Source organism: Eubalaena glacialis, unplaced genomic scaffold (assembly GCF_028564815.1).
Source record: "Eubalaena glacialis isolate mEubGla1 unplaced genomic scaffold, mEubGla1.1.hap2.+ XY scaffold_56, whole genome shotgun sequence".
In the NCBI taxonomy this organism is placed as follows: Eukaryota; Metazoa; Chordata; class Mammalia; order Artiodactyla; family Balaenidae; genus Eubalaena; species Eubalaena glacialis.
This window is the reverse complement of record NW_026871455.1, coordinates 2722986-2795074: the sequence shown is the minus strand read 5'-3', so window position 1 is coordinate 2795074 and position 72089 is coordinate 2722986. Positions and strand designations below refer to the sequence as shown.

General features: G+C 42.8%; 1 long non-coding RNA gene across 1 annotated transcript; it reads right to left on the bottom strand.

Moving 5' to 3' along the window:
- Positions 1-35046: 35046 nt before the first annotated feature.
- On the bottom strand, positions 35047-51191 carry LOC133083676 (uncharacterized). Its single transcript, XR_009699227.1, has 5 exons — positions 51124-51191; positions 41025-41111; positions 40627-40761; positions 40165-40417; positions 35047-37903 (listed from the first exon to the last, which is right to left on the bottom strand). It is a non-coding gene; the product is annotated as an uncharacterized LOC133083676 (long non-coding RNA).
- Between the last annotated feature and the right edge of the window lie 20898 nt (positions 51192-72089).

The following is a 72089-nucleotide window of genomic DNA, read 5'->3' as shown; positions in this document are numbered from 1 at the left end:
TACACTACAGAACACACTGGGAAATTCTGGATTTTATGATAATAATGTGTTATTTTGGATTGTTTTGGATTATCAAAAAAAATTAGAAAGAAATTGAGTCCAATATAAAGATCAAGATAACAATCCTCTTGTCTGTTATCCTTTAAAATGGTAACCGGTTGAATTTTGAATAAAATCTATGATGAAAGGAATGTTAAGAGGACCGTACAGCAGAATTTTTATCCTTATAAAAATCGTTACTGATTTTCAAACATATAGTTTTGAATTCTAACAATTTTAAAAGTACTTATTTTGGAATAGAGAGAACAGCAAACCTGGATCTTAAGACAGGAAGTCTAGCTTTGCTCTCCCCAATTCATGCAGAGTAGGTTTTCCAAAATTGAGAATTTTGTAAACTTATTTTTACTAACCAGTCTTTCTAAAAATATATAACCTTTCAAACTTCCAGGATGGAGACTGTTTTAAATGTCAATTTTATTTTATGAAGTGCCAACTTTTTATTGTAGACTAGTAGTGATATTTTGTAACTATACAATGTATGAACATGTTTTTTTTTTAATGTCAGAAATTTTATTTTGCAATTTATTCTTATTACGTGCATTAGAATACAGAGTTCTATGAAGAAAAAGGCGTTGTGTTATTGACAGTTTAATCATCATAACAATCCAAGTTCTGAAATGTTGGAAGTTCTCATTAAATATTTAATAATTGAAAAGTTGATAAATGAAGGAACAAGGTGATTTAGCTTATTTCTCTCCTGCATGAATCCTTTATGCCAATAATTCCTGAGTCGCATTTTCCCTTTATGATCAAATAGTTGTTACAGTGTCCCTCCCTTGCATGGGTGTGTGTGTGTGCACTCAGATGCACGTACACACAGTAATGTTGCAGCTAACATCTTAGGCTTTTTAAAAAAAATTTTTTTAAAGATTTTTATTTGATGTGGACCATTTTTAAAGTCTTTTATTGAATTTGTTACAATATTGTTACTGTTTCATATTTTGGTTTTTTGGCTGCGAGCCATGTGAGATCTTATCTCCCCAAGCAGGGATCGAACCCACACTCCCTGCATTGGAAGGTGAAGTCTTAACCTCTGGAATGCTAGCAAAGTCCCCATGATGGGCTTTATAGGTCCTAGAATACCATTTCTCAACCCATTAGACTTCAACGGACCTCAGGGCTATAACTTATGTTTTGGCCAACAAAGAAAAGAAATTGAACTGAAAAAGGGCCAGAACTCATCATGCAGCCTGTACGCTCTCCCTAGCTAGCCTTCTTGAAGGTTTAATTGACAAAATAGACATTGTCTCTATGTTGATCTTTCTCCCGGAACTTTTTTTAGTACCATTTTTTCTAGATCAAAGAGTAAGGGTTTAAATGTAGACTTACCAATGGCTCTCTGAGGGATCTCCTTTGTGTTTACATGATTTAGTATGTGCACCCCTTATTGTTCTAATACATTGTTAAAGTACAACTCTTTTTATGTCTGCAAAGATCTTTCACCTTCTCAGTCCTGAAGATATCTATCTGTTCTTCTTAGACAAAACAAACAAAGAAACCCTTGGCTACAAAATACTAAGTAGGGATTAAACCACCGTCTGACTCTGAATTCTTGAGTTCTTCCTGTCCATGTACCCACAATTATTCACCTTTCTTTAAATCTAATTAATATATAATTCTTTTTTAAAGTCATGTGGGAAATAGTAAATGAAAGTTAAGTAATAGAATTAATTGAAGCAGCAGAAGTTAATCACGAAGTATGTGTGTATTTATCCTTGAAGCCATTCATCCTGAATGTGTATACAGATATTTGGACACTAATGTAAGAGTTAACACACATCATATTATGTTTTACATTTTCAGTTAACATTCAACGTTGTTTCCTGACTGATCCCAGTCTTTGTAATTATGATTATAATTTTATAAAGACAGAAAGTGTCTAACTGATCAACAGTGACAGAGTATTACCAGAAAACGGGCCCATTCTTACTCATCCCAATATTTCATGATTTTGAATGACACATACCCACTCAGTAGTGCTTACATATTTGCAAATACTGATCTACTGAAGCAGGTTTGCTTCATTTCTTCTTACTTGATACTGAATATTTCTTTCAGCACTTCTCAAAACCCTTCACCATCTACATCTTTATATTGTATATTTAATAAAAAGACAATTGCTGAAGGACTTAATTATTGTCTCAATTGCATGCTAACACATTCTTTATAGACTATTTCCCCAGTATGAGTTTTCTGATGTGAATAGCAAGTGAAAGATTTTCCACATTGTCTTTAGAATTGGCATCTCCTCAGTGTGAGCACTTTCTTGTTCACTCAGGAATAAGGAATCCCTGAAGAATGTCCTTTCATTACACTGAGATTATTTTTTCAGTGTGAACTCTCATGTCCAATGACTCTCCATGACTAATGGAATTCTAGCATTCATTTCATCGGATTTCTTCTACAGCAGTGATTAGATGGTGTACCCCAAGAGGGCTCTCCTCGTAGTAAACCGTGGGCTGTCTCCTCTACTGTGTCAGGGATGCAGCCCACTCTGAGTTCTCTGTGTATTCTGAGTCTGGAGCTCCAACTGAAGGCTCTTCCACCACGATTCCAGGGTCAGGGTTTCTCTCCACATGACTTTCCTGGTGTTTTAAAAGGGATAATTTCTGGCTGAAGGCTCCATATCATTGATTACAGACACAGGGTTTCTACTCTGTATGAATTCTCTGGTGTTTATAAAAGTGGGAGCTCTGGGTAAAGGCTGCACCACATGGATTCCAGACATAGGGTGTCTCTCCTGTCAGTTTTCTAGTGCATATAAGCGTGAGAGCTGCGTTTAAAGGCTCTTCCACATTCATCGCATTTGTAGGGTTTCTCATTAGTGTGAATTCTCCCAGATGACTAAGGTTATGGCTTTGACTAAATGCTTTCTCACATAAACGATATTCATTGTGGTTTCTCTCCTGTGTGAATGTGCTCATGACATCGAAGTGTTGGATGGTCACTGAAAGCTCTTTCACAGTCATTCCAAACATAGGGCTTCTCTCCTGTGTGAGTTTATTGGTGTGAATAAAAGTCAGCTCTCTGGCTGCATTACCTTTATAAGGTTCGTCTTCTCCAAAGAAGACATACAGATGGCCAAGAGGCACATGAAAAGATGTTCAACATCACTAATTATTAGAGAAATGCAAATCAAATCTACAATGAGGTTTCACCTCATGCCAATCAGAATGGCCATTATCAAAAAACCTAGAAACAATAAATTCTGGAAAGGGTGTGGTGAAAAGGGAACCCTCCCTCACTGTTGGCGGGACTATAAATTGATACAACCACTATGGAAAACAGTATGAAGGTTCCTTAAAAAAATATAAAGAGAACTACCATATGTCCCAGCAATCTCACTACTGGGCATATACCCTGAGAAAACCATAATTCAAAAAGAGACATGCACCACAATGTTCATTGCAGCGCTATTTACAATAGCCAGGACATGGAAGCAACCTAAATGTCCATTGACAGATGAATGGATAAGAAAGATGTGGCACATATATACAATGGAATATTACTCAGCCATAAAAAGAAATGAAATTGAGTTATTTGTAGTGAGGTGGAAGGACATAGAGTCTGTCATACCGAGTGAAGTAAGTCAGAAAGAGAAAAAAAATACCATATACTAACGCATATATACGGAATCTAAAAAAACAAAAAAGGTACTGATGAACCTAGTTGCAGGGCAGGAATAAAGACGTAGACATAGAGCATGGACTTGATGACACGGGGTGGGAGGGCGAAGCTGGGGCGACGTGAGCCTAGCAACGACGTATTTACACTACCGAATGTAAAACAGTTGGCCGGTGGGAAGCAACAGCATAGCACACAGAGATCAGCTCGATGCTTTGTGTGAGGGGTGGGATAGGGAGGATGGGAGGGAGACTCAACAGGGAGTGGTAATGGGGACATGTGTATGCATATGGCTGATTTGCTTTGTTGTGCAACAGAAACTAACACAGTAATATGAAGCAAATATACTCTAATAAAGATGTATTTTAAAAAAAGATATGACTTTATGAGTGATCACAGATATAATTTTCCAGGTATACTGAGAAAAACCAGAGTAGTGAAATTGCACTAAGGATGACGATAGCAACCAACTTTATTTTTATTTATCTGCACATTGCACAAGAACTCTTATCCCTGTGCATCACTGCTTTTTAAAAGAGAAGTCTCTTTCATTATAGGATCCTTTTTTTAAAATAAATAAATTTATTTATTTTATTTATTTTAAAAACAAGAAAAATTTATTGATAGAAAACTGTCAGGAGTTAATGAGTTCTAATTTACACTTGCGAGTAATGCAAACTCTAAAACTGGTCACATTGATGAAATAATGAATACATAATTTAATATGCTTCTGAAAACTTAACAACAATAACCAACGTCTAAAACTACATAATTTTTGGTTATTAAATACAAAAGCATTTTCATGCAACTTCCAGAGATTCTTGCATCTGATATAACATTTCTTTCTTAAAAGTGCATTCTTGCATAATAATAACACAAACAAAATATGTTTTGTTTTTTTCTTATGTATGTATAAATACATTTCATTTCAAATTTATCAATAATGTATATAGCTTATAGCACATTTCAGGAAATGTCTATATGCAATATTGTGTTATTTGGGGTGTTTTGGATTATCTAAAATTAAGTTAAGAGAAAATTAGGAGCTCAAAATAATGATTAAAATAGAGATCCTCTTGTACAGTATTCTTGAAAATGGTGCCCCATGGATGTTCAAATAAAATGGCAGATAAATGTAATTTTAAGGGGCATGTGCAGCAGATTTTCTATTCTAATAAACACCATTATTGATTTTCAGAAGTTTATTTTCGAATGCAAACAATGAATTTTAAAAATACTTATTTCATGATACAGTAAACAGGAAACCTGGCTCTTAGGAAAAGAAATCTACTTTTACTCTTCCTAAATCTTGCAGAGCAACTTTACAAAAGTATGTAATTTTAGACAGTATTTTTAATAACCCAGGCTTTTTGAAAATATACAGCCTAATCAAGGATCCAGAATTGACCATGTTTGAAATGTCAACTTTATTTTATAAAGTGCCAACTTTTCTTTGTAAACTAGTAGCAAAATTTTGGAATTATACAATGTGTAAACCCTTATTTACATTTAATTTTTAATATAAGAAGTTTTATTTTGCAGGGTAATTTAATTTACTTATTAAGAAGTAGAAGTCTATGAAGGTAAGGACATAGTATTATTTACCTTTCAATCCTCATAACAGTTCAAATTCTGAAATATTGTAGATTCTCAGAAAATAGTTGTTAAAAATGGAAATTTGATTAAGGACTGAATAAGGTGATTTAGATGATCTTTTTCCTGAATGCCACGTTTATGTGGTTGATTCCAGAGTCACATTTTCCCGTAAGATCAGATGGATGCTATAGTCTCTCCTGTGTGTTTGTGTGTGTATGTTTTAATTTTTATTTTTAGCACCAGTGGAAGTCCTACAACTTGCTATTTCCATTGAACAGTCCATCATCAACAGCTTTCCAAGTCAACATCTTTCCACCTATAGATTTACCTCATTTAAAAATATCAATAACTAAAACACAAATTGATAATATTGCATTGTGTAGACATACTAAACTTTCCTTACCTGGTCCCTCTTAACGGCTATGCTTTCTGAATGTTCTGTTTTCATATTAAGTAATTCAGATATCAGTAATCTTATTACACATGTATTTGCACAAATGTTCCTCACACACCGGTTTCTTATCATTGGACTTTGCTTGCGGAACATGTAAAGATGAATTTGTGGTCAAGTTTATCATTCATTTCTTTGATGGTTTCTGGATTTTTTAAAAAAATGCTTGACAAGGACTCCATTTTGAAAGCACAGAATAAAAATCATTCATACATGTTTTCTACGAGTACTTTCATGGTTTCACTTTTACAGTCCACGCAGCCCAAGTCCCCGCAAAATCCCAAAGTGCTCCCAGGAGCAGGGACCCGCCCGAGCGCTCTTGGCCGCTAGTGCGCCCGCCCCTCCGTGAATCGCGTGGGGAGCGCTTCTCCGCGGCAGCCTCCCGGCGACCTCTTCCCAGTCCACCGCCCTCTTCTTCTGTTGCCGGGGTCGCTTCCCGCGGTGCCGATCTAGGAGCTAGCACTGAGGTGGGCGTCCCGTGACGAGCCTGGGCGTTTGGGCGGCCCGCGCTGCAACCTCGCCGGCGGGCAATTGGGATCCGTCCCTCGGACTTTCCCGCCGCTTGTCGGGGGCCAAGTGGCGGCCGCTTTGAGACCGTCCCTTCCATACGGAGCTTCAGTGACATTCGCGAGGGCTGAGACTCAGCCGCCGAGCCCGAGGTAGAGTTCCGGGAAGCCGACGACGCTAGCAGCGACGGTCCCTGTGGAGCCGAGGCGTGGGCGCTTCATGCTGTCGCCGGAGATTGGCCGAGCAGGTCTATAGCTTCTGAGGCTAGAGCTGAGCACTGTAGGTGGTTGGGTATGCTGGCCGGGTCGACTAGCACGCCGTGGTGCCCCTCTGGCCGCGGGGCCCGCTCGGGGTGCTGTGTGTGACCAGGAGAGGGTGTCCGTGCCCGCCGTCGTCCTCCGTGTATCCCGTTGGTCATACTTTCTGAAATTTTCCAACTCGCCTGGAGGTTGGGAACAACACGGATGTATGCAGACATCGCCGTTTTCAACGGCCTCCACCGTGGATCCCGATCGCCCTAACACCCAAATGTTTACATTTCTCCCTGTAGTGGGGATCGACCCGGGTGGCCGAAACGAGGAGGGCCTTGGAGGACGACCCCGGGCCTCCCCGTCCCGTCCTCCTTTCACGGAGCCGCGACCCCACGGCCCAGAGGCCGCCCGGCGGTGCGTCCTCGCCGCCTTGAGGCCCGTGTCGGTCCCAGTGCCGTCGCGGCGGTGGGGCTGCTCCCCGGCGGCCACTTTCATTTCTTCAGGTTCCACGTGAAGCGGCCACGGGGCTCCGCACACCAGATCTCCCGCAGGTCTGGTTGTGCCTACTCGGGCAGCGCCCAGCGTCCCCTCTTCTATTTGCCCCGGGTCGAGAAATGGGACGGATGGTGAACTGGGTCGAGCCGGGGTGTCAAGGTGGCGGCGGATCGCTTTAGTTAGTGTGCGACACGGACCCGTCTGGGTGAGGTTCGCACTAGTGAATCTTCACCAGGTGGCTGATGAGGCGAGGTCGACCAGATGGCCCAATGGCGATATTGGGAATAAAAAAAAAAAAAAGTAATGCTTTTTTTTCTTTTACAAGTTAGATTCACTATAATGTGGGCATTAGTTAAATGAGAAATCCTGAGATTTATATTAATGAATATTACCATTGTTGATGTTACTCAAAATTACAGTAATTATTACCATTGTTTGCAGTTAATTTTGAAAACAGTGATTCAAGTTTCTGTATGCACAGAGTACGTGATTGAAGATGATGAAAGAGGGGTTTTGGAATGCAGAATTTTCTAAATCTTCCTGGAAGTCGGGGATCCTCTCCCTCAAACCATAAGGCCCTGCACCACACCCTGCAGCAACCAACTTGGAAAACCAGACCTCAACCTCGGCAGCAATAGGCCTCAAGTGTCAGTGTTTGGTCAGTGACTCACAGCTTCCTCATTTTTCATCCTTTCCATTTAGAACCAAATGGGGGAAAGTTGTACCGATATCAATATGTTCCCCTAAGCAATCACGTGGGATGCCCATCCTCCTGTCAGCCCCTCTCCAGCTTCCCCACTTCACAAGCTGTGAGCAGGACATGCCTCCCTTGTTTTCCACCAGAAGGCTTCCCCACCCCTATGCCTGCCCTGAGTCTCAGCAGAATGTGAATGGTGGTGGCTGACTCCTGTGCTCTATAGACAAGTTCTGAGTAAATAGAGCTTGCTCTCATTTTGCGGGTGGGGGGTCTTTGTTTATGTCTACAGTGCTTAGAGTGGGAACCAAATCAAGCAATGAGGATAATATGTTTCCAATTATTTTTCAAAAACCTTTTATCTATTAATCACCTGTTTTTAAGTTGAGATAGAAATCGTATATCATAAAATTCTCTTTGAACACTCTACAGTTTAGTGATTTATTGTCTATTTACAAAGTTGTGCAACCATCATCACTATCTGCTGCAGAATATTTTATCTCCCTACAAAGACACCTAGTTCCCCTTAACCAGTCACTTCCTGTTCCCCTTCCCCATAGCTGTAGGCACCTAAATGTGTGCTTTTCATCCCTGTGGATTTGCTTTTTCTGTATATTTCAAGAACATGGATTTGTACAACTTTGGCCTTTATGTCTGGTTTCTTATACAGTGTCATGTTTTTGAGGCTCATCCATGTTTTATTATGCGATTAATTCGTCTCTTTGGCCTCAGAACTTTCCTTTGTAAGTCCTTAAGATACACACAAAGGGATTTCCCTGGTGGTCCAGTGGTTAGGATTCCACCACCTCTCTCTGTCAAGGGCCCGGGTTCGATCCCTGGTGGGGGAACTAAAATCCTACAAACTGTGCAATACGGCAAAAAGAAAAAAAAATACACACACACACACACACACACGTGCTACCATTGTTTTCAATGTGGAAAATAGAGTACCAAAATTGCTATTATAACCATTTTATGCAGACATTTCCAGGGCCCCAAATTGCCCCACCAACCCAGAGCTGCCAGCAAGCACAGAGGACACCAGCCCAGCCATGCTGCCCTTTCTCAGAAGTCTCCACACCACCCACCCTTTCCAAGACTCCACCAATTTTTGCCACCACCCAGTGGCCAAAGAGGTGACCACCAGTGCAAAGGGAGGGTGGCAGCAGTGGCAAAGGGAGACAGGGATGAAAGGAGAGACAAGTGGCAAAGCCTACAGCACCGGGTATCCCAGTCGGTCTCACCACCAAGTACTAACCAGGCTCAACCCTTCTCAGTTTTTGAGCTCAGAAGCTGGCAGGTGACTTCATGGTGATGTGGACCAGGATGATGGCAGCCCAGACCAGGCACCCAATACCCCATGCTGTGTAGACCTGCCATGCCAGCTCCACTCCTCAGCTCATGTCAGAGCGCTGGGGCCCCAGCCTCCTGTGGGCAAACTGCTCCTGACACACCCTCAGCCATCTGGGGACCAGGCCACCAGGCTGTGACTCTGACTTCCCAGGAGATTGTTTTCAGACAGGGTATGTGGCCAGTGGCAGCAGGGCTGAGCAGCTGGAAGGGACTGGAGGAAAGCCGAGTCTTCTGTAATTCAATGCTGCCCGGACACAGAGTGACACTGTCTCTCTGGTGCCTTCATGGCTCCATCTGGATATTCCACACACACAGCCGTGTTCCAGGCTGGGACTCCAGGGGCAGCACTAACAGGGCAGCAGCATCTCCCAGTGACCAACGGCAGGCACCCGGCCTCCACCACCTCTGGACGCTCATGTACGCAGCCTTGCTATCACATTCCTTAAGATTACAAACAGGGGATCCAAGGCACCGAAGACTTGTCCTAGGTCAGGCAGAGGTCTTCGAACTGAAGTCTAGTGACGTCTAATGCTATCCCCTAAGGCCACGCCATCTGCCAGGAGACACGTCCACCTGCAGGTAATCACAATCAGGATAGCTCAGTACAAAGAGGGACAGGTGTGTCACGGTGGGTACGGGGTGGAAACTTCCTCCCTCTGCTTCTGTTTCCCTACTTGCTGCTTCCCGGGGGGCCCAAGCCAATTCCTCCTCAATATCCTTTGTTCTTATATCGTCCTGTTTTGGCTCGGACACCACTAGAGTATGTCTGCCCTTCAAGGTATAATTTTCTCAATTTTGATTAGTACAGCCATGGAATGTTTTCAAAGTGTGAAAGTACACAAAAGGTAAAAATCATCCTGGTCATTGAAGTTCTACATGAGGTGAGGGTGAAAGAAGAACCGTTGGGCTCCTAGTCCTGGAAGGAAGGAAGGAGGAGGAAGAAAGAATAAAACTTTGGTGAACTTACTCTACACATGTCCTGTGTTTAAACCTTTTATGTATTCAGTTATTTAGTCATCACAGTTTTTCAAGATCCTTTCTCTCTCTGGACCATTGTCTTCACAAAGCTCACAGGCAGGAGAGTTACTCAAAGCATGATCACACCACTGAGGGCGATGGTGTCCCAGATGAGGCCAGAGGCAGCCAGGAGAAGGGGTGTTGTTCAAGAAGGGCTTCGTGGAGAAGGTGATATATGAAGAGGCTCTTCAAGGATGAGTTATCATCTAGCCAAAGACTGTCACTGAGCAGGACCCAAGTACAAGATCAATGAATGAGTGGATAGATACACTAATGTATGCCATCCCCTTAACACAGACAAGGAGGCCTGGCCCACTGAGGGTTTGCAAACTTGGAAACAGGGCACAATGGGGGATCAGTGGGGAGGGGCTACAGCGTGATGCCTGCCTCACTCCCTTTATGGCTGTCTTGACACCACGATGCCCTGTGTTCTGCCTTCTCAGGGAGGCCTCGTCTGTCCTCTGCTCTGGGATACTGCCTGACATTCCCAGCAACACCTGCCTGTGTGGTCTCAGTGAGCCCATGTGTAATTGTGCTCATCTCAAGGGGACCTATTGATGAGGGAGAGGGTGGTGGGCAGCTCAAGATAGAAAGGTGGAAGGAGAGAATGACAGGGAGTGCTGCAACAATGGGATCATGGGTTGGGATGCAAGGGGGGAGGATGGGGCAGAGGTCGTGTCTTAGAGCTTGAGGGTGGGGCCATCAAGGGGTTCCCTCACTGATAGGGATTCAACAAGAGGAGACAAGGGGTGAACTCAGTTTGGGATCTAGGACTTTGAGAAACCTGGGAGAATTTCGGGCAGAGATGACAGATGAGCTACGCCTAGGAAATGAAGGTGTGACAGAGGGGCAGGATCAGAGCTTTGACCCAGATGAGATGGGTAGGAAGTGGAGCACAGGGGGCCTGAGGACACTGAGGCAGTTTATTAACTACAGTCATCATGGGGGTTCAGTGAACAGCCTGCTAGTTGCTAACAGAGTGCTGCGCCCAAATTCACGTTTCCACTTTGAATCTCTGGAGTAGAATTTGCTGAAATAAGTCACTGGAATTGAATTTACCAGATTCGTTTGATCCACCTCAAGCTAATGAGCTAGGAAAATGAAATCAAGGCTTCGAAATAAAAGCAAAACAGACTGAGCACAAGACAACGATTCCAGCTAAAAACTAAGACTCTCAAACATGCAGTCCATGGTGACTTCAGGACCTCTGCACTTGCTATTCTCTCAGCCTAGAACACTTTGTCTTCTACATGTTAGCTCCCTAAACTTCTTCAGGAATTTTCAAAAGTTTACTTTACTTTTCTCTATGGTACATATCGCCTCCTGATATTGTGTACCTCTGTTTTTTAATCTGTTTTCTCCATAAATCTGTCACCTGCATGTGAATTGGGATCTCCCTCCATCTGTTTCACCCACTGCTGTCCTCTGGTGTCTGGACCAGGTCAGACACACAGTAAGGCCTCAGTGAATGTGTGCCATGTGCTGGGTGAGTGAGCACTGAATGTATGGGGGGACAGGTGGGGGTCATAGAGCATTGCCCTAGATTGAGAAAGAAGGGGTCAGAAGGACAATCTCCTGAAGGTTTTTGTATCTTGCTCTTCTGGAAATTTCTCACTGTTATTATAAACATGCAAAATTAGACCCAAGGAAAGCAGCTGCTTTCCTGATTTGGGGACAACCGTAAATATGCTATGCTGCTACTTCCCAGAGCTGAGGTCACATGGGTGGGTGTCAGGTCCAAGTGTCTCAGGGGCATTTCACATCCTCCCAATCAATCTCTCCTCCCACTGATGTAAGGAACTCCATGTTCAGGACACCTCTGACAACTACCTTCCACTTGATGGAGGCTGGGCGGAAGTAGCAGCATTTGTAGCCCGGAAAGACCTCATTCCCATCTCTAGAACTTAAAAAACTCTTTCCTCCACCCTCAGTCTATCCAAGCCGCACCCATTCCTCACATCCTCCATCTCCAAGAGAGTTTCTGCATCTTCATTCAGCAAATGAGCGCACACTAGGTGTTCGGGGCTGGGGCTCATCCAGGGACCCAAACCTCATGTGACGAGTCCATGGTCCTCGTGTGTGGATAGAGACCCCTACTGTGGGCGTCTTCTGGGACCACTGGGAGCCGCCTATCTTTCTGTGGTCTCAGATTATGAACCCTGCAAAGCTGAGCCCTGATTGTGCTAACTCCTACCCACCCGTCCCCTCACTCTGAACATCACAGAGTTGCTCTTGTGTATTAGACAAAGCTCAGATCCTGCGTAGACTTGCAAGGTCCTTAGGAACACAACGCCAAGGAAGCAGCAATATTGTCCCTGGAGGGTCCCTACCAGCCCCATTCTCCTCTGCTTCCTATTGTCCAATGACCGTAAAAATTGTTTTAAATGTTTTGCCCAGTTTCTCAGTGTTTATAGTGAGGACAAGTCCCACAACATTTCCTCCTTCATGGAATGTTCTGGAATTGTTTTTTTTCATGTGCTTCACCTGCTGGACTCCAAGAGCTCAAGTAGACTGTATTGGACCCTGGCATCTGTTGCCCAGTTGTAGCATTCATCACAGAATCTTCGTGGTGGTTTATCTGAAAAGGGCAGCCACCTTCAATTCCTTCCTTCCTTATACAAAACAAGGCACCCCACCCCGAGGAGACAAGTGGTCTGTTTCTCCAAACTCCACATCAGGCCTGGCCTGTGACTGCTTTGACCCGTAGAGAATTGTAGAGGAGACTTTGGGTCAGTCCGGAAACGGCCTTTTAAGAGATCAGGTCACTGCCCCTTTCTTTACTCAGACTGCTGCTGATACACAGTGGTCCCTGGAAACACAGGCTCTGCTGTGAAGAAACCAAGCCACGTGCGGAGGTCACGTGCACACTCTGGCCCACAGCACAGGTGACCCCCAGCCAGCCCTGTGAGTGGCCTGCTGGAGCCTCTCGGTGATGCCACCCCAGCTGCCCTCCAACTGCAGCAGCACCAGGAGCTCTAAGCAAGAAGCACGGAATTAAGCACAGACAGCCCACAGAACTAGCAGAAATAATAATAAATTATACGTCAAACCACAAAGTTTTGTAATAGTTTCTTACATAGCAGTAATAAACCCGACTGTTTCTAGGACAATCTCTTAAAGCAAAATATAACCTTAGAATAAACTATAAGCTTCATTAAAAGAAAAAAGGAAAATAAAATTCGACTGAGTAAAATTTTACAATCACTGGCTTTATTTGAAGATGTATGAATCACGCAGCATCCAATTTAGGAGATAGAAAGAGCTCTGAGGAGTTGCACAAAATAAAAGACGCTTATAGGCAGAAGGGAGCTGAAACAAGGAAGCTGTACTGGGCAAAGAATCCTGTGGGGTTTTGCAAGGTTTCTTTGCATTAGGGGATGGCAGGGGTCTCCCAGGCAGATGACTTAGCTAGTGCTGATCAGAGGATTCCTGATCCACTGGATTAAGATTCCGTTTCTGGAGGAGCCAAAAGTGCATTTAAGTCCCAGTTTGATGACATGGTTCTTACTAATCCACTCCTTTGGGGCTGTTGTCTTGATTTTAACTGTCCCCTGAGGGCAGCAACAAGGTTCATCATTGTTGGGTCCTTGTGTTAAGCACAGTGAGTGGCATATTCATTCCTCAAAATGCTGATCCAGCATCTGCTGTGTGCCAGGCCTGTGCTGGGGGAAGGGATTCCCAGTCCTGAGAAGACAGAGACTCACCCAACAAGGAAATCACAAAAAGGTGCGTTCCAGGTTGTGATAGGAGCTGCTCATTCAGTGTTTATGGAGTCTCTACCTCGGGCTCCACACTGACCTGGGCTGTAGCCAGCGCAGAGAATAAAACATACAAAAACAAGAACAATTTTGAAAGAAACACCCCTGCTGCTCCCATGGAGCTGACGCTGCGGAAGGTGACAGCGTGTAAGCCAAACAGCGTGTAGAAGGGTCGCCGTTGTGCAGGGAAGGGCAGGCCTCAGGGGAAGCAGGAGAGCAGGGCGGGGGAGGGGCTGGGGTGGCAGAGAGAGGGCACAGCGGTGGCAGAGGAGCTCGCAGTTCTGGACCCCGTGAAGACAGTTCCTCCGGGTGGGGCAGCCACACTGGGTGCTGACAGAGCCGGCCCTGGGTGCTGCGCAGGAATGAGGTGGGTGATGGTTGGGACACGTGGGTGGGAGTGGCTGTCACTGCAGATGCACAGGCAGGGGACGTGTCTCTGAGGAGGTGACGTTTAAGCTGCGCCCTCGTGTGGACCAAGTTCCTAGGTTCTGTAAACCTGACGCTTTAACATCTCCTCACTTGCACAGGCCGGGCTCGCCTTGTTCTAGACAATCTTTTGCCAGGCCTGGGTCCCCTTGCCTCAGCCTCTGGGTCCCTCCTCTCCTGCCTCCCTGAATTCAGACTAATCCAAGGCCTGCTTTGCAAATGCAAACCAATCCATCCAGAGTTCTCACCATCTACTTCCTCTGTGGCTCTCACACTCAGGGCCACTGTCTCCCTTCCCTCATCACCCAGACACCAGGGACAGCCCCTGACATCCTACAGGATAGTCAGTCCTGAATCTGCTCACCCTCCTCACTGTTCCTTCCTGGGGAATCACAGAAAAAGCACTTGTCCCAAATTCCCCTCGCTCCCTCTGCCTGCTGACCAATGTGTGGCCTGTCGCCTCCTCTTGGGAGCTGCAAGTAACCAACCATCTTTTCAGTGACAGTCGTCTAGTGATCCGTTAGCCTTACTTTACCTCATATTCCCTATTAATAAACTATATTTTAAACCAGTCCCGAAAGAAAAGACACTCTGTAGATAATTAAGCATGAACAAATAAAGAACAAATGAACTATGAAACATTTTATAATGTTCTCAATCACTTTAATATTTTATTATATATTAGGTTGTCTTTTCAACATAAAATTTTGGGGTCTGTAAGGCTGGAGAGTATATGAGAAGTTACATGGACAAGACCAGAGACCTGGGAAGTCCCATACACCTGCACTTGTATGGGGAACTCAGGCCAAGGCTTGAGTTGAGTCCTGCTTTGTTGATGGATAACGCAATTGGGATTTTTTGGTTTTCCAAATTAAGCTCTTAAATGTATTGGTTTAGCACAGGACTTAGTTCTAAACTCATCTTTCCAGCAACATTCAAGTTACAACAGACGTAAGATGGACTGTGCCCTGAGTTATTTATTTAGAATCTGCACGTATCAGCAGGGAAACAGCACAGCACGTTTCAAAACAAGCTATGTCTTTAGGAGAGCGCCAGGGTGCACGCTCTGGGGGAAAGAACAAGACCGTATCCCCGGAAAATATTAGTTCCAGATTCCTTGTGTTGGGAGCATCCATCTTCACCCAGTAGATTTCCGGAAAAGCGCCTGGAGAGGATATTGCATTGTTGCTGAGCTTGGCTGTCCACCCACCACCCATGAAAGGGAGAGCTGAAAGTATCACACAGCTGTGGTCCTTGGAGCAGCCTGACCCATGGGAAGTGCAGAGAGGAGCCCCTTCCAGGATTCCTGTGTTGGTTAGAGTTCAGTTGCTGCAACACACCGCCCCATCCCCCCGCCCCCCACGTAATTATGCCAAACAGAAGTTTACATCTCTCTCACATTCTGTTCTGGATGCAGGCAGTCCGGGGCTGCTCTCGCAAGCCTACTTCAGGAAGCTTCTCTGTCATCCCTGATGCTCTGTCATCCTAGGGGAGTTGGCCTCCTCCGGGGTGGACATGGAGCAGGATGGAGCTACAGTTTCAGTGTTTACATTTGTGAAATAGGAGAGAGGGAGAAGGAGAAAGTAAGGCCTGCCTCTCCCATGTAGGAAATATCCTACAAGTTGCACAAATTTCTTTCCTTCCATCTTGGAGGGAGAGCTTAGTCACACAAGTAACCCAGCTGCACAGGAGGCCGGGAACGTCTGTAGTCTCGGGCAGCCCTGCGCTCAGTTAAATATCGAGTGTTCAGTTGCTCTAGGAGAGAAGTGGGCCAGGCTGTTGGGAGCCAAATGGATGTCTCTGCCCCCACACACAGTTTTCACTGTTTTCTCTCATCACCCACCCACACCCTAACAGAGTTCATGTTTTATGAGAGTTTTTCCAGACAAATCACATTAATTCATATTTCAGGACCCAGATGAAAATCATCAGCCTGTGGGTGCTTTTCATTACACTCGCTGGCAAATTGCTGGTGGAACTCCGTTACTAACAGTGTCTCTGGCTAGGGGAGGCGACAGGGCAGGGTAGTGGGAGAACAATAGTAAAGTACAAAGTCGGAGCAACAGGGTGACAGGCAGAGGCTTCAATCCCCAGGAAGAAAATATAGAAAAGCACGCTCCTGTATTCAACCCCCAAAATAATTTTGTAGGGAAGAAACAGCTACAATTAACTAAAATCATATCTAAACACTTAAAATTATCCTCCTTAGAATTTCCCATTAGTCAGAATCTCCATAAGCACTTCATCCAGATGTGAAAGTAACTTTATTTATTTATTTATTTATTTTTGTATATCTGACTAGCAAGGTGTCAGTAAAAAAATGCAAAGGTAAAGGTGGTGAGGATGCAGTGAAACCAGCACTCTTAGATGATGGATTGGAAAATGTAGATGGTACCATTTATTTCTGGAGCATCATTTGGTAATATGCATTAAAAATTGTAAAATATTTATGGTATTTGAGCTAGTAATTCTACTTCTGAGAATACATATAAAGAGAGAGTGGCATAGACACATATACACTACCACATGTAAAATAGCTAGCTAGTGGGAAGCAACCGCATAGCACAGGGAGATCAGCTCGGTGCTTTGTGACCACCTAGAGGGGTGGGATAGGGAGGTTGGGAGGGAGGGAGATGCAAGAGGGAAGAGATATGGGAACATATGTATATGTATAACTGATTCATTTTGTTATAAAGCAGAAACTAACACACCATTGTAAAGCAATTATACTCCAATAAAGATGTTTAAAAAAAAGAAAAGAAAAGAAAATAATCAGAAATGCTGGCAAAGATTTAGGTACATGTGTTTACAAAATAAATGGAAAGATATTCCATGTTCATAGATTGGCAGAATTAATGTTGGCAACATTTCCCTTCTCCCCAAGGCAATCTGCATACAGATTTAATGTAATTAAAATAATTAATGTAACGTATCAAATTTCCAATGGTATTACTCACGAAAATAGAAAAAACAATCTTAAGATTTCTGTGGAACCACAGAAGACTCTGAATAGCTAAAGCAATCCCAAGAAAGAAGAACAAAGTTGGAGGAATCACACTTCTTGCTTTCAAATTACAATGCAAAGCTATAGTCAACAAAACAGTATAATACTTGCATCAACATGGACACAAAGACCAATGGAACAGAATGGAGAAATCTAAAATAAACCCCTGCATGTACAGTCAACTAATGTCTGACAACAGGGCCAAGAATACTCAATGGAGAAAGGATAGTCTCTTCAATAAATTTTGCTTGAAAAACTGGCAGCCACATGTAAATGTATAAAACTGGATCTGTATTTTATACCCCTCATAAAAATCAACTGAAAGTGGAGTGAAGAAAAATGTAAGATCTGGAACCATAAAACTCCTACAAGAAAGTATAGGGGACTGGCTCCTTCACACCGGTCTTGGCAATGTTTTTTTTTTTTTTTTTTTTTTGGATTTGACACCAGAAACAAAGACAGCAAAAGCCAAAAGAAACAGGTGGGAGTACATAAAATTAAAAGGTTTCTACACTGTAAAGGAAACCATCAACAAAGTGAAAAGGCACACTATGTAATGGGAGAAAGTATTTGCAAATATCTAATAAGGGGTTAATATGCCGATTGTATAAAAACCTACACAAGTCAATAGCAAAACAATAATAACAAAAAGAAAAAAAAATTTAGTTAAAAAATGAGCAGAAGAACTGGATAGATATTTTTCCAAAGAAGACATGCAAATGGGCAACAATACATGAAAAGATGTTCAACATCAGTAATCATCAGGGAAATAAAAATCAAAGGCACAGTGAGATATCACCTCACACCCATTAGGCTGGCTGCCCTCAAAAGCACAAAAGAATGAGTGTTAGTTAAGATGTGGAGAAAAGGAAATCCTTGTGCACTTGTAGGTGGGAATGTAAATTGGTGCAGCCACTATGGAAAACAGTATGAAGGTTTCATGATTATACCACAATAAAACTGAAAAAAAATCTATTTTAAAATGAAAAGCAGGAACAAAAAAACCAAAACCACAGGGCTTGTAGGGAAATGGGTTTAGGGCCCAATACTCAAAAACTGTCATTGGTACATTAAAAAATAAGACCCTGCTAGGGACTGAATGTTTCTGTCCACTGAAAATTAATATTTTGAAGACCAATTCCCAATGTGATGTTATTTGGAAGTTATGTGATGTTACTTCAGGAAATAATTAAGTCAGGAGGGTGGAGCGCTCATCAATGGGATTAGTGCCCATATAAAAAGACAACCAAGAGCTTGCTTTGTCTGCTCTTCACCCAGAAAATACCTCTCCAGGAAACAGCTCTCACCAGACAAGTGCTGCCACCTTGATCTTGGACTCCCCAGCCTCCAGAACTGTGAGAAATAAATGTTTGTTGTCAAAACCACCCAGTCTATGGTATATTTGTTACAGCAGCCCAAACTAAGACAAACCCTATTAAAAATAGTAGTGTAATTATATGTGCTAAATTGTTAAATATTTACCCACAACAAATATGGCACTTTATCTTGAAAAGGGCCTGCAGTTTGCTGGTTAATCTGGGTGGCAGAAGGGTTGCAGCTTGTGGATGAATGTGAAGCAGTGAGAGAAGGATGATTTGAAATCCCATAAAAAGCTGTAACATCTGATGTGAGTGGGGTAGCTGTTTGAGGTGTGTGCAAGTGTGTGTTTTGTGTTTTTCCACCTGGCTAGGTTCCTCTGGGTGCAGCTGTGCATCCATTCACCAACTGTTTCTCTGGACAAAATTACATGTGAACACAAGTGAGATTCAGAATATGTTCAAATTGTTCCCTGTATGTCAGGTACGTTAGAGCAATACCTTATTGCAACTCTGACAATGTATTAATATCTTTCTACAAGATGGCTATGAAAGAGCATGTATGGCCTTAAATCTGGAGATCCCTAAGGATCACGAACTGCAGTTGGAGGAATTGAAGCAAAGGGTCTTTAACAATTATTTGTAAATAATTAATATAACACATTATGGAAAAAAGGAGTACTAAGGTGTAAAGCCTACCTTGGCTTCCATGTTCCGTTGAGTCATTTTCTCTGAATGAATTCAGTTCTCAGATTATGCAATCAAAAAAACTGTAGGCTTTTGTATGGTTAAATATAGAATATTATAATATAATGCTAAGGTAGTATGAGCTTCAATAGGTGTGGAGAACAACATTTTGAAATATGAAAATCCATAAAAGAGGGTTAGTAGTTCCAGAGGCACTATAGTCCCTGCTCTCTAACTTTAGATTTTAAAAAGTAATGACCATGACTATCTGAGATGGTTAAAGCCAGTGTTTGAACATTTCTTGTTCTGGAGCCCCACACTGTCTTAACAACATCTTCAACTTACTTTGATTAAACAACTCTAAAATAAATGCACTCCAAGAAATATCAATAAATTTTTACCTAATTAAAAATAATATCCCAGAAATTTTCATCTATATTTTGGATGCTTCATCGTTTTTAAATGGGTTTTTACCCTGATTATGTGAGTAATGTGTTGTCAAAATTTATAAAGTACCAAGAAAATAAGAATCATGCACATCTCTATCGCAAAGAAAGAGCTAGTAACATTTTTATATATTTACACTGCTAATAAACTCACATGTAAATATTGTTGATTTCTCTCTCTCTCCATGTATATATAATGTAATGTAATATATAATTTTGGGAGCAATGCATTGAAAGAATGCGGGTTTGGGCATCTGATTTGCAGATGACACAACCCACCTTCCAGGTCTGCTCTAAGGATTTAAATTAGATTCCCAAAGTTAAGGGTTCAACGTATGTAACATGTAATGTAAATAGTAGCTGCTATGATGCATTTATTGACCTGTATTTAATATCTTCATAGACATTATGATAATGCCTGAATAATGTTATGTCAGGAACATGTGCAATATAGTTTAACCATTTCCTTGCTATTTAGATTGTAGATTTAGGGCTCTTCACAATTTTTCCATCTTAAAAGTAAAGTATTTGAATACCTTTTCTATGGAAAAACACGTCCCCATATCATTTTCCCCCCTGTTAGTAGTAAAATTCTAAAGATGGAGTTACAAGAGGTTTATTAACACATCTTTAAAAACTGCTTTCTAGAAATGTACCAATTTATGTATGTGGCAGTTCACCATTTTGATTTAATTGTACCATGTTTTGAGAGTTTTCCTAAAGGTAGAAAGGATTGTATTATTTTTCACTTGTGAGATCAATGTTTTATGTTTGTATTTTTGTTTAATCAAAGGAATTTTCTGTGCACATCATTCGTGTGTGTGTTTCACATCTGTTTTATTCTTTGTGTTTAAATCAATTTGTGTTAATGTTTTAATGTTAAAAATATTAACTTATATAAATATTAACCTCTTCAAGTTTCCCATTTTTATGTAATTTTTCTTCTATCCTTTCTATGTATCAGATTTTCCCATCTAGAAATCTCATATATATATATATTTAAATAAAACCCTGTTTAAATTTATATCAAATTTATTTTTATGTATGGTTTTGAGTGAAGATGTAAATACTTTTTAAAGAAAACTAACTACCCAGTTTTTCATCACCACTTATTGTATGGTCCATAATGGCTTCTATTGATTGTAATACCTTTATCATATAGGCTCTCATCCTAGAATCTACATTTAGGGTAATGCTAGTCTCAGCTACAAATTGGCACTTGTCATCTACCTCGACAAGGATTAAATCATGTGCTGGTGCAGCTGCTTCATCCACTGACCTTCAACACCCCCTGAAAAGAGTTCAGGGTGGAGAGCAGAAATGAGGCCGTCTGTGCTCTGGGGAAACTGGCAGGAAAACTCTTCAGAGAGTTAGATACTTTCAGGAGAAGATTTTAGGAGCCCAATTCTTGTATCCCCTCATATCCAGAAAAACACTAAGATCTTTCATGGTGAGGTCTGCTCCTCGAGACTAGCAGTAACCTTCACGAGACTAACAGAAACATTCTGCAAAAAATATATGTGCTCGATTGCATGTACTCCCCCTTCACCGAAATCACATATATACGGACCTTCCCCCTGCGTCTTTGGAGCAGTTTCTCAGAGCTCTCTGAAATGCTGTCTCCTGGGCTATAGGCCTCATTTTGCCCCAAATAAAACTTAACTTGCAGCTCTCACGTTGTGCATTTTTTTTAAGTCGACACTAGTTTATCTTTTTCTGTATTGGAACCACACTCTTAATTTAGCTTTATATATATAATTAGTAAGGCACGTTTCACTCATTGTTTTCAAAAAATTTTCTAGCTTGACTTTCAGCTAAATCTTAATCTCTTTCTTAACAACACACTAGGATTTTGATTGGAAGTTTATGAGAATTAAAATCGAGAAAGGTAGATATCTCTATAATATTTGGTGTTGTACAGAATCATGACATTTTCTCTCTTTTTTTTTTTTGGTCTTTTTAAATGGTATTTTGTAAATTTGATTTTTTTCTACTTATTCATTCTCTATATTCCTTTAAAATATATTTATTTTAAATTTTAGTTGCTTTTTTATGGGTGAGATTTATACATATACTTTCTATATCTTAAAAGTAGAAAGTCAGTTGCTTTGTGCATTTTTTTTATGATTCTTGTCCTTTGAACTGTTATATTTTTAAGGATTTTCAGCGTCTTTTCATTAACTATTGAGAAATCTCATAATCTGAAATCGTCCGTTAGCATTCAACAATTCATACATTATTAATTAGTATTTTAATAAAATAGGATTTTTAAAATTGGGGTATAGTTGCTTTACAATGTTGTGTTAGTTTCTGCTGTACCACGAAGTGAATCAGCTATATGTATGCATATATCCCCTCTTGTTTGGATTTCCTTTCCATTTAGGTCCCAAAGAGCATTGAGTAGACTTCCCTGTACTATACAGCAGGTTCTCATTAGTTATCTATTTAATACACAGTACTGTATGTATGTCAATCCCAATCTCCCAATACATCCCACCTCCCTTTTCCCCCCTTGGTGTCCATACATCTGTGCTCTATGTCTGTGTCTCTACTTCTGCTTTGGAAATAGGTTCATCTGTACCATTTTTCTAGATTCCACATATATGCGTTAATATACGATATTTGTTTTTCTCTTTCTGACTTACTTCACTCTGTATGACAGTCTCTAGGTACATCCACGTCTCTACAAATGACCCAATTTCATTCCTTTCACTGGCTGAGTAATATTCCATTTATATATGTACTACATATTTTTTATCCATTCATCTGTTGATGGAGACTTAGGTTGCATCCATGCCCTGGCTATTGTAAATAGTGCTGCGATGAATATTGGGGTGCATGTGTCATTTTGAATTATGGTTTTCTCAGGGTATATGTCCAGTAGTGGGATTGCTGGGTCATATGGTAGTTCTATTTTTAGATTTTTAAGGAACGGCCATATTGTTCTCCATAGTGGCTGTATCAATGTCCAATCCCACCAACAGGTACAATTGGTGTGTGGTTTCGTTTCGTATCATTTATGTCTGATATCAGGGTTAAATTATTTTCATAAAACACAGATTTCCTCTATTCTTGATTCTCTGAAACTATTTGTTAATTTTGTAGTCAGCTGTTTTTTTTTTTTTTTTTACTTGCATAGCCCATACGTGATTTTCAGACGTAATTGTTGAAAATTTTTATTTTATATCCTTCCTTGATTATTTTTCTTTTGCTTTAGTTGTTTTAAATATTGGTCTTGAGAATTCATATTTTTCCAGAAAGTAGTCAATTTCTTGAATATTCTAATGTATATATAAAAATATATATCTATCTGACCTGGGGTCTCACACAAGGCCCCTAAATCCCTTGGAGTTTCCTGGGTTATAAAAGTGAGGGTTTTTTCCTATGTTTTTTAAAGTGTTAATTTAAAAATTTTTTTTCTGGTAGGAAACGATTACTTGCATATCACTTAGACTCTTTCAAGTCTTATTTTTAACGTTTGTTAGTACAGTTCTAGAGTATCCTTTAGTACAGTCCTAGGGTATCCTTTATTCTAGGGCTTGTGATCAGTTCCACTTCTAATATGCACAATTTCTTGTGTCTTAATTGAATGCTCCATGTATTCAAGGAGGTTTCTTCACTCTGGCTGGTGAGGATTCTCAGCCATACATGAACTTTGGAAATTATTCAATGTACAGTTCTCCAGTAATTGTTCTTTCCACAGAAATTGTTCCTGCTCAGACTTGTGAAATTCCACCTGTGTGTGCTCAGATTGGTACTCGACAGAGACCCAGAGGCATCATCAGGAAGTTGTGGAGTTTTCTCTCCTGGTAGCTCCCTCCTTTTGGATGCCCTGACCCACAAATTATCGCCCCCTGGACCTCCCAACTCACTGTGTTCTCTCCCTTGCTCTTCCCGTTGGAGTCCCTGCCTCTCAGTTCAGCTGTAATTTCTGGGCCATTGCAAGTACTTGCCTCCAATTCTGTCATCTCCTGTTCCTATGTAAAGGCTCAGTAGCATCTTCCCCTGAATGATGACCATGGATGAAACCTAAATCCTCTTCTCCTTCCCCAGCTACTTTAAACTTCCCTCTGGATGTCTCCTCTCATCCAGGCTCAGTGAGTCACAATCATCCATGATCCATTTTTTCATACTCAACAAGATGTCTGGCCATGTTGACTCTATCTACAGTGGAGTGGGTTGAGCAATGATGGACAAAGAGAGACGGGCAGACAGCAGTTAGGGACCATGTCAGGCTGTCGTGGGCATGAAAATGAATGACACTGCTAAGAAGAAGAACAGATTATAGAGAAGTCACAAGGGTAGAAGAGGTTGGAAAATGTTTTTAAACACAGATTGAGGAGAAATCTGGTAGAGGAGAAGTTGAATTTATAATAAAATAAAGAGAAATGACCATTTCTAGGTTCCTCAGAAAAACTCAGTACCTGCTATCTTACTGGTAACATCTTATCAAATGCTATTTCAGTTACAAATACTTGAGGCTACAAATCCTTTAGAAACTATCCTATATATATTTTAGCAGTAGAATAACATAGGCCAAAGTTATGCATTGCAGCATTGTTTGTAATGTCAAAAGATGGTTGAATATTAGTGTTTATCCCAATGTTGACTGGCAACATGCATTATACTACATCATCGACTCAGTTGACTGCTTTGTAGGAAACAAGTCCTGATAGAAACTTTTTTCCCCAAATATTGTCAACTGAATATAAGGAAGATATAATGAAACATTATACAACTATTTATGTATGAAAATGTGGAGTGAAGGAAAAATAGCTATTCACATTTGCTTGTATTCACATAAAAAGACCCTCTGGAATGATACTTGGGAAATCAACCACAGTGGCTGACTTTGAAGACAGGGGGTCCTAGGCAAGGGCAGGGGACAGAATACAATATAAAGTATTTAATATTTTTAGGGTCTTGAACCTTGTACACGTATTATCAACTTCTCAGAAATGTGGACATTAAATTTTTTTAAACCTCTAAAGATTAAAAGTTATAGCACAATTTCTACCAACTGATGAAAGTCAAATTTGTTTTACCAGAAAGATTATCCAACTTCTCTAAAATGTCTACTCATGAGAATTTTCTGCTTGCTTTTGTTCATTTTCTTTCACTTTGGAAGCAGTTTTCTGATTCATAATCCTTTGTGTTCTTCTTTTCAAAGAACATCTACCACTGCTAATTTTATGGGTTAAGCATGATCTAATTTTCTTACCTTTTGTCCCATTTTTCCCTATGAAAAGGCTCTGTACATTCATTATCAGTTGAGACAATACTTAGATAATTCATATGGCTGGAGGACAATTATTTGCATTAATACTTGAATTCTTTCTCTGCATCTGACATATTAATAATGCCAGTAAGATATTGTATAAAACCATTGACTTTATTATAATAAGAAATATTAGTCAGGAGACCATATCTTAAGACTGATTGTAACACCAGCAACCATGTTGACAGTGAAGAGATGTGACACGGGAAGGGATATTTCATGTGGGAGAGAGGAGAGCTCTCTTCTGAGGTTTAAAGTGTGTTTAAAAACATGTAGAACTAGGCCCAGTGGATGGACCCTTTGGGAGTCACTCCCCAGGGATACGTAGGACAGAGTCCTGAGCATCTCGAGTGCTGCACAATGCGGTGGTCTGGAGTGGTGGCTGTGGACCCCTCTGTAGATCAACAAAAAAGATAGTTGCAGCCTTGTGTCTGTACAAGCCTGTGCAAGGCGATCTGGCCTTCAGAAAAAGAAATTTGACTAAATGGCATACGGTCTCAGCTCTAAGAATAAGATCTTTTCTTGAATCAATTTCTTTTTCCTCTTAACTTCTCAAACCCAGAGTAGTTATTCTTCATGAGACCATTCGCTTTTAATTCCATTTTCAGTCTCAAATTTTGTAGCTTTTCTTCAGTAAGTACCTGTCCATCTTTATTCTTTAGACAAGATAAGCAAGAGGGTCATTTTCTTATCAGACTTTAAAGGAAAACAAATACCTTTACAATTAGACTTTCTAAGGTTCTAAATTTATTTCATGTTCCCACAATAATATCTTCAATCCTGAGTTTGTGGCATTTTTAGCTACTTCAGAGATGACTCTGGGGACTGAATTTGTGGAGGGACCTCACAGAGCACTGGGATGTTGAACTCTTGGCAGTTAGATCTCCGTTTATAGAAGTGTTAACAACCAATGAAACAATCAGCATACAGTCCTGGGTTACAGGGGTGACAGCCGGGAGAAGAGGATCTATGGATGACAAAAGAGATCGACCTTCTGACAAGCAGTTGCATTTCATTGCGAGGCAAAGAGAAAGTGCCTGCAGATACAGAGATGCCATCAGCAGGGAGCAGGATGGCTTCACCCACATCTGTTGTCAACAAAACCGTCAGAAGTCAGTCATTCCCTGTGCCGATTTGTGCTTCCTGTTTCTCCACTCCCTTGTGCTTCGAGCCTGCTCTGCTGAGTTGATGTTCTCCTCTGTGTTTTTTCTAAATCTCCTTCTGGGCCAGCAGGATGTAGGAAGCAGAGGTGCAGTGCGGAGGATCTGCTTCGTATAACATGTCTGACCGCTGTGCAGCTGGGACAGTACGTGTGCTGAGTGTCCACCTGCCTTCCCATGGGTGTGGCTGAGATGGGACGAGAGGTCTGAATGGGGAGGGTGGTAGGGGTGCCTTTGTTTTCTTTCACCCCCAGGTCAGGTGCTCTTAATCTGAGGGGCTTAGGGAACCCAGGGAGCCTGTGGTCTCCCTGAAGTCATGTATAAAATGTGTTTGTGCACAGGTTTTTGTTCAAATAAAATTAAATGCCCTGGATTTACCCCTTCAGAATATTTTATCACTGTTCCTAGTCTGTAGAGGTCCTTGTGCATTGGAGCAGACCATAGCTGCAGTGATTTCAACACATTTCCATTGTGAACAGTACGTAGTAAAGTAAGCTTTCAGAATCAAGAGCGACTGGTGGCTGAAAAGGTTTAAAAACATTCTATGAAGTCTCTAGAATCAGGAATGTTTGACCTGCACTCTACTGGAACATTTTAAGGTCTAATACTTTGTTTTCCACTTGAGAGCAGCTAAGTCAATTTTTTTTTTCTCCCAGACAAGAAAACCTAACTATATAAAGTCTCTGTGTCTGGCCATGGTCAAAGGAAAAACTAGTTTAAGGCTGGTCACAGGCAGACTTTTATCATTACCGGAAATTAAAGTGGCAAAGAGTATTTCAGCCACAAAACCCTAAACGCATTTCATTATTGGATAATCTCGATCTACAGAGAGGGAAAGTCTCTTCCTGTGGTTATTTGTAAATACTTCATACACATCTATTTAAATGGCTTTGTGCTCTTCTAAAATTACTCTCCCATGACAATGGCCAGGACTTAATGCACTTATGCACCAAACAGATTAGGTTCCTGCCCAAGTGTGGTAAACTGGTTAAAAAACAACAACAAACCAAACCAGTGAACTGTTTTTTAAACTGGCTGAAGGTGCCACCTACTGTCCAGTCTGTAGAAATGAGACGGGAATGTAACCTGAGCCTTGTCTACTGAGAGCCACAGGAACTAGGATATGAAGGTGAATTAGACTCAAGTCTAATTATACTTTCCAATTATACTCTATTAATAATGAGTTATGTAAATAGTTATATTTATACTCTTTCCCCAACATCCCCAATCTCAGGTTACAGAAAATAAAACATTAGAAAATTATTTTAAATTGTGGCAGATGTAGGAAGCAGTATCAGGCTATCATGTGCTTTCTGTAGATCCAGATTATCCAGTAGCAAAATGCCTTTAGAGTTCTGCATCAAACATGCTCTTTGCCATTTCAACTCTAGTGAGGACCAAAGCCCAGAGCCCCCTGAGTAGCGGCTCTTGCTGCAGATCGACTGTATTTACTTTACACTGTGTTGAACAGATGACAGAAAAAGAAAAAGCTCTAAGAATGAGGAAGATTTCAGGTACGCAAAATTGGTATTTTTAAATATTGATCTGGGAGTTTTGTTTTTAATGGACCAATCCATGATAGAACAGGCCCAAACGGGTTTTCAGAATAAAATGTACATTTTCTTCCCCGGAGAGATACTGGCAGCCAAGTTAATTAAACATGTGTGTTCTAGGAACCTGGCATAAATTCTCACTTGTTTTAGACAAATAACTGATTTCCAGCCTGGCTTAAACCCAGCGAGTGCTCAAGGAATGTTCTAGTGACTACTGTGCAGCGAGGGTTTCATTATTTGTGCTTCGAGTGTGTTCTGTCTTTAATCCTTAAATAAAGACCCATTCTCTTCCATGTAACTTACTATTTGACTTGACTCTAGGCTGTATGACAAGACATTTCTATGTAATCACATGTAAAGTTGTGCATGTGTGCGCGTGTTTTTAAATACAAACAGTGTACACTCTTGTTCAAGTTCATCCTGAGTTCCAAGTACACACACACACACAAAACTGGATAATTCAGAGTAAAAGTACAATTTCTTGTTCACCCGTATCAAGGTATCCATGGTTCATTTGTATATATTCTTCCAACTTAAAAAAAAACATTTTCAAATATATTTTTATTTACTCACAGATAATATAGTTTCATTTTTACTTGTCTTAAATACTCTGTATTGCCTCGAAGCTTGCTTTTGTCATTTAACAGCATGACTTTGAGGTGTCACCATTTCCTGTTTTGGGGTTTTCCACTGCTATTTGAGAACACTGCAGAAAGCTTATCACAGAACCACATAATACTGCTATAAGCATATCCAGGTTCATAATTCATTTTGATCTCTCACCTTCATGCTAATAACAATATGCATAATTAAACGTTTCTAAGTTTTCAAAGATAATTTTCTTTAAAGTGAATATAAAGCCCATTCACCAAGCAGTTTCTGTGGTGTCTTGTCTTATTCTCGTCTCGTCTTGATTTCCTTAAAACTTTGAGGCGAAAACTTCGTTGTAAACTTTAGGTTAAAATGTAGGCTGTCTCTAGCGCAGCTAATTCCAATACTGACATCGGTGGTAATAACCGGTTTTCAGATTAATCCTACAAAAAATATCTAGCACATTAATGACAAAAACAAAGTTATTACAAGACAGTTCATAGCATGAAGCTTTGGAAGTCCGCAGGAGCTGGGAGCTGCCTGTCCATATGTAGTGGCTGAGGCATCTCCTCGTCTCTCTTCTCCCCTTTGAAGGGCTGAGAGGGGCTCTGACTCAGCCGGGATGCTGGGAGAGAAGCCCCCCAGCCAGTTCAGCGCCCCTACACCTGACTCTTCCCTGCTCGTTCGTGTCCAGACGCTCACATGGGGGCACCTCAGCTGACACACTGAGAATTCAGTCCCATCTGTCTTCTCGCAGACCCACCAGCACACTGGATGGGTCATGAAGCTCCTTCGGGAGAGTTATAGCCTGATGGCCAGGAGAGGACACAGGGGCAGCTCGTCTGCACTGTTTCCAAGCAAGGCGGCAACACTTGTTTTTTTGTTTGGTTCTCTTTTCTGCATGTGTTGAATTTATTCAACATAATCACAGGGGTGTTGTCGTCATGCTGTCACACACACACACAAACACAGATATTGCACCGCATCCATGTGGAGCCCAAGTGCATTCCTTCTGAGGCTTATTTAAATGCTTTTACGTGCCACAGCCAATCTTTTCAATAATACATGTTTCAATGCCAGTTGCTGTGTTGACTTTCTCAGCATCATCTGCAGACATCTTCACGACTGCAGCACCCAGAGCAAGCTGTTTTCCTTCTGCCTCAATTGCAACAATCCTATCTGCTGCAGCGGAGCAAAGCTTAGCTACTGGAGAAGCTAAGCCTAGACACGTGATATCAACTCCTCTGAGTACAAATTTGATGGCTCCTTTATCCACCTGCTGGTGTGGAAAAAGGGTCTTTTTTATCTCTTCTCATGTGGAATGACCTTGGGATTGGATCAAACGACTCTTCTCTTTTTCTAAATAGAGTAACTCTCCAGTCATTGTAAAGATTTCCATCTGTTCATGGCATCCCACTCTTTTAACTGGTTCCTTCTTAGGCATGACTGGATGAAGCCGTGGTTCAATGCCTGGGAAAGGTTCTACTTGTTCTTAGTACCCTTAATAGCACTGTTTCCACTGGATGTAGCTGAACACATTTTCTTTTTAATCAAATTTCTTGAACATGATTCAAGGTGAAGGGGTGATGATAGGGAAGGGCCGGGAAGGGGGAAAAATAGACTTAGCAAGGATCCGGCAGACCCCCTACACCTGGAAGGCCAAAGGGAGGGTGGCAGCTGGGGTCGTTACCCGCAAGTGACACATCTGGCCGCACTTTTCCGGCTCTAGGGAAATCTCATTCCGTCTGCTCCTTCAGCTACTTCCTCCAACAATTCATGTGAGCACTGTGGCAATTTGGGGGGGTGTTTGGGGTTACCAATTTCTCCCCAGGGCTGGTAGTTGAAAGGGCGGAAGTTGTGCAGGAAGAAGAGACGAAGCACTCATTCTCATTGCAAGAACAGAATGGAGGGGCGGCACCTGGTCTCCAGAGGGACGGTTGGCCATTTCTGCAGGCTCACAGGGGTCAGAAGAGTGTGGTCGTCAACACTCAGGGGCATCCTCCTGAATTCCACTACCAAGTTAGGGTCCCTCTCACGGCCCTGACCTCCCACGGGCTAGCAGACCTCTGGTGGGTGGCTGACTAACCTCGTCTGGCACTTGGAGCCTGGCTACTTTAACTAATAAATTGTTGATGAAAATAATCAATAAACAATCTATAATAGGAATAGAAAAGCATCTTATTTGAGCCAAACTGTGGACTATAGCCTGGAAGACAACCCCTCAGATAGCTCTGAGGAACTGTCCCAGGGAAGCATGGTTTTCAGTACAGTTTTATATATTGTCAGAAAAAAAGAACATTAAACAATTCAGGGATACATTCCTTTAAGGTTTCAGGGAAAAAAACAAAAACAAAACCAAAACAAACAAACAAAGAATAGATCATCCCATACACAGCAAGTCAGCATGGCCTTGGCACCTGGGAAGTGAGGCTTATTACTGAAGGAGATTCAGCATTGGCGTCCCAGGAAGGGAGGTGTTTCATCTTTATTTTTAACATGGACATTCTTTACTTCTAGTCAATGCACTCTTTTCTTTAATAATTAAAGCAGAAGCACAATGAATGTTTGAATACGTCACACGCAGGCTGTGTTAGTATGCGTAACACTCAAGTTAACTCATATATAAGCCAGACGACTTCCCCATACCTCAATATGGGAAAATATCTTTTATCAAAATCCTGGGTCTGGGTAGGGGGTTCAGCTTTCTCTGCTTTCTTTCTACCCGGAAGCTCCTCTGCTGGTTTCGATGGTGACTAGCAATTACTACCCTGTCACCTGTGAGAGTTTGCACACCTGGACCATCACCTATTTCAGACACTATGGGTGCCCCACCTAGCCCGTGGAGGGGTCCTTTTTACTGCCAACTGCGGAGCTGTCTAGCTCCCAAATCCCTCACATCACTGCTTTCCCCCCGTCACAAGTCAGTTTCTCTGGAAGGGAATGTTAAGATGGATTTTGGCAAGCAGAGTGCAAATTAGGTGTCACCCTCTCTGACAGGGCAGAGAGGGAGCAGGATTGGCCAGATGGCATAGTTGAGCAGGTGTCAAGCCCTGAGGAAGCCTTGGCTCAGCCCATGGGGACTCTGAAGCATATGTGGCCATCACAGGTGTTGAAAGTGCCCCTCTGCACTTGACCATTGGGTGTGGCAGCCCTGAGAGGGACCCATGCATGGGTGAGGCTGCTGAGGGGATCTTGGCTGGAAGTTGCCTGTTGATGGCACTCCAGCAGCTGGGCAGTGTGTGTTTTCTGGGCCAGAGTGTGGGTGGCACATCCGTGTGCACCCTGAGTGGTGCCCCATATTTTAGAGATGAGTAAGTTGGGAACATGTTAGAGATATTTGGCTTGTCATCTTCCCCTTGCTGCACCACCTAACATGCTACACTACCTGATTCTGGTGGTAAACAGTCATGATGATTAAATTTCTTTAACTTCATTTGGAATTATTACTGTAAAATACATTGTTTCCTAATATTTACTACATATTCTGGTAACAAAGTCACACTATTATCAGTAAAATTAGTTTAGGTTCATTGTGAGTTGTTACCCTGAAGGCTATTGAAATAATGAGGATTCTGTTTTCTCACATTGTATAATCTAAGTAGATACACGCTGTTGATGCAGGCACACAGAGGAACAGATCTAGGGTAGTATATTAAACAAGCGTGACATTAAACACACTTTAGGTAAAGGCATCTTGGGGCCTTGGACCAAATACCACTAAGAGATGGAGGGCTTCGAGTCTTATCTGCACAGAAGAATCCAAAAATAGCCTGAAGCTACTACACAATGAAAGCCTATTCTTTAGTTTGTCATAATTCCATCACTGGGCAAGTCTTGGTGAGTCATTTGTTGTTGTTGTTTTTGTAGCTGTTGTTTTGGTTTTCCTTGCAATCTACTGGTGTCACTTGAGAAACAATTTTCAGCTGGGGCAATTTTTCCCCAATCCCCCATCCCCAGAGGACAAGTGGCTACATCCGGAGACATTTTGGGTTGCAACGCAGGAGGAGATGCTAGTGTGTAGAAGCCAGGGGTGCTGCTCAACATCCCAGAACTCACAGGACAGCTCCCACAGCAAAATATTATCCAGCTCAGAATGTCTTTCATCCCCAGGTTGAGAAATCTTGCCCTAGAGCAAGAGCAAAGGGCTTAAACCTCACACAATGTGCATTCTGCACTTTTTGAGCAGAGTATTGGACTAAAACTTTTACACAAAAAGTGAATAAGCTTGTTGAGGTCAGTGGCGCTGTGACAACTCTTGTTGAAAGTCACCCCCACGTGATACTGTACCTCGCATGAGCTTTCAGTGTAGTTGAGCTTTAACAGCCTGACACAAGACTGGAACAACTTTGGTCCTTCCCACTTGGTCTATGCAAACCTCTAGGAGGAGAAGCTAAAAGGGTCATATTATCAGGGGGAAAAGAACAGGCAGATGAAACAAGCTGTGAGAGCTTTAGTGCCCACCACAGGCAGTGAGGTCTCTGGAGCTCAGCTGCAATCACAAGCTGTGTGAATCAGCTTAGGAGTAGATGCTTGTGCAGTTTAGCCTCCTTGTCCCCAATAAATGTTCATGCACTGCCTGCTACATGCTAGACAAGGAAATGTCACAGCCCTGTCTCAAGCAGCACCGCTGTAAGCCTGGACACTCAGGACGTGGTATAGGTGCTGTGATAGACACAAGAAGAAGCCTCAGTTGAGGAGAGCACAGAGCACAGACTAGTGACGGCAGAGGCTCTCATTTGTAAACTTTGCAGCTACAAGGATACTGCTCACGTGTGAAACCAAAGAAGTACCTGATGAATGGCTGATATCCTTACACTGAGTTTACCAAGAAAAGCTGCCCGTCTGGGGGGCTGAGAGACCAGCCCCTTGGAGGACGTGGTAGAGCTGCCACCACAGCTGCCTGCATAATGTCTCAAGTGCCTGGTCCCACAACCCACACTGGGCCAGCTTCCTCACCTCACCTCTCACTGTCATCTTTTTGGCTGAACGAAAACACATCTATATTTGACTTTTCTCTGGCATTTCTCATTTGTCTGGATGGTTAAACAATAACATTTTAGAAGTAGTCTGACAATTTTGACCATATTAGGTATTTTGCAGGTGTTTCTACCTTTAGTCCCTGTTTACTCTGCCATCTGGAATACAATGACAGCTAGTAAATTTCCCAGTGACCAATCTTTACAAATCTGAGTAGAAGTTAGAAACCTCTAAAGCTGTAGTAAATTGAGTGTATGAGAATAGGCTCAATGAAGTTCTGAATATAATTAGTCATGCCAATCTTATCAGGGGAGTTTTTTTCTTATTGTATTTTTGGGCTATATCTTAAACCAACGCACGACCTGTGCTTAGGTGGCAAGCCTTAGCAACCTCCAATCGGTGCTAGCATGCACACTCGGGGAAAATCAGAGACGCATTTAGTTGTCCTTTCCATCCGACCACCTGGCGGGGGTAGACTAACAGCAGGGAAAGTCTCCAATGACAGCAGGTACCCAGTTATCCCAGCTCTGAAAGGAGGAAGATGGGGCAAGGACGGCTCGCTGGCTGCAGGGAAGGTGTTTATGACTGGCTGTGGGCCTCAGCCTGGCTGATAGCAGGCCTGAGAGCTTCAAGGAAGGGAAAGAAAAGAGAGACAGGAGGTAGGAAACAGTGGAGGAGGGGTAAATTCACCTCCAGGTGGCAAAACACAAGTGTCGCAGCAGAGACTGGGGAGGAGAGGGAGTCCGGTGGGAGGAGCCAGAGAAGAAATACCTGGAGGACGCTTCCTCCACCCCCAACTCCAGACAGGGCGCACGGCGCGGGTGACCGTGTTTGCATCCACTCCCCTCACTAAGACTGTGTGCTTCAAGATGGTCTCGAGAACACACCTCATTCTTCACTGAGATTGCAGGTTGGGTTTTCTCTGCCCGCCTCCCCCTCACATTTCACTTTGCCCTGAAGTCTTCATTTTTTCAGGCAAACAGTGTGGCTCTGTGGGCATAGTTGAGCACCCAGGAGGCAAATCCTGACTCGCAGGTGTAATATATATTCATATTAATAGCTTATTTATATTTATTAATTTCATTTATTATAATAAAAGAGTATTACATAAGTATATGTACATATAATGTAAATAAAATGTTAAATATGATATACTAATATTATTTTAATATAATATTTATTAATATATCAATAACATATGTTCATATTAATCATACATAGGCTAATTTAGTTAGTGACATCCTTGGCAAGAAGAAAAGCGAAGACTATAGAAATCAGAAGAACTGAGAACTTTGAAGATCTTTGAGAGAATTCCATGCCCTCGATGTAAATGGAGAGAATTACATGAAGAGCTCCTGGCCAAGGCTGCTCACAGAGCTTTTCTAGGCCCCCTGTTTACTGGGTCAAGAGTGAATCAGGGTGCCCCAGATGTCTGGATAAAAGCAGGAGCCTAGGGGCCAGGGCCCAGCCCCCCTGGACAATACCTGTCCTTCTTTCACCACATTGCAGTGGCCCAGCCCGCCCGTGCATCACCTCCTCACTTACACTCCTGTGAACAAATGTTACCACTTCTCCTACACAATGAAGTGTGCGTGTTGCAAAAGAATTGGCACCTACCAAATCATGACAAACATCTTAAAACTACAGAGAGAGAGAGAAGGATAGATAGATGGACAAATAGGTAAGCATGCCACAGTTTTAGACTATAATGTAAAATTAATGAAAATAGAAAGTAATGTTAAAAATGTTTAGCTCTCAGCTTTTATTTTTACCAATGCCTTCATTAAACAATTTATCAGTCATCTAAGTACAGTAGATTCTAAATCATAAAATAGGATTTTAATTTTGAAGTACCGTAGTTTTCTACATTACCAAAATGTACCTTCAAATCATCCAATGTCTTCTTAATCAAAGCAGACATTTGTTGCATATTCAAAGACCCTGTCAGAATGTTCCCAGGAGGTTAGGGAGGAGTTTCTGAGAACATACTCTGCCCTTTCCCTGTTACCAGAAGTAAGAGTGTTTATAAATGGATGTTAGTTTTGAGAGAGCTTGGTGAACTGGTTCAGCTCCTACACATGCAGAAACTGTTTGTTAACCAACGTTCTCCAGTAGGTTCAGCCTCCACTTGAATGTGCCCTAAATCCCGAGCCACTAAGCAGGCCAAGATCCTCGCTGTCCCATTATCCCCTCTGCTTCCACCCACCAGGGTCATGGGCCCACAGGATACAGAATGGACTGGACTCTCTAGGCCACTCGTCCCCTCCTACCCTTCCCCACCCACAGGCCCAGAGAAACCAAGCTCCTTGCCCTGATTTAAGGAGGAAGGAGATCCAGCAACAGTGCCAGAAGAGTCACATGGGAGGGGGCCCTGCACTCCCAGAGGACCGTGGACTCATCATGTAGGTTTGGGTGGAACATGGTGGCTGGAAGAGACTCAGGGCCTGACACCTATGGGACCTCGCCTGCTGAACAGACTCAGAAACCGTCTGTGGGATGTGCAAGCTGAGGAACAGGGGGCGACTTGGATGGACTGGAGGTAGAGGGGAGGGTTTTCCCTGTTGCAAAGCACAGGCTGTGGTCTTTCTGGGCTGGAAATATTGACAGCTCAGCACCTAATGGAGGGTGTTGGTTGGAGGTGTCCTGGTAGTAGAGTTTCTTAAGGAGGTGAGAGGAGATTCTGGGAGGATGCAAAACACCTCCGAGAGCCTTGGACCACACACCCAGCCTTTTGACCCCAGCGGTAGAAGGTAGCAATTTCTTATATTTAAAGCTGTCCCAGGTCAGGACAGCCGATTTCCCAGGGCTTGAACAGTGAGGAATACAGGTGGGTGTTGCTAACGATGAGCAGTGTCCCTAAGCAGAGGACAGACGAGGGCTCCTGAACAGCCAGGACACAGGCTATTGAGTCAGCAAGACAGTCATGAAGGGGGTGAGGCAGACATCATACTGGAACTCACAGCAATCTTTGCCCTTGAATAAGCCCCCACAGGGGACTGAAGTGTTGGAAGAGGGAAGGGAAGATAGAGGACTGTGCACGGCAGGTACACAAGTGAGCGTGCATGGAACACGTAGCACATCTTAGTTCCTTAGAGGGTTTTTATGGAGAAAATAAGGACAGGTCCATGAGGCAGCCCTGAAATATGGATGGTCTAGAAAGTCATTTAGTTTTTTCTTGTCAAGCTTTACCTCTTCCGGGTGGAAAGAGAAAAAGAGAAAGAAAGGAAGGAAGGGAGAAAAGAATGACAAGAAATGTCCCCAAGTGTTCACTGGTTCTCCTCCATAGGGGCCTGGCGGGGACCTCAGCAGAATACGCCCTCAGGAGACCAGCACTGTACCTCATGGGGCCGCTGGGTGACTGCAGGTCCCAGGGCACTGCTTCCTTGTCCCAAGCACAACAACTTGCCTGGGGGCAGCTGCCCTCTTCACTAGAGTCTCTCCGTGTCCGGAGTTCTCTTTGCTACAATGAGGGGCACTAATAGTGGGGTCATGGTCAGGTTGGATGACGTTGGGAGTTCCAAGGAAGGGCAGCATGGCTGGGCTTGTGTCCTCTGGGCCTACTGACAGCTCCAGGTGAGTGGGGTAAGTTGGGGTCAGGCAGGGAAGTGGTACTTAATGTTAGTCAACTCTAGACTTTAAATGGTTAAAATGGAAAATATATTTTTTACAAAAAAAACCCCAGGTGGCATGTGAATGTACGTAAAATCTTATGGCTTAAAAAGAAAAATTCTTAGGCCAAACGAAGGAGTACGTTACTGATACATTCTAAAACATGAGCCTCAAAGGCATGATATTAGGTATAAGAAGAAAGACATAAAGGGCACATGTTGTATGATTCCAGTCACAAGAAATATTGAGAATAGGCATATGCGTAGAGACAGAAAGCAGATTTGTGGTGGCCGCGGCCTGAGCATAGGTGGAATAGAAGAGACTAATGGGGATGGGGTTTCTTTTTGAGGTGATGAAATGTTCTGGTATTAGTGCCGATGGTTGCACAATTTTGTGAATAGGTTATATATCACTAAATTCTACACTTTTCAAAGGGTGAATTTTATGGTATGTGAATTATGTCTCAACTTAAAAAATGGTGATTAATAAATGTGATTTTTTAAATAACATGGGAAACAATATCATGAGTTTTATTTGCTTCCTGCCATACTAAGCTCTGTAGATATGAAAAAAGACACCCCCTCAAATGAGAAGAAGCACTATTCACTCAGAACTTGTCTATAGAGCATGGGAGTCAGCCACCACCACTCACATCAGGCTGAGACTCAGGGCACACATAAGAGTGGGGACACTTTCTGGTGGCAAAAAAGGAAGGCATGTCCTGCCCAGAGCTTGTCATGTGGGAGGCTGGAGACAAGCTGATAGGAAGAGGGGCGTCCTAAATGATTACTTAGGGGAATATATTTGGCTTTCCCCGCATTTGGTTCTACATGGAAAAGACTGAAAATGATGAAGCTGTGAGTCACTGACCAAGTCCTGACCCTTGGGGCCTATTGTTGCAGAGGTTGGAATCTGGTTTTCCAGATTGGTTGCTGCAAGGTGTGGGACAGGGCCTTGTGGCTGGAGGGAGACGTTGCCAGACTATCAGGAGGATTTAGAAAATTCTGCATCCCAAAACCCTCCTTCATCATCTTCAATCAATCAGATACTCTGTGGATAGATAAACTTGAATCAATGTTTTAAAAATTAACTGCAAACAGAATTGGAAATGACTAATGTACAATATAATGACATATTAAAAGGCAAATATCAATAGAAGAATCTAACAGAATTTTATAAATTCCTTCCAAGCAATGAATATGCTCAATTAAAATCATACGCTCATGAACTGCAGTATTTGGTAGTACATATCTGTGTGAAAAGAATTTTCAAATATGAAATATGTAAACTATGCAAAATCTCCTTATAAGTCAGGATTAACAACTGAAATTTTGATGACAGGAATCTGTAATAAGCTAAATGGCATCCCCCTTGCAAAAGAATTCCAGTTTTCTCATTAGCAGACTTGAATCACCAACAAATTGTACTAAATATATTTTAAATTTCATAAATCAACATTTTGTGAAAAAACTGCAAATATAGTAATTATTAGAGTAATGTCGATTTACTGTAAACATTAGGGTTTCTCATTTCACTAATGTTCACACTGTAGTGAATCTCACAACAAAAAAAATTTAATTCATTAAATTTTCTTCTTGCACCAATAACGAAATCCGGCCATCTGGTCGACCTTTCCGCTGCAGATGCCAAGTGACGTGCAACTGGTGTGAACCTCAACAGGAAGGATCCAGATCTCACACCGGTGAAAGCGCACTGCCACGCCGCAGACACTCGGCCTTGACCCAGTCCAACATCGGTCCCATTTCTCGCCCTGGGGGGTCCTCCCGTCCGCCCGCGCGTCTGTAGGACATTCCCTGTCTGCAGAGCTTCTTCAGTGAAGCTACTGACAACCGCGCCAACCCAGGATCGTGGCCAGGCTCGTGTCTGCTCACGACCATCACCGGATGCCCCGGGCGGTCCCTGTTTCCCAAAGAGAAACGACTACGACCTACGACCACCGAAGCCTAGGAGGGACTGCCACATCTCCACTAGCGCCCTTCCCGCTTGCCCTCGACAGTCCGCGGTGAGGGGCCCTGCACAAACGCAAGCCCACGCTGACGAGGCGACCAAGGAATGGGGGCGGGAGCTCCCCGCGTAGACGCCAGTTCAATCTGCCGGGTGGATCACGTCTCTTGACACGCATCCCGTGCCCCTGCCTCGGGGCAAGATCCGCCCCCGTGACGGCCACACGTGGAACTCGGAGAAATTGAAGTGCCCCCCGGTGAGCAGCCCCACCGCCTCGACTGCACCGGGATGGACCCGGGTCCCCATGCCGGCGAGGACGCACCGAAGGATCCTGACACACGGAGGACGACGTCGGGCACGGACATCCTCTCCTGGTCACACGTAGTAGGACGGGAGGTCTCCGCGGGCCAAGGGGCACCAGGGAGTGCTGGTCGACCAGCGCAGACCTCCCCACAACCGTCCCAGGGAGCTCAGCGCCGGCCCCACAACACACGTTTCTCCACATTCAATCTCCGGTGAGAGCAGGATGCGCCCACCACTCCGCATCAGCGGGATGGTCGCCGCCAACGTCAGCGGCCTCCCGGAACTCTGCCCCTTGCCTAGCGGGCGAGTCACATCCCTCGCGAAGGTCGTCAAAGCTCAGGAGGGAAGGGACAATATAAAAGCGGCCGCCAGGTGGCTCCCGACAACGGGCTCGAACGTCAGCGGGATGGATTCTGATCGCTGGCGGGCGAGGGATCAGCTCCGACTGCTCAAACGCTCGAGTTCGTCTCGGGGCGTCCGCCTCGGAGCTACCTGCCGGTTCGGCTCGGCACGGCACGACGCGACCCCAGCAGCGGACAGGGCTGGGAAGATTTGAGCAGGAGGCTGCCGCGAAGGAGACGCGCTCCTCACGCTAATGTGGAGAATTCTGCAGTCGGAACCCTGACTCTGCAGACCTGGGTTCCTTTGGTGCCCAGCCTCTTACCTCCTTATCAGGAGACCTTAGCAATTCACTTGGTTACTCCAGTTATCTCTGCCCACCCTACACCTGTGCAGCTCTTCTCTCCATGAGCCTAGAGCTGCTTTCCCAAGGAAAAGACATCCCATGTCATTGCAGATAGGAGCCAAGGAGACAACTGAGCATTTGCATCTGGACCTTTTAGAGAAAGTTTATGTTCAAAACGCAGGAAGATACAAGACTGAGAAGGTCTTATAACTTTAGCACCACATGGCCATGGCTTTCATGAAACACAGACGCACACTCGGCAAGTCCAGGGGTGCCAGGAAGAAGAAAGACACACACACACGCACACAGACAAGCACACACACACACACACATCCCTGGGTTTAATAGGAACACTTACCAAGGATGGCGATGGTGGGATCATAAAGCCCATTGTTGTCACTTCTGGGGTTCCCTGGGCTAGAACCCCAGCTCATTCAGGCAGATCCTGGTTGTTTTATTGATGTCACTGTGGCGAAGTGAGGTCTTGGAGCTCCCCAAACTGTCGTTTGCTGTCTGGTGCTCTACATTTTGTTCTGTGTACTATGCCCCTTCTCCTCCATACACAGTCATAATTAAGAAAATAAGAATCTGCAGACATTGCATTCAACTTTCTAAATTGAATGAAGGTTAAGAACACAAAGGAAAAGAGTTATGTGAACAACTTTGTTAAGGAACTTACGTTTATCTTTTTGAAGCTATCAAAATGTTTATGAGTAGTCTGTAAAAAGTTAATCTTTTTAAAATTAGGAAAAATAAATGATTCTTTATTGCTATCTCACCAAACCCCCACTCACCCCAGCACCTATGACACAGGACTCACCTGATGAAACGCCTGCTCCCCACTGGACTAGAGATTTCTGCTCTGAGTCCTTCTCTATCCCCTGTGTTCACCGCATTCCTAAGTCCACTGCAGCCAGTAACATGATGAAGGAGGCCACTGAGCTCAAGGGATGACCTTTAAAAAAAGAGAAGGAAAAAACCTCTCCCGTCTTCTGTGAGGTCACAGCTTAATGGAGGCTGGAACAAGTGAAAGTAAATGTTGGGAAAGAGAGTATTTCTACATTGGTCCCTGACCTGCCATATCCCTAACAGGGTGGTGAACATAACTGGCGTTAATATTTCCTGGGTGCACTTAGAAAATCCGGACCCAAAGTAGAAACCTGACCATTTGGCAAAAGATGGATCAATTCAGGAATCAAAGTAAGATTTTTTTCTCACCTGTTGTTTCATTATCAGGAACTCTGCCACCACCTGCCCTCCTCTGCATCCTTAGGCAGGGACAATCCGAAAATGAAGCAGATAAATCTGAGGAAAGAGAAAGCAGCCATGAGAACCCAGCCTTTCAAAGTATTGTTAGATACACCAGGCATGAATCCCCACCCACTCAGCTAGGAGTGACCCCTCCCACCTAACCCACAGGCATGCGCAGACAGAAGGAACGCTTTTTCCTCCCATGGTCAAAAACAAGGCTGCATTGGCTACTCGGCATGTAAGGGAGATATAATAACCCCATTTTGCAGAAAACAATGCAAATTATGGGGTGTTATACTTTGATTCGACTTACTGTTCAGAGTTATTATTTTATTAATATTCAGTTCCTAGGATTAACACTAATTCCCAGGTAACCCTTACCATGGTCTCCTGGAGAGTCTTGTCTCCACAGCAAGGACACCTCTCGCAAAATTCTCACTTAATAATTCTTGGTGAAAGGCACCAACATTTGTTCTCCAACACCCATTCCAGGCCTTTAGCACCCCCACCTTCCCTGTTGCGCCCCCCGCCCCACCAGATGCCCTTGCCCTCAGACACCTTGGTTCCTCCCCATGTGGGAACCAGCAACATCAGAGCCTCAACCCTAGCTCTGCCCTCCATGGCCTTGGACATGTGGCCAGGAGATTTTCTCTCAATTTAATGGAGGATGGAACAATCTGAGGACCCATGTCATTTGATATTACATGTCAAACTCTAACCTGGGCTTCAATGAAAAGGTAATTGATTAAACATAGCCCATGGATATAGTGTTTGAAACATAAAGAAGACCTAAAACTGAATCAGAAAGCTATGACCAGTGAGGGTTTACCAGATAGGAAATCTGTTTAAATTCAGCAAAGTAACACTACCTGTGAATGTAACTAACATGGGGAGATTTTCAATGAAGACCATCACTGAGGGAGCCACCTAGAATTCACATGTAGAGAAATGACTGAATGAATATTATGTGAGTAATTTTTAACAGGCTCTCTTTCCTTGTCAATAGCAGGGATTTCATGCTGGAGAAGAGCCCACTGAATGCAATGAATATGAGGACATTTCACATACAACAACTTTAACTCCACGTGTGTTATACTTTCAGCCCAAATGGGAGAGACTTCAGCCGTGATTCATCACTGAATTAACATAAGTTAATTATACTAGAGAGAAATCATGCAGATCTCAGAATGTGGAAGATTTTTAGTCACCCTCCAACCTTAGACAACATGAGAGAGTGTACCCTGGAGTGACTCTTGCAAATGTCCTGAACGTGGGAAATAATTCAGCTGAAGCCTCGCATTTATACACCAACAGCTCACACTGGAGAAGACGAACCTTATAAAGGTAATGCAGCCAGAGAGCTGATTTCTATTCACACCAATAAACTCACACGGGAGAGAAGCCCTATGTTTGGAATGACTGTGGAAGAGCTTTCAGTGACCATCCAACCCTTCGATGTCATGAGCACATTCACACAGGAGAGGAACCACAATGAATATCATTTATGTGTGAAAGTGCTTAGTCAAAGCCATAACCTTAGTCATCGGGGAGAATTCACACTGATGAGAAACCCTACAAATGCGATGAATGTGGAAAAGCCTTTAAACGCAGCTCCCATGCTTATACGCACTAGAAAACTGACAGGAGAGACACCCTATGTCTGGAATCCATGTGGTGCAGCCTTTACCCAGAGCTCGCACTTTTATAAACACCAGAGTAGAAACCCTGTGTCTGCAGTCAATGATATGGAGCCTTCAGCCAGAAATTATCCCCTTTAAACCACCAGGAAAGTCATATGGAGAGAAACCCTGACCCAGTAATCGTGGAAGTCTTCAGTTGGAACTCCAGCTTCAGAATACACAGAGAACTCAGAGTGGGCTGCATCCCTGACACAGTAGAGAAGACAGCCCAAGGTTGACTACGAGGAGATCCCTCTTGGGGTACATCATCTAATCACTGCTGTAGAAGAAATCCGATGAAATGAATGCTAGAGTCACATTCGTCATGGAGTCATTGGACATGAGAGAGTTCACACTGAAAAAATAATCTCAGTGTAATGAAGGAAGGACATTCTTCAGGGATTCCTTATTCCTGAGTGAACAAGAAAGTGCTCACACTGAGGAGATGCCAATTCTAAAGACAATGTGGAAAATCTTTCTCTTGCTATTCACATCAGAAAACTCATACTGGGGAAATAGTCTATAAAGAATGTGTTAGCATGCAACTGAGACAATAATTAAGTCCTTCAGCAATTGTCTTTTTATTAAGTATACAATATAAAGATGTAGGTGGTGAAGGGTTTTGAGAAGTGCTGAAAGCAATATTCAGTATCAAGTAAGAAGAAACGAAGCAAACCTGCTTCAGTAGATCAGTATTTGCAAATATGTAAGCACTACTGAGTGGGTATGTGTCATTCAAAATCATGAAATATTGAGATGAGTAAGAATGGGCCCATTTTTTGTTAATATTCTGTCACTGTTGATCAGTTAGACACTTTCTGTCTTTATAAAATTATAATCGTAATAACAAAGACTGGGATCAATCAGGAAACAATGATGAATGTTAACTGAAAATGTAAAACATAGTATGATGTGTGTTAACGCTTACATTAGTGTCCAAATATGTGTATACACGTTCAGGATGAATGCCTTCAAGGATAAATACACACATACTTTGTGATTAACCTCTGCTGCTTCAATTAATTCTATTACTTAACTTTCATTTTCTATTTCCCATATGATTTTAAAAAAGAATTGTACATTAATTATATTTAAAGAAAAGTGAATAATTGTGGGTACATGGACAGGAAGAACTCAAGAATTCAGAGTCAGACGGTGGTTTAATCCTTACTTAGCATTTTGTAGCCAAGGGTTTCTTTGTTTGTTTTGTCCAAGAAGAACAGATAGATATCTTCAGCACTGAGAAGGTGAAAGATCTTAGCACACATAAAAACAGTTCTACTTTAAGAATGTATTAGAACAATAACGGGTGCATATACTAAATCATATAAACACAAAGGAGATCCCTCAGAGACACATTGGTAAGTCTACCCTTAAAGCTTTACTCTTTGATCTAGAAAAATGGTACTAGCAAAAGTTCCGGGAGGGACTCCCCTGGTGGCGAAGTGGTTAAGAATCCGCCTGCTAATGCAGGGGACATGGGTTCAATCCCTGGTCCAGGAAGATCCCACATGCCGCAGAGCAGCTAAGCCCATGCACCATAGCTACTGAGCCTGCACTCTAGATCCTGCGAGCTACAACTACTAAGCCCATGTGCTGCAACTACTGAAGCCCACGCGCCTAGAGCCCGTGCTCGGCAACAAGAGAAGCCACTGCAATGAGAAGCCTGCGCACTGCAACGAAGAGTAGCCCCCACTCGCCCCAACTACAGAAAGCCCGTGCACAGCAACGTAGACCCAACGCAGACAAAAATAAATACATAAAATAAATAAATTTATATTAAAAAAAAATGTTCCGGGAGAAAGATCAGCATAAAGACAATGTCTATTTTGTCAATTAAACCTTCAAGAAGGCTAGCTAGGGAGAGCATACAGGCTGCATGATGAGTTCTGGTCCTTTTTCAGTTCAATTTCTTTTTCTTTGTTGGCCAAAACATTCGTTATAGCACTGAGGTCCATTGAAGTCTAATGGGTTGAGAAATGGTATTCTAGGGCCTATAAAGCCCATCATGGGGACTTTCTTAGCGTTCCAGAGGTTAAGACTTCACCTTCCAATGCAGGAAGTTCGGGTTCGATCCCTGGTCGGGGAGCTAAGATCTCACATGGTTCGCAGCCAAAAAACCAAAATATAAAACAGTAACAATATTGTAACAAATTCAATAAAAGACGTTAATAATGGTCCACATCACATCAAAAAAAAAAATCTTAAAAAAAAAAAATTTAAAAAAGCCCTAGATGTTAGCTGCAACATTACTGTGTGTACGTGCATCTGAGTGCACACACACACACACATGCAAGGGAGGGACACTGTAACAACTATCTGATCATAAAGGGAAAATGCGACTCAGGAATTATTGGCATAAAGGATTCATGCAGGAGAGAAATAAGCTAAATCACCTTGTTCATTCATTTATCAACTTTTCAATTATTAAATATTTAATGAGAACTTCCAACATTTCAGAACTTGGATTGTTATGATGATTAAACTGTAAATAACACAACGCCTTTCTCTTCCTAGAACTCTGTATTCTAATGCAGGTAATAAGAATAAATTGCAAAATAAAATTTCTGACATTAAAAAAAAGACGTGTTCATACATTGTATAGTTACAAAATATCACTACTAGTCTACAATAAAAAGTTGGCACTTCATAAAATAAAATTGACATTTAAAACAGTCTCAATTCTGGAACTTTGAAAAGTTATATGTTTTTAGAAAGACTGGTTAGTAAAAATATTTTATAAAAATTCTCAATTTTGGAAAAGCTAGCTTGCATGAATTGGGGAGAGCAAAGTTGATTTCCTGTCTTAAGATCCAGGTTTGCTGTTCTCTACATTCCAAAATGAGTACTTTTAAAATTGTTAGAATTCAAAATTATATGTTTGAAAATCAGTAACGATTTTTATAAGGTTCAAAATTCTGCTGTACGTGCCTCTTAAAATTCCTTTCATCATCGATTTTATTCAAAATTCAACCGGTTACCATTTTAAAGGATAACAGACAAGAGGATTGCTATCTTGCTCTTTATATTGGACTCTTACTTTCTTTCTAATTTTTTTGATAATCCAAAACAATCCAAAATAACACATTATTTTCATAAAATCCAGAATTTCCCAGTGTGTTCTGTAGTGTATATAGGCCCAATGCGATTATATACACTATTGGTAAAGTTGAACTTAAATGTGTTCCTAAATACAAAATAAAAATCTAAAAATGCATTTACCTATATGTTTCATTATGCAATAATGCCCTTTTAAGAAAGAAATGGCTTACCAGATGCAAGAATATCTGGAAGTTGCATAATATGTTTTTATATTTAATAACAGAAAATAAGGTAATAAGTGATTTTGTTGTTGTTATATATTTTTATATTCTTATTAAATTACATATTCATGGCTTCATCAATGTGATTGTTTTCTAGTTTATTTTACTCTAGTGTGAATTATAGTGCATTAACTCTTGAGAGTTTTCTATTAGAAAATGATTCTTGATGAAATTCTCAATGATCAATTAACTGTGGTAAACACTGCCACCGTCAAGATATGTCGCCAAACCAAAATTTAAAGTAAATACTTTTATGGCTTACAATGTCCTATTCTGAGGCTCAGAAATATCTATCAGTTTTGGCAGTTGATGCTAATTCAGGTGGGTGCTAGGTTTTAGTTACACTACTTTGTGATTATTTCTTAGATGAAAATAAAAAAATCTGCAGGTGGATTCCCTTCCTTAGTGCAGAAATAATTGTGAATTAGTGTTTATTCTAACTGAGATTACTGAGAGTAATGTAACATATTTACTTCTACCTAAAGTTTGTTTCCAAGGACAAAATTCTCTAAAAGTTTAACTCTTTTAAAAGTATAAATCCCAGCATATGTGTTTCAAAAAAAATTTTTTCCCCGCTTTTCTAGAGCAGGGATTGGCAAACTTGTGTAAAGGACCGGAGAGTAAATATTTTAAATTCGCCATATGATGTCTGTTCTTTCCACTCAGCTCAGTCATTGTAGCCAAAAAGCAGCTGCAGTAAAATGTAAATAAAGGAGTATAACTGTGTTTCAGTAAAACATTATTTATAGACAAGGAAATTTGAATGCTATATAATTTTCGTGTGTTGCAAATAGTCTATTCATGAAAGAGTTTCAACCATTTAAAAATATAAAAACCATTCTTCGTTTGCAGTTCCTATCAGCACAAGCTGGGTGTGGAATTAGTCCGATGGGATGTAGGAGGCAATGGCCTGTTCTCTCGAGTTACAGTGCAAACATCCCTCCTTAGATACCAGCATTCCAAAACGAATTGATTGTACTAGCCCTGCGCCAGAAAATATGAAAACTAAAATCAAAACAAAAAACAAATTACCAAAATCTGCCCAAGGTGTGAGGGGATAAATTCCTCCCCCAGGGTGCCAGCCTCTGCTCATGTATGGTCCCCTCGTGTTGGCGTACCCAGCCACCAGCAGTGAGTGAGACTGTCCTGCCCCTGTGCTCCCTGTCCGACAGCGAGCAGGGGCCCAAAGAGTTCTGAGCAATAGTTACTTGCTGGGCACAGTTCCTCATCCATCAATTCACCACTAACTTCTGTGGCTCCCAGAAGGACAGAAAGCCGCCTTTCCAGCCCCACCCGTGGCTTGGAGTCCAGCCGCTAAGAGTCCAGCTTCTCTGAGGGCTAATGGCCAGCGGAGTCTGGCAGCTGTTGTGGCTTCTGTGCACCCAAAGGGGGTTCGGGCCGTGACCTGTTCTTCAACCTCACGGCCAGCACCAGCGGATGACTCTGACCGTTCAAGTCACCAAACATCTTATTTTGGCAGGGGACAGAACACCTTCTACAAAACATTTATAAAGAACATTACTTTCGCGCAGGATGGGCAATCTGGGCCCTTTCACACCAGAGACAAGGATCAAACAGGTAGCACGCGGGGTGCAGTGTGTAGTTGACCCCCGCGTTGTTGTTCCAGTGCCGGCCCTGCGCGCAGCGTGCAGACAGCAAAGCGGCCCAGCGCTGCGTCCTCCGGCTCTTAGGCTACACACCGGGAAGCCGGTGGAGCCAGAAGTGAAAGCGGCCTGGTGTCCCCGGACCGGCCAGGAGATCCCCGACGGCGCCTCTGGCTTCCGTGTCTCCCCGGCTCCGCCTGCAGCTCGGCCGGCAGGTCTGGGAAGGAGCGACCGCGGGGCGGGCGGAGCACAGGGCAGGGCTCCGGGCTGGGGCGGCGATCGCGGCTGGGCCCATCCCCGCTCGACCTCCTTCCCCACTCGCTGAGGTCGCAGGTGCTGGATGCGTGGCGGGAGCCCTGGAGGCGGCGAGGAGAGGAGCGGGGCGGCCTACAGGCCCAAGAGACGGTCCCGCTCCTCCGCGCTCAGGGGAAGCGGCAGTCATGGGAGCACCACGGGCGGTAAAGCGGCTCCACGGCCCGGCAGAGGGCTTCCCGCCGGCCGGGCTCAGCCCCGCGGGGCCGGAACCGCACCCGCTGCCCTCCCTCGGCGCACACCCCGGCCCGGGGTCTCTGCCGCCGCCGCCGCGGGAACTTGGGGTCGGAGGTCAGAGAGAAGGGGCGCGATCCCAGCATCTCCTCTGGCCCCTGGAGGCTGCCTCGTCCTCCGCAGGCAGGGGCCTGTCCCTGAGTTGGGCGGCGGGGCCCAGGGCCTCAGACTCGCCAGTGCCCTGGCCCCTCCCCATGCAGAGGACCCGGTGCTCCTTTTGAAATGTATAGAAATTCCAAATTACTCTGTTGTGTAACAAGAAGTAATATAGTGTTGTAGATCAGTTATATTTCAACAGCCAACCAACAAGCAAACAAACTCATCCAATAACAGTCTGATTTGTGGTCGCCAGAGGCAGGGCGTGGGAAGGGGTGGGACTGGATGAAGGTGGCCCAAACCGCAAGCGTCCAGACATAAGAGAGATGAAGTTCCAGGGATGCAAGGTAGCACATGATAAAGATAATTAACACTGCTGTCTCCTATACATAAAAGTGGTTAAGAGAATAAAGTCTAAGGGTTCCCTCACAAGAAAAACACATTTTTCTATTTCTCTAATCTTGTGTCTATATGAGATGCTGAATGTTCACTAAATTTAGTGTGATAATCATTTCATAACATATGTAAGTCAAATCATTATACACTGTAAAGTTACACTGTGCTCTATGTCAGTTATATCTCAGTAAAACTGGAAGAAGATAAATGAATAAATAAAATGGTGTTCCACTGAATCTCGAATAAAATGGATGCTAAATGTATTTTAATAGGCCTGTGCAGTTTTTGTATTCTAATAAAACACATTATTGATTTTCAAAAGTGTATTTTGTAATTGAACAATTAATTTAAAAATACTCATTTCATAACATTTTGAACAATTATCTTGGCTGTTAGAAATGGAAATCTATCTTTATTCTTCCCAAATCTTGCAGAATAGCTTTTGAAAGGTTCAGAATTTTGTAAAATATTTTTTAATAACCCAGTCTTTTTGAGAATTTTTGGCCTTCCAAAGTTCTATAATGACACTGTTATAAATCTCAATATTATTTTATGAAGTGGCAACTTTTCTTTGTAAATTAGTAGCAAACATATTGTAGTTACGTGATTTGTAAACCCTTATGTATGTTTGATTTTTAATATCAGAAATTTTATTTTACAGTGTATTTGAATTGACTTCCTTATTATGTAGAATTCTATGAAGATAGGAACATTGTATTATTTACAATTTAGTTCTCATAAGAAGCCAAGTTCTGAAATCCTGGAAGCTTTCAGTAAATATTTGTTAGTAATTGAAAATTTGATACATTAATGAATAAGGTAACTTAGATGCTCTTTCTCTTGATGACACATTTATGCCATTGATTCCAGACTCACATTTTCTCTTTAGGATCAGATGGATGCTATATGCTCTCTCCCTTGCTTGCATGTCTGTGTGTGTGCGTGTGCATGTGCATGTACACAGACAAGAGCACAGACACACAAAGGTTGCAGGCAACATCCCATGCTTTATAGACCCCTACAATACCATGCTTTCACCCATTAGACGTCAGTGGACTTTAGGGTTATAATGAATGTTTTTAGGCCAACAAAGTAAAAGCAATTTATCTGAAGAGGAGCCAGACCTTATCATGCAGCCCCTACCCTTTCCAAATCTGAAAAAGAAACTCTCCATGTCTGCAATGATTTATTTTATTTTATCTTACCTTATTTTATTTATTGTGGTATAGTTGCTTTACATTGTTGTGTTTCTGGAATGATCTTCCAACTTCTCGGTCCTGACATATCTATCTGTTCTTGGTGGGGAAAAAAAGCTTTTGGCTAAAAAATTCTGATGTACAAATAAACCCCTGCCTGACTGAATTCTTGGGATTTTCATGGGCGGGTCCACAAATTCTCCAGGACTAGGACTCTTGTGAGAAATTAAATTTACTTGTAATTCAATTTTAAGTTATGAGGGGCACATTAAGTGAAAATATAAAAGGAATAAAATCATTGAAACACCAGATTTTACAGTGTTTTGAGAGAGAGGGCTTCTCACCTTGTGAGTTCATCAGTGTGAATAAAAGTTAAGGTTCAGCAGAAGTGTGTCCCACATTTATCACATTAAGGTTTCTCTCCAGTGTGAGCTTCTGGTGTATTTAAATGTGAGGCTCCAGCTCAACTATCTTCCACATTTATAACATATATAGGGGTTGACTTCAGGGTGAGTTTTCTCATGTCATCTAAGGTTACAGCATTGCCTGAACGCCTTCCCACATTGATGAGAGCTTCATGGTTTCACTCCAGTATAAATTAGCTTATGTTAATTAAATGATGAATAAAGGCTGAAGGCTCTTCCAAATTGATTGCAAGCATAGGGTTTCTGTCCTGTAAGAGGTCACTCATGTGGCGAGAAAATTGAGTTCTGTGTGAAATCTCCTCATATTTGTTTCATTCAGTGGGCTCTTCTCCAGTGTGAAGTCTCTGCTATTGATAAGGAAAGGAAAGACTGTTAAAAGTTTGCTCACATAAAATTCATTTCTTTAGTTCTCTACACATGAATTCTAGGCTGCTCCCTCAGTGATGGTCTCCACTAACTACCCCCCCACCATGGTACTTATATTCACATAGAGTCTCACTTTGCTGAATTCACATAGATTTTTCTATTTCGTAGCCTCTCACTGCCATCGTTTTCTGATTAAGTTTTAGGTCTTCTTTATTTTTCAAACACTATATACATGAGCTACATTTAAGCAACTGCCCTTTTGAAACTCAAGGTACAGTTTGTCTTTGAGACAATATGGTTCCAAATGCAAACTATTCAAAAACCTCTGCTGAGCCAGGGTTTAAGTCCACTTTCAGTCAGGTGGTTGTGCTGAATTCCTCTTACCCTAAGATCATGTCTCTATGTGGACAGCGGGGTTCATCCCCATATACTTACTGTTGACCTTCAGATAAATGGGTTCTTCCTGAAGCCAGCGTCTGTGAACATGTTTAAAATATTGGTCTTTAACACAGAGAAAAGATATGAAATGGAGGAATATACCAGTAATTGGAAACATATTATAGGATATTGACAATTAGAATATATCTTTAAGGGTAAAACAAACGAAAAATAAAATGGGTGGGATGTTGGCGAGATCAAGATGAGGAAAAGCGCCGAAAGGCAGGGACCTAAACAATGGGCACTGCGTTGAAATTTAGCACCTGTAACAACAGAGCTATCCTTTCCTCTAAGGCTAAGGAATATGCAGAAGGTTAGATTAATAAGATTGATACGTTCACAGAATTGTGGCACTATTGGAGGGATTTTTCTACATTGACTTCAACAAGATTCCAGAGACATTTCACTCAAAGAAACCTGCAATTGACATGACCCCAGTTCTGGATGAAGTTCACAGTCACATGTCTTGAAAGTCACTGATTCCTAAAAACATGCTGGACATTCTGGTTCAGGCTGCCTCATCTCCCTAAATGTCCGGAGGTGATGGTCGAGGGTGACAGTACTGAGAAAAGGCAGCTGTGTGTATCGAAAGCTCAAACCCTGTTTGACGTCAAGTCCAATGTTCCTCTGTGCTGACTTGGCGTATGCCTTTCAGATGCATCACAGAAATGGGCACACTCTGAATACAGAGTGACTTTCATGATAAAGGAGCATCACATGTGGGGTGGTGTGAAATAACCTGCACAGTCCACAACAGAATGTTAATTCTGAGCTGCCTATTAAAAAATATGTACTTGGGAATTCATAAATATCCCTGCTCCCCACAACTTTCAGTTAAATCTACAGACTTAGCACATGCAGGCAATATACATGTTCTGCCACTTATCAGCAGTGACTACAGGCAAAGCATTCCCCAATAAAAAACTCCCTGTTCTCATGTGGAAATTACTTTAATAACCTCTCAAGAGAGTTCAGTGATTAAATGAGCTGACATGACATGTTTGAACATAACAAAACCCAATAAATAAAAGCTACAGATGAATTAGTCATTCCAAAGTCAGAGAGCCTTGATGCAATGTCCACCATTTTGTGTGAGTGAAGAGACTGTATATACAACTTGGGGTCCGCAGGTGCTGCCTACCTAACCTCGACACATACCATGCATTCATCACCAGATATGAGGACAGACGGGTTCAACTTCACAAGCCAGTGGTCCCGGGGCTGCCAAACTGTAAGATGATCCCCGACTGAACTTTCCTGTGGGTTGAGGTTCCTCTTTCCCTCCTCATTTCCCGGGACCTCACCGCTATGACTATCATTGTGTCTCCTGCAGCTTCCTCCTGTCTTCCTTGTTCACAGACTAATAGGAGACTCTCGATGGTTCAGGCCTCTCCAGGGCTTCAACTATGGCCACAGTTTTCTAAGTCTTCCTCTACCTACTATATCCTCTTCAATGCACCAATTAAGGAGAAAATGCTTTCTGTAAAGTGGTTCCAGTTTCTAAACAAAGGTTACCTAAACAGGGGGAAAATGGCTGGCTTGGAACAAGAATGAAAGGGAGTATTTTGTTTTGACTTTTTAGAGTTTTCAAAATAGTCAATTGTATTCTGAGAAAACAGATTAAAAATTGGAAAAAAAAAAAAAAGCAAAATTAGCTCCGCTCTGCCCTCTGGGGCGGTCCTGCTGAAGGGCTTCTTCTTCTTCTCCTACCCCTTCAGCCCTGCACAGACCTCTAGCCAGCACCTCTGACCCTGGACGTATTGAACTTACCCGTCCCCACACCTCCTCCCCTACCAGGCCTTGAACATCTGCTCTTGCTCATCCTTCCACTTGTGTCCATCACATGACAGAGCTCACGGCATCGCAGACTCGCTTATGGAGTGAGTCACACTCTCCTCAAGACCATGGCTGAGGGGAGAGAAATATAACCTCTCATGTGCCCTCTTTACCATCACAGCTTTCATGGAGTCTGGAAAACGTCGGTGTAAATGTTGGAAAGGAAACGGTTGCTGTATTAGCGCTTGCCCTATGCCACGATCCTCACAGAGATGCCAGATGACAGGACTAGTGCTCGGAGCCTTGACTCCCTCCTGGATACCCTTAGAACACTCAGTCCAAGTCTTGGAAACAGAGTTACCATTTGAGGAGAAAGACCAAGTCCCCACTCACTTGGGGACACATTGCCAAGAACTCAGCTGCTAGTATTCTCTCTCAGAGACACTTTACTCTAAGCAGGCAAATCGAAGGAAAGAGAAGAAAGCCATGAGACTTGAATCTTATCTAGAGTTTTCAGACGTAACAGTCATGAATCCATAAACCTTTATCTGGGAGTGAACAACCACCCCACCTGCAAATGTGAAGTGGTCTATGAGAAATGAGGAGTAATCTTGTTTCCCAGCGCCAAACTAGGAAGGCTTTGGCTACTGCTTCTCATAAGGGAAATATCAGTATCCCAAATTTACTTATTAGGAAAAAAAAGCAAAGAGTTTTTAAAGGTAATTAACGCATGATATTCCAAGTTATTATTCAGTTTCCTCCCTGACACCAAATGCTAAGAGAACCTCCAGTACACTGACCCCACTCTCCTAACATCTGTGCCAACCTGTCTTCATGTTTATTCCAAATTAATCAAATTACTTAATTTCAACATATAGTTATGAAGACCAACAATTTCCATATTCCTCTTTTCATATTCCTTCCAAATTCATTACATCTGCTTATCAATATTCCAATCGTGGAGGGCTCCAACTACCTGCTTCTTCCATGACTGAATCTAACTAGGATATTAAATCTGGTGGGGTTCAGAAATCGCCCAACATCTTTCAAATATCTCTGGCCATTGTACTATATCTAGATAATTAAGTGTTATTCTATGCCTCACAAATATTTCAGACTTTCTCCATATCTTTTGATTTTTAATCATTCTCAGTACTTTCCTCACTTTCCACAAGGGGAATAACCTTCTACTAGACAGATTAATCAGATAATATGAGGAAATTCTTCAGCTCTCTGTCACAAAATCTGCAAATATTCCTCATTGTTGACTCCCAAGCCCATAGGAAGAACTGAAGAACCATCTCTTCCTTGGCCAAGCCCAATTTCTCCAATTGTATTCTTTTCTCCCTTACATCCTTGGAAACTTCATGTAATTGATTATAATTTAAGTATTATTTACCATGGTATTAAAATACAAATGCTTTAAAACACTAAAAATATCTTCCCTGAATGTTTGATATCATCAAAAAACACCAGTGTTTATGTAAAACCACACAAAACTCAGCCTGAGGGACTGTTTGTAGGTTAAACCCATTTATATAAAGACTGATCCTCTTGCTGCAAATTCTCTTCCCAGAATTGGCCACAATTCACAAAACAGTGAGACATCTGGCCCAAGGCATCAAGATTGCTTTTGGAGGCTTTTAGAATATTAGCAAATTAAAGGAATCACTTATACTTTCCTTACATGTATCTAAGTGGTTAACCTGTTGAGAAGGAAAAGCTTGTGTTAGGGAAGTTATTCCTGGATTAGATTTATCCTGATTGGCATCCAGATTAAAGGAGTTCTTTCTTTATGATTATAAAATATATGAGGTTATCAGATGTATTAACAGGAGTCCACAGACAATTCTATGCCTGATTCTATAGAAAGAGACTAAAACTTTGAACTCAGGAGTGTGGTAGCTGCATACTTAAGTAAAGACACAAACACAGTTTTCCCCCTCATTTTGTTTCTGGTGATTACTAAAGAAAAATTTCCCCAGGAGGAATCAAAGTCATTTATTATTCAAGGAATTTTTAATCTAAAGATGGTTATTTAATTTGATTAAAGACCTTTGGTCACAGGCCATCTGAGAGTAGATTAGGTTACTGTGTACATGGAGTTTCTGTGGATTTATAATTCATATGTAATAGTCAAGAGAAACTTGCTTTATGACTCTACAGTTGACTTTTCTGCAATTAGTCCAGATAGGAAAATAGGAAAAAAGAAAAAAAAAAAAAGATGAGTAGAGATATCGTGAAATATTAGATGTGTTGCCTGTAGGTTCTATTCAAGACAACAGGATGAGGAGAGTTACTTAGCTACTAATTTAAATAAGGAATCTCTGAGGCACTGACATTTAACCAGAAAGTGAAGCAGTATAAGTGTAGCTGGAACTATGTATGTGGATATCAGGGAGGAGATGAACAGAGACAAGAGCGCACATTGTAGAGATAAAATCGATGCTTGGTTCTGTTTGTGTGGTTCTGGGACGTTATGTCAATGACTGAGCCCCAAATAATTAGTGGAGCCGCTATCTGAGACTGCAGACGAGAGGAGAAGTAGTTTTTATTGGGGGAGGAAGTTCCTGGCTTCTGTCTGATATACATTTCATTGTAGGTGCCTGCTTCTCATGCAAGTATGAATGACACCTCAGAAATGAAACCTAGCATTCGTTTTTATGCATTATTATCATAGTGGTAACAGTCAAAGACTGAATAATTATCACAGTTTTTGAAGATAGTGTATATAGTAAAAAGAGAGAAGAGGGATACAGTGGAGTCTTGAGATGTTGAAATAGTGTTGTTTGAGGAGAACTGCGCACAGTACACTAGGAGGAACTGACTAGTTTAAAGGCAGTGGGGAGTTTGCGATATCAGAGGCCCTTGGAAATATAAAGTTCCTGACGGAGGTCATAGTCCAATTCTGCTTGGGTCCAGGTAAAATACTGAGAAACATTCATTGGATTTAATTACGGAGAGGTAACTATAATGTTATAAAGGTTTATGTATACGCAGGTCAATAGTAACAGGGAGATCACCCCTAGTAAATCAAACTGTAGGGGGGGGGCGCCCAGAGATTGTCACTATTCCTGCACTGTTCTTTCAGTTTACTTTGGAAGGAGGAAATATATTGGGCAGGAACTAGAGAAAAAGAGGTTCAGAGATTTTGTTTCAAGAATGAAGAAATTGGAAAACATGAAAGGGAATGGACTGGGAAGAGATGGGTGTTTGTTGGTAGAAGAGCTTCAGTTTACAATTAATAATAAAACATTCTCCAGAGAGCAGGAGAGAAGGGGATATATTTGAGAAAAATGGGCTTATCCAGGCGTAGAAACGACTTTCAGTTTAAACAGGAGCGGCACCGCCAATGGGTGAAGATGCAGGAATAGGTGTTGACTTCATGACAGTGAGCTGAAACATTTCTTCAAATTATCTACTTCATCTGCATGGTAGGAGGTGAACACACTGTTGAAAGTGAGAGAAGGTGAGATTTTCAGGGATTCAAAAAAAAAGGGGAACATTCGAAGGGTGTGCAAAGCATGGGAGAATGATTTATGATCACGTCCTGGTTGGATGCCAGATATTTATAGAACTCATTGGGTGATACGTATGATAGATGCAGGCATAGGAAGGGCAGTTTTTTTTTGTCATCTCTGATTGGGGTCTTGATCATCAGCTGTGCTGAGAGGTCAGAGAGACCTAAGAATTGTTCCATAAAACTCAGGAGACATGGGACTGATCGGGAGGCTGGGACAGTGCACTGGAGGATTCCTGTGTTGGGAGAACCTAAGCACGGTAGTCATTGTGTGAACAGACTGGAGGGGAAGTGTTGTGATAACAGGGAGGATTCCAACCACTGATTTGGTAGGTGACATATCCAGGCCAAACTTGAATCTGGGATCCACACCTCAACACCAGCATATTTAGGAATTTGAGACTCAGAAACAGCCTGAGCTACGTTTGAATTCTAGCTCTGTCATTTTGTAGCTGTATGATTTTCTCAAATAAGCAAAATTTCAGAACCTAACTTATGTTACTTGTTAAAAGGTAACTAATCTATAAGTAACAGGGTTGTACTAAAGATAAATGAGCAAACGTAGGTAAATCTCAATCACAGGGACTGAAAAGGAATATTTTCTCTTTTCAGGATCTCAGGATCAAAGGGTTGTGATCCACCCCTGTTCCTGACACGTTATCACTATTTGTCTATGTAGTAGTTAATGATTAACATTGACTTAGGTAGCACTTGACAGTTTACACATACTTTCCTATACAAAAATTATGAAATGAAGAATATTTCTCCCCATGACATTTAGTAGGACAGAACTCCACCTACTATTTCACTAATGTATCTGAAGGTGTCGACTAAATTTCACCCCAAATTAAACTTCACTCTATATTTGTTGAGCACGTCTTCCCTGTGTGGATTGTGCTACCCAACATTGGGCTTAAGATTTACGTACTCTTGCTGCTTTCCTGTGCAAGGGGTTTTTAGTCCTGATTTGTGTGACAAAACCTTCCAACAAGACATGAGTCCCTGGATTGTTTTCCCCACCATTAAGTAGATCCAAAGTGGCCTGGCCACTTGTCCAAGGCCATGGAGGGCAGCAGTAGAGTTGAGGCTGCCATGTTGCCTGATTCCCACATGGGGAGGAACCAAGGTGGCTGAGGGCAAGGGCATCCGGGGGGTGGGGGCAGGGCACAGCAGGGAGGGTGGGGGCTCTGAAGCAGTGGGGTGGGTGTTGGAGAAAAACTCCTGGTGCATTTGATCAAGAATTATTTCAGGAAACATTTGAGAGTGGTGTTCTTTCTGTGGAGTCAACATTCCCCAACTGATCATTGTGTGGGTTTCCTTGAGTCTGGTGTAAATCCTAGGAACTGAACATTAATGAAATAACTCTGAAAAAGTAGCTCTAATAAAAGTACAACATCCAAGGGTTTTCATTTTTTATGTATACATGAAAATATTACTCTCTTGATTATGTGCAATAGCCTACACTGCCTTATTGTTGACCCTGGACAGAGGGGGGTTCACCATATCTGCACATGCTTGTGGGTTAGGTGATAGGGCTCATTCCCAGGTGAGTGGTTGGGGATTCATGCCTGGCGTACCTAACAATGCTTTAAATGCCTGGATTCTCTTGGTTGCTTTCTCTTTCCTCATCTTTACCTGCTCAGTTTTTCATCTGACCCTGCATGAGGATGCAGAAGAGGATAAGTGGTGGCTGAGTTCTTGACAATGAAACAACAGGTGAGAAGAGACTTATTTTTATTCTTGAATTGGTCCATCTTTTGCCAAATGGTCAGGTTTCTCCTTTTGGCCTGGATCTTCTAAGTGCACCCATGAAATACTAATGCCATTTATGTTCACCTCCCTGTTAGGGAGACTGATGTGGAAATAATCTCCTTCCGTCATTCACACCCAATTGTTCCAGACTCCATTAAGGCTGTGACTTCACAGAACAGATGGGAGAGATTTTCACTAAAAACAATAAATACAGCCCTTAGGCTCAGTAAAGAAAAATTCCCTAATTACCATGTGAATGACTACAAGGGCCTTAGGTGTTTGGTGAACACAGGTGATAGTGATGAGAGAAACAAGTTTCCAGACTAGGGGGAGCAGATGTGTCATCAGGTGAGTCCAGTGTGAAAGGTGCTGGGGTGGAGGTGGGTGCTGGGCAATAAAGAGTCATGAGGAATTATTTACTATTTCTAATTTTTTAAATATTAAACTTTTTATAGAGTATATTTGAACATTTTTATATCTACAAAAGAAGATAAATAAAATTTCCTTCCTAAACTTCTTCACAATAACTCAGTTATCCTATGTGTACTTTTCTTTTTAAAGAGTTTCCAATATATTTATTTATTTATTATTTATTTTTGGCTGTGTTGGGTCTTTGTTGCTGAGCACGGGCTTTCTCTACTTGCGGCGAGCGGGGGCTAGTCTTCGTTGAAGTATGCGGATTTCTCATTGTGGTGTCTTCTTTTATTGCTGAGCACGGGCTCCAGGTGCGCAGGCTCAGTAGTTGTGGCTCACGGGCATGGCCGCTCCGCGGCACGTGGGATCCTCCCAGACCAGGGATCAAACCCGTGTTTCCTGCATTGGCATGCGGACTCAACCACTGTGACACCAGAGAAGTCCCTCCCTATGTGTTCTTTTTTTTTTTTTTTAAACATCTTTATTGAAGTATAATTGCTTTACAATGGTGTGCTAGCTTCTGCTTTACAACAAAGTGAATCAGTTACACATATACATATGTTGCCATATCTCTTCCCTCTTGCATCTCCCTCCCTCCCACCCTCCCTATCCCACCCCTCTAGGTGGTCACAAAGCACCGAGCTGATCTCCCTGTGCTATGCGGCTGCTTCCCACTAGTTATCTATTTTACATTTGGTAGTGTATATATGTCCATGACACTCTCTCACCCTGTCACATCTCACCCCTCCCCCTCCCCATATCCTCAAGTCCATTCTCTAGTAGGTCTGTGTCTTTATTCCCATCTTGCCACTAGGTTCTTCATGACCTCTTTTTTTTTTTTTTCCCTTAGATTCCATATATATGTGTTAGCATACTGTATTTGTTTTTCTCTTTCTGACTTACTTCACTCTGTATGACAGACTCTAACTCCATCCACCTCATTACAAACAGCTCCATTTCATTTCTTTTTATGGCTGAGTAATATTCCATTGTATATATGTGCCACATCTTCTTTATCTATTCATCCGATGATGGACACCTAGGTTGCTTCCATGTCCTGGCTATTGTAAACAGAGCTGCAATGAATATTTTGGTACATGACTCTTTCTGAATTATGGTTTTCTCAGGGTATATGCCCAGTAGTGGGATTGCTGGGTCATATGGTAGTTCTATTTTTAGTTTTTTAAGGAACCTCCATACTGTTCTCCATAGTGGCTGTATCAATTTACATTCCCACCAACAGTGCAAGAGTGTTCCCTTTTCTCCACACCCTCTCCAGCATTTATTGTTTCTAGATTTTTTGATGATGGCCATTCTGACCGGTGTGAGATGATACCTCATTGTAGTTTTGATTTGCATTTCTCTAATGATTAATGATGTTGAGCATTCTTTCATGTGTCTGTTGGCAATCTGTATCTCTTCTTTGGAGAAATGTCTATTTAGGTCTTCTGCCCATTTTTGGATTGGGTTGTTTGTTTTTTTGTTATTGAGCTGCATGAGCTGCTTGTAAATCTTGGAGATTAATCCTTTGTCAGTTGCTTCATTTGCAAATATTTTCTCCCATTCTGAGGGTTGTCTTTTGGTCTTGTTTATGGTTTCCTTTGCTGTGCAAAAGCTTTTAAGTTTCATTAGGTCCCATTTGTTTATTTGTGTTTTTATTTCCATTTCTCTAGGACCTGGGTCAAAAAGGATCTTCCTGTGACTTATGTCATACAGTGTTCTGCCTATGTTTTCCTCTAAGAGTTTGATAGTGTCTGGCCTTACACTTAGGTCTTTAATCCATTTTGAGTTTATTTTTGTGTATGGTGTTAGGGAGTGTTCTAATTTCATACTTTTACATGTACCTGTCCAATTTTCCCAGCACCACTTATTGAAGAGGCTGTCTTTTCTCCACTGTATATGCTTGTCTCCTTTATCAAAGATAAGGTGACCATATGTGCGTGGGCTTATCTCTGGGCTTTCTATCCTGTTCCATTGATCTATATTTCTGTTTTTGTGCCAGTACCAAACTGTCTTGATTACTGTAGCTTTGTAATATAGTCTGAAGTCAGGGAGCCTGATTCCTCCAGCTCCATTTTTCGTTCTCAAGATTGCTTTGGCTATTCGGGGTCTTTTGTGTTTCCATACAAATTGTGAAATTTTTTGTTCTAGTTCTGTGAAAAATGCCAGTGGTAGTTTGATAGGGATTGCATTGAATCTGTAGATTGCTTTGGGTAGCAGAGTCATTTTCACAATGTTTATTCTTCCAATCCAAGAACATGGTATATCTCTCCATCTATTTGTATCATCTTTAATTTCTTTCATCAGTGTCCTATAATTTTCTGCATACAGGTCTTTTGTCTCCTTAGGTAGGTTTATTCCTAGGTATTTTATTCTTTTTGTTGCAATGGTAAACGGGAGTGTTTTCTTAATTTCACTTTCAGATTTTTCATCATTAGTATACAGGAATGCAAGAGATTTCTGTGCATTAATTTTGTATCCTGCTACTTTACCAAATTCATTGATTAGCTCTAGTAGTTTTCTGGTAGCATCTTTTGGATTCTCTATGTATAGTATCATGTCATCTGCAAACAGTGACAGCTTTACTTCTTCTTTTCCGATTTGGATTCCTTTTATTTCTTTTTCGTCTCTGATTGCTGTGGCTAACACTTCCAAAACTATGTTGAATAATAGTGGTGAGAGTGGGCAACCTTGTCTTGTTCCTGATCTTAGTGGAAATGGTTTCAGTTTTTCACCATTGAGGACAATGTTGGCTGTGGGTTTGTCATATACGGCCTTTATTATGTTGAGGAAAGTTCCCTCTATGCCTACTTTCTGCAGGACTTTTATCATAAATGGGTGTTGAATTTTGTCGAAAGCTTTCTCTGCATCTATTGAGATGATCATATGGTTTTTCTCCTTCAATTTGTTAATATGATGTATTACGTTGATTGATTTGCGTATATTGAAGAATCCTTGCATTCCTGGAATAAACCCCACTTGATCATGGTGTATGATCCTTTTAATGTGCTGTTGGATTCTGTTTGCTAGTATTTTGTTGAGGATTTTTGCATCTATGTTCATCAGTGATATTGGCCTGTAGTTTTCTTTCTTTGTGACATCTTTGTCTGGTTTTGGTATCAGGGTGATGGTGGCCTCGTAGAATGAGTTGGGGAGTGTTTCTCCCTCTGCAATATTTTGGAAGAGTTTGAGAAGGATAGGTGTTAGCTCTTCTCTAAATGTTTGATAGAATTCGCCTGTGAAGCCATCTGGTCCTGGGCTTTTGTGTGTTGGAAGATTTTTAATCACAGTTTCAATTTCAGTGCTTGTGATTGGTCTGTTCATATTTTCTATTTCTTCCTGGTTCAGTCTCGGCAGGTTGTGCATTTCTAAGAATCTGTCCATTTCTTCCAGGTTGTCCATTTTATTAGCATAGAGTTGCTTGTAGTAATCTCTTATGATCGTTTGTATTTCTGCAGTGTCAGTGGTTACTTCTCCTTTTTCATTTCTAATTCTATTGATTTGAGTCTTCTCCTTTTTTCTCTTGATGAGTCTGGCTAATGGTTTATCAATTTTGTTTATCTTCTCAAAGAACCAGCTTTTAGTTTCATTGATTTTTGCTATTGTTTCCTTCATTTCTTTTTCATTTATTTCTGATCTGATCTTTATGATTTCTTTCCTTCTGCTAGCTTTGGGGTTTTTTTGTTCTTCTTTCTCTAATTGCTTTAGGTGCAAGGTTAGGTTGTTTATTCGAGATGTTTCCTGTTTCTTGATGTAGGCTTGTATTGCTATAAACTTCCCTCTTAGAACTGCTTTTGCTGCATCCCATAGGTTTTGGATCGTCGTGTCTCCATTGTCATTTGTTTCTAGGTATTCTTTGATTTCCCCTTTGATTTCTTCAGTGATCACTTCGTTATTAAGTAGTGTATTGTGTAGCCTCCATGTGTTTGTATTTTTTACAGATCTTTTCCTGTAATTGATATCTAGTCTCATAGCGTTGTGGTCGGAAAAGATACTTGATACGATTTCAATTTTTTTAAATTTACCAAGGCTTGATTTGTGACCCAAGATATGATCTATCCTGGAGAATGTTCCATGAGCACTTGAGAAAAATGTGTATTCTGTTGTTTTTGGGTGGAATGTCCTATAAATATCAATTAAGTCCATCTTGTTTAATGTATCATTTAAAGCTTGTGTTTCCTTATTTATTTTCATTTTGGATGATCTGTCCATTGGTGAAAGTGGGGTGTTAAAGTCCCCTACTATGATTGTGTTACTGTCGATTTCCCCTTTTATGGCTGTTAGTATTTGCCTTATGTATTGAGGTGCTCCTATGTTGGGTGCATAAATATTTACAATTGTTATACCTTCCTCTTGGATCGATCCCTTGATCATTATATAGTGTCCTTCTTTGTCTCTTGTAATAGTCTTTATTTTAAAGTCTATTTTGTCTGATATGAGAATTGCTACTCCAGCTTTCTTTTGATTTCCATTTGCATGGAATATCTTTTTCCATCCCCTCACTTTCAGTCTGTATGTGTCTCTAGGTCTGAAGTGGGTCTCTTGTAGACAGCATATATATGGGTCTTGTTTTTGTATCCTTTCAGCCAGTCTGTGTCTTTTGGTGGGAGCATTTAATCCATTTGCATTTAAGGTGATTATCAATATGTATGTTCCTATTCCCATTTTCTTAAATGTTTTGGGTTTGTTATTGTAGGTGTTTTCCTTCTGTTGTGTTTCTTGCCTAGATAAGTTCCTTTAGCATTTGTTGTAAAGCTGGTTTGGTGGTGCTGAACTCTCTCAGCTTTTGCTTGTCTGTAAAGGTTTTAATTTCTCCATCAAATCTGAATGAGATCCTTGCTGGGTAGAGCAATCTTGGTTGTAGGTTTTTCTCCTTCATCACTTTAAGTATATCCTGCCACTCTCTTCTGGCTTGCAGCGTTTCTGCTGAAAGATCAGCTGTTAACCTTATGGGGATGCCCTTGTGTGTTATCTGTTGTTTTTCCCTTGCTGCTTTTAATATGTTTTCTTTATATTTAATTTTTGATAGTTTGATTAATATGTGTCTTGGTGTGTTTCTCCTTGGATTTATCCTGTATGGGACTCTCTGTGCTTCCAGGACTTGATTAACTATTTCCTTTCCCATATTAGGGAAGTTTTCAACTATAATCTCTTCAAATATTTTCTCAGTCCCTTTCTTTTTCTCTTCTTCTTCTGGGACCCCTATAATTCGAATGTTGGTGCGTTTAATGTTGTCCCAGAGGTCTCTGAGACTGTCCTCAGTTCTTTTCATTCTTTTTTCTTTATTCTGGTCTGCAGTAGTTATTTCCACCATTTTATCTTCCAGGTCACTTATCCGTTCTTCTGCCTCAGTTATTCTGCTATTGATCCCATCTAGGGTATTTTTAATTTCATTTATTGTGCTTGTCATCGTTTCTTGGTTCCTCTTTAGTTCTTCTACGTCCTTGTTAAATGTTTCTTGCATTTTGTCTATTCTATTTCCAAGACTTTGGATCATCCTTACTATCATTATTCTGAATTCTTTTTCAGGTAGACTACCTATTTCCTCTTCATTTGTTAGGTCTGGTGTGTTTTGACCCTGCTCCTTCATCTGCTGTGTGTTTTTCTGTCTTCTCATTTTGCTTATCTTACTGTGTTTGGGGTCTCCTTTTCACAGGCTGCAGGTTCGTAGTTCCCGTTGTTTTTGGTATCTGTCCCCAGTGGCTAAGGTTGGTTCAGTGGGTTGTGTAGGTTTCCTGGTGGAGGGAACTAGTGCCTGTGTTCTGGTGGATGAGGCTGGATGTTGTCTTTCTGGTGGGTTCGTCCACGTCTGGTGGTGTGTTTTGGGGTGTCTGTGGCCTTATTATGATTTTAGGCAGCCTCTCTGTTAATGGATGGGGCTGTGTTCCTCTCTTGCTAGTTGTTTGGCATAGGGTGTCCAGCACTGTAGCTTGCTGGTCGTTGAGTGAAGCTGGGTCTTGATGTTGAGATGGAGATCTCTGAGAGATTTTCGCCATTTGGTATTACGTGGAGCTGGGAGGTCTCTTGTGGACCAGTGTCCTGAAGTTGGCTCTCCCACCTCAGAGGCACAGCCCTGATGCCTGGCTGGAGCACCAAGAGCCTTTCATCCACACGGCTCAGAATAAAAGGGAGAAAAAATGGAAAGAAAGAAAGAAAGAGGATAAAATAAAATAAAATAAAGCAATTATAATAAAAAATAAGAAAAAAAATTATTAAGAGTAAATTTATTAAGAAAAAAAATTTTTTTTAATTTTTAAAAATAGATGTATTAATTTTTTATACTAAAAATAAGAAAAAAATTATTTAGAAAAAATTTATTAAGAAAAAAAATTTTTTAATTTTTTAAAATAAAAAATATGAAAAAACTTATTAAAAATTTTTTTTAAAAATAGAAAATAAGGAAAAAATTATTAAGAAAACATTTATTAGGGAAAAAAAAATTTTTAAGCCAAAAAAAAAAAAAAAAAAAAAAAAACGGACGGACCTAACCCTAGGACTAACGGTGAGAGCAAAGCTATACAGACAAAATCTCACCCAGAAGCATACACATATACACTCACAAAAAAAAGGAAAAGGGGAAAAGTTAATATATCCTGCTCCCAAAGTCCATCTCCTAAATTTGGGATGATTCGTTGTCTATTCAGGTATTCAACAGATGCAGGCACATCAAGTTGTTTGTGGAGCTTTAATCCGCTGCTTCTGAGGCTGCTGGGAGAGATTTCCCTTTCTCTTCTTTGTTCGTACAGCTCCCGGGGTTCAGCTTTGGATTTGGACCCGCCTCTGCATGTAGGTCCCCTGAGGGCGTCTGTTCCCCGCCCAGACAGAACGGGGTTAAAGGAGCAGCTGATTCGGGGGCTCTGGCTCAGTCAGGCCGGGGGGAGGGAGCGGTACGGAGGAGGTGGGGCGAGCCTGCGGCGGCAGAAGCCGGCGTGACGTTGCAGCAGCCTGAGGCGCGCCGTGCGCTCTCCCGGGGAAGTTGTCCCCGGATTACGGGAGCCTGGCCGTGGCGGGCTGCACAGGCTCCCGGGAGGGGCGGTGAGGAGAATGACCTGTGCTCGCCCACAGGCTGTTTGGTGGCGGCAGCAGCAGCCTTAGCGTCTCATGCCCGTCTCTGGGGTCCGCGCTGATAGCCGTGGCTCGCGCCCGTCTCTGGAGTTCGTTTAAGTGGCGCTCTGAATCCCCTCTCCTTGCACGCCGCGAAACAAAGAGGCAAGAAAAAGTCTCCTGCCTCTTCGGCAGCTGCAGACTTTTTCTCGTGCACCCTCCCGGCTAGTTGTGGTGCGCTAGACCCTTCAGGCTGTGTTCACGCAGCCAACCCCAGTCCTCTCCCTGGGATCCGACCGAAGCCCGCGCCTCAGCTCCCAGCCCCCGCCCGCCCCGGCGGGTGAGCAGACAAGCCTCTCGGGCTGGTGAGTGCTGCTCGGCGCCGAGCCTCTGTGCGGGAATCTCTCCGTTTTTCCCTCTGCGTCCCTGTTGCTGTGGGATCCGCGCTGATAGCCGCGGCTCGCGCCCATCTCTGGAGCTCGTTTAGGCGGCGCTCTGAATCCCCTCTCCTTGCGCGCCGCGAAACAAAGAGGCAAGAAAAATTCTCTTGCCTCTTTGGCAGCTGCAGTCTTTTTCCCGGACTCCCTCCCGGCTAGCACCAAAGCCCGAGCCCCAGCTCCCAGGCCCCGCCCGCCCCGGCGGCTGAGCAGACAAGCCTCTCGGGCTGGTGAGTGCTGGTCGGCACCGCTCCTCTGTGCGGGAATCTCCGCTTTGCCCTCCGCACCAATGTGGCTGCGCTCTCCTCCGTGGCTCCGAAGCTTCCCCCCTCTGCTACCCGCAGTCTCTGCCCACGAAGGGGCTTCCTAGTGTGTGGAAACCTTTCCTCCTTCACAGCTCCCTCCCACTGGTGCAGGTGCCGTCCCTATTCTTTTGTCTCTGTTATTTCTTTTTTCTTTTGCCCTACCCAAGTACGTGGGGATTTTCTTGCCTTTTGGGAGGTCTGCCGTCTTCTGCCAGCGTTCAGTGGGTGTTCTGTAGGAGCAGTTCCACGTGTAGATGTATTTCTCATGTATCTGTGGGGAGGAAGGTGATCTCCGCGTCTTACTCTTCCGCCATCTTGCCCCTCCCTCCCTATGTGTTCTTAACCTTTGTTCAATCTTGAAAATTGAATGTAACATATGCAGATTATTATTTTCTTAATTGTAACTGTGTATTGAGAAGAAAGTGTATGATAAACAGAATGAAATGTAGGGGACTGGACAGCAAATGACAGATTAGGGAGCTCCAAACCCTCACTCCCCGCCAGTGACATCAATACAGCAACCAGGATTTGTCAGAGCAGGGGACCGAAGAAGTGTCAACAATGATTCTTTTCTGCTCCCACCACTCTCAGACCTGGCAGGAGTACGGATTACCTGCCAATATGTGTGTGTGTGTGTGTGTGTGTGTGTGTGTGTGTTTCTTTTTTCTTTGTGCCACATCTGGAGTTGCTGATTGAGCCTGTGTGTTTTAAGAAAGCAATGGCCATGTTGCGCTAACAATACAGTGGACCCTCTGTCGCTCTTGTGTCTTTGGGAGTTGAGTGCACACAAAGTTTGTAGGATGGATCCAGACGCGAACTTCCAGTTGTCCCCTTGGCTCATACCTGCTATACAAGGGGAATATTCTTCCCTTGGGATATCAGCTCAAAGCTTTTGGAGAGAAAGGCTGCACAGGTGTAGGTTGGGACCAGCAACCCTCAGCATGGATGACTGGGCAAACCAAGTGAATTGCTAGGGGCTCCTGATATGAGGAAACAGGCTGAGGCCATAGGGAGCCCAGGCCTGCAGAGTGAAAGTTCTACTTGCCTGTAGGTGGCTCTGGGTGTGGGTGGAAGAGAGACATTGAGGGGCTGAGATGCCAGCTGCCTGTCCCAGGACTGCAGAAGGAGGGGGCAGAAAAGCAGGAAGTGTGGCTCATGTTTGTTTCTGACACACTCATCTTTCTGGCTCTTGACCACAGGCTATAAGGAGGAATTTATTCTTGTTTTTCAAAGTTGCTTTACCTATTCCAATCCTTTACTTTTCCATTTGCTTTTTTCAAAAGATATATATAAACTTGCTATTTTCATTAAACAGTTTGTCATCAACATTTTTTCCAAGTCAATACCTATAGATCTAGCTCATCTAAAAATATATCAATAAACCAAAGCACAAAGTGATAGTACTGTATTGTCTGAATGTACTTGAAATTTACTTACCTGGTCTCCCTTAATGGCTGTTTTCTAAATGTTCTGTTCTTAAGTAATACTGATATCAATATTCTTATTACACATGTATTTGCACAAATGTTCCCACCTACCTACTTCTTGTCATTTGACTTTGCCTGTGGAATATGTGAAGATCAATTAGGTGGTCAAGTTATCAGTCGTTTCCTTTATGGCTTCTGGGCCCTGGTTTTTATGTTTTAGTAACATCTCCACTCTGCAATTACAGAATAAAATGTCATCCGTGTTTGCTATTGGTACGTTCATGGCTTCAGCTTACAGTTCACGCAGTCCATCCCCCTGCAGAATTTTCCTTGTTTACCGCGGCCGGCGGCCCAGGAATAGCGTGAAGAGCGCGTCTCCCTCGCGGCAACCTCCCGGCAACATCCTCCCAGCTCCTCGTCTCCCGTCTGCTGCTGGGGTCGCGCCGTGTCGTGCCGAGCAGCGAGCTAGCTCCGAGGCGGAGGCCCCGAGACGAGCTCGGCCGTTTGGGCGGCCCGCGCTGCACCCTCGCCCTTCGGCCTTCGGGATCCGTCCCGGGGACGTTCGAGCCGGTTGTCGGGCGCCACCTGGCGGCCGCTTTTATATCGTCCCTTGTCTCCGGAGCTTCGACGATCTTCGCGAGGGCTGATACTCGGCCGCCGGGGCCGAGGCAGAGTTCCGAGAGGCCGGCGATGCTGGTGGCGACTGTCCCGGTGGCTCCGAGGCGTGGGAGTCTCCTGCTGTCGCTGGAGATTGGGCTTGCAGGCTTGTGAGGGTGTGATCGTTGCCGCGCTCCCGAGTGAAGTTTGGTGGTTGCCTGGCTTGGTCGACCAGCATCTGCCCGTGCCCCTCCAGCCGCGGGGACCGACCGGACTCCACCCGACCTGGGCTGCCCGCCGCGTTGTGAAGGGAGAGGGTCTTCCGAGCCCTCCGGAGCGCCTGAGGCTTGATGGTCCGTCCTTCTGAGTCACTTTAGCAGCGTTCATTTTCTACCACCTCGGTTCCCCAGCGTCCCACTCCGGAGGTGGGGAACGGCCCGGGCCCGTGCGTTGGGGCCGGTGGAGGGCGCGACGTGCTTGTGGGCTGGGGCGCTTCGGTCCCGGTCTCTGGGGCATGGGCGCTTCCTGCTCTCGCGGGATTTGGACGTGCAGACCTGTGTAGTGTGAGACTGTTGCTGCGCTCCCTAGAAGTCGTTGAGTGGTGGTCTGGGAGGTTCGACCGGCACGCGCTGGTGCCCTCTGCCCGCGGGAACGCCCAGGTTGCTGCACGTGGTCAGGAGAGGGTATCCGTGCCCGGCGTCATCCTCCGTGTGTCCCGGTGGTCGTTATTTCGTTTTCCAAGTCTCGCCTGGGGGTGGCTGAAAGCTTCCTACGGACGTGGACGGCGCCAAGTTTCCGCCGGCCTTCCCTCTGGATCCCGTTCGCCCTAATTCCCAAATATGTTTCTCTCCGCAGTGCATACGGCCCGGATGGCGAAACGAGGAGGCACTGGGAGGGCGACTCCGGCCTCCACATCCTCCTTCCCACGGGACGGCGACGCCCCGGCCAGTAGGGCGCCCGGTGCTGCGTCCAGGCCGCCTTGGGGATCCGGTGCGTCCCGTTCCCGTCGCTGTAGTTCCTCCCCAGCGGCCACTTACTCCGAGATCCGCGAGAAGCGGTCACGGGGCTAGGCAGACGGGATTCCCCTGCAGGCCTACGTGCGTCTATGGGGGAGCGCCCGGCGTCCCCTCTTCTGTTGGCCTAGTCGGCGAAGCGCTTGTGTCAAACACACACAGGTGCCCTCAGTACAGATGACGAAACGGACAGTTGCGGGCAAGAAGGGAGGGCACTCCAGGCGCGGCCACGGTCCCGCTTGGGGCTTGGTGGTCGGAGAAGCCTAACAAATGGGGAAATGGGGAGCTGCCTGGGGCGTCTGGTGATGGTCGGAGGAGGCCCGAGGCCGGGCGCGGTCCTGGGTGGGTGCGGTTGTCAGAGGCTGCAGGAGAGAATGTCGTCCCGGAATAGCCTCTGAACGCGTGTGTGGACGGGGAGACAACCGGGAGAGAGAAATGGGACCTGTGGTGGACCCAGAGGGGACGAGTGCAGAGGGATGGAAGCGCACCTTCTCTGGCGTGCCATCCAGATCTCTCCCGGTGGTTTTCCCTCCATTTGGTTGTGACCTGGCGTCCGCTGTGGAAGGCCGACTAGATGGCCATACAGCGGTGTCGTGGCAAGAAAAAATTTCAGTGACTTGAGAATTTGTTTTCAGAGCCATTAGTGTAGACATTGGTGAAATGAGAAGTACTGAGACCCACAGAACTGAAAAGTACTACTATTGTTGTTACTCAACATTATTGTAATTATTACCAGTTTGTAATTAGCGATAAAACTGAGTAAAGTTGATCCACACAGTAGCTGATTTATTGAAGATGATCAAAGAGGGGTTTCAGTATTTCTAAATCCTCTTAAATGGGCAGAGAGCAAGGTGGAGACAACAGGTTATCTGCCAGGTACGGCTGTGATGGGTGTGAGAATAAAGGGCAGTGCTAAGAAGAAAGATTATGGAGGGTTTCTGAAGGTAGAAGAGGTTGGAAAGAATTTTTAAACACATGTGGGGGATAGATCTGATAGGTTGCAGTTTAAAGAAAGAGAAAGGCTCGTTGCTAGTCTCCGCAGAAGGATTCAGCAACAGAGTATCTTTAACATCTTATCAAATGCTCGCTCAGTTAAAAACACTCCACGTTATAAATCCTTTAGAAACATACCCTACACATTTGCTAGCAGCAGAATAATGCATGTCGAGGTTATGCATTGCTGCCTTGTTTGTAATATAGATTATTGAATATGAGCTTTTCAAGCTCATAGACCAACCCATTAGCATTCTATATATATGGGCTTTACAATGGTTTTGTGTGTGTGGGTGTGTGCGTGCATCAAGAAAGAAAAAATAATCGACTTGAAGGGAGAGAACACGTCATGTAGCTCCTGCTCTCTCTCAAGCCAACCTGACAGCAGATAACCTTACGACATAGGCATTCTCCACGGGGGCCATCTCTTTTCCCCAGGTCTTTATTTACGTATTTATTTTTAACATCTTTATTGGAGTATAATTGCTTTACACGGGTGTGTTAGTTTCTGCTTTATAACAAAGTGAATCAGCTATACCCTGGTCTTTATTGATTAGCACCATTCTCATAGGAGGAAGAATGGAACTCGGGAGGGGGGGACCAAGTCCCTCCGACTTCCCTGGCTCACGGTGCAGAGGGTGGGAGGGGCACCCCAGCCCCTGCACCCGCCCCTGGTTACTCCCTGCAAAGTAGGGGCCACAGCCTCAGCAGCAGAGCCACTCCTCTCCTCTTTTGCTTACTGTTCTCATGGAATATCTTTCCCCATATTTTCACTTTCAGCATATGAGTGTCCTTCTAAGTGAGTCTCTTGTAGACAACATAAGTTGGACCCTTTCTATGTCTAGCTTGTCCATCTTTGTTTTTTAACTGATGAGTTTAAGCTATATATATATATAAACTGATATGGAATGACTTTTAATTGCCAATTTTTCTGTAATGTCATATACCTTTTCTGTCCCACATTTTCTCCCATACTGACGTCCTTTGTGCTTACTTTTTGTACTCACTTTTAAAATGTATTTATTTGGCTGTTCCAGGTCTTAGTTGTGGCATGGGGGACTTTTGATCTTCTTTGTGCCACGTGAACTCTTAGTTGTGGCATGTGGGATCTAGTTCCCTGACCAGGGATTGAACCCAGGCCCCCTGTATTGGGAGTGTGGAGTCTTCGCCACTGGACCACCAGGGAAGTCCCCTGACTGACTTTTAATTTCCTTCTGTGTATATTCTATAGATATTAAATTTGTGTACACCAGGAGATTACATATAAAATCCTATCAAACTAGCTTCAACTGATATCAACATAATTTTAATCACATGCAAAATCTCTATTACAGCTCCTATTACATTACACATTCATTACATGTTATTAATGTCACAAATCACATATTTATACATTGTTTTCTGTTAATGTAGATGTACGAATTAGTTATTTGGGGATGCTATGACAAAATGCCACAGCTTGGTTAGCTTATAAACAGAAGTTTATTTCTCATGGTCTGGAGGCTGAAGTGTGAGATCAAGGGGATTAGGTAAAGGTCTTTTTCTGAGTCATAGACTTTTCATTATATCATCACCTGGAGGAAGGGGTTAGAGAGCTCTCTAGGATCTCTTTTAAAAGCACAGAAGAGACTTCCCTAGTAGGCCAGTGGTTAAGAATCCGCCTTCCAATGCAGGGGACACGGGTT